General features: G+C 37.8%; 1 protein-coding gene across 1 annotated transcript; it reads right to left on the reverse strand.

Annotated features, from left to right (window-relative positions):
• Positions 1 to 20,651: 20,651 nt before the first annotated feature.
• Positions 20,652 to 50,205, reverse strand: LOC149185586 (putative aldo-keto reductase 4). The gene is made up of 5 exons (XM_089410733.1): positions 49,768 to 50,205; positions 49,461 to 49,658; positions 21,749 to 21,921; positions 21,553 to 21,655; positions 20,652 to 21,215 (listed from the first exon to the last, which is right to left on the reverse strand). The coding sequence occupies exons 1-5, from the start codon at positions 49,999 to 50,001 to the stop codon at positions 20,874 to 20,876; spliced, it is 1,050 nt and encodes a 349-aa protein (XP_089266859.1). The 5' UTR covers positions 50,002 to 50,205; the 3' UTR covers positions 20,652 to 20,873.
• Between the last annotated feature and the right edge of the window lie 21,884 nt (positions 50,206 to 72,089).

Raw genomic sequence — 72,089 nt, forward strand, 5'->3', positions numbered from 1 at the left:
TACAAGTCTGCTGGTTATACGCTGGTTTCCTTAACTGTAGTTGCGTACATACGTGGTTTTCACTAACTGAAGTAGCGTATACAAATCTGATTGTGAAATGAAAAATAATTGACCTAATAATATTGATTCACCCCCCCTCTCAATATTATTTCCAACATGGTATTGGTTGGTCATTGATATCTCTTAGGGAATCTTCTTCAATCTCATTGTCAAGCACTGCTTTAATCATGTGACATTTCAAATTAGACACTGCAACAGGGTGATTGATAAAAGTATTAATGACATCGTCTTTTGTTTGGCTTTTGAATTCAAGGGCATATGCCACAGTCAATGGTGAACGACTATTTTCTGTTAAATATGTTACAGGTTGTTTCCGAGTTTTTACAATGGTTAGGCTTGGCTGAGCGGGAGGGTATAAGACTAGATTCTTTACATTATTTCCTCGGGTTATGGTCATACTGCTTGTCCGGCAGCTTATATAAGCATCAACTGTTGCTAGCCAAGGCCTTCCTAATATTAAGGGATGTCCATCTAGCTAGTTCCTAGGATTAATAATAAAAAAATCTGTCGGATATTCCCAAGTGTCTACAGAAACCATCACATCCTGTAATGTTCCTTCTGGCTTAATGACTGAACGGTCGGCAAGTTCCAGCAAGGTAGTAGTTGGTTCCAAGGCTGTGATGCCAAGCATTTCGCAAGTTGTTGTTGTGAGAATGTTAATGGTTGCCCCTAAATCGACTAAAGCATTGGGAAAAGAGCGACCATTTATTTGGACTGTGACAATGGGGTTTCCCGGGTCTTCGTATTTTACAGGTGTCTCTTTGCCTAGTAATAAATCAGACAAAGTCCCGACAACATGGACAGTTGGGGTTATTTTTGTTTTCCTCACAGACTTCTTTATACACAATTCTTTAATAGTTTTAGCATATATCGGAATGTCTTGAATAGCCTAGAGGAGGGGTATTTTTATACAGATATTTTTGAGTTCACCCAGAAGATCAAAATCAGGATATTCAATTGGTCGAGGTATTATCAATCTTTCTGGGAATGGGGGAGAAGTAGTTATGATTTGTTCGGGATCCTTCTGCCTGACTGTATCTTCTCCCTGCATTGTTTGTTGGCTATCTACAGTCAAAGGCTTATCTGGATATGTCTCTTTGGTTTCAGGTTGTAGATTCTTATCCTCATCTAGGGTAATTATGTGTCCAGATCTTAACTTAAGTTCATTACATTCTCTCGACTCAACTTCAGGGTCCAGGCTATCAATAATTTGTACTGACTGGATGGGTTTGTTGTTAGAATTTGGATTTGGTTGAGATGGGAGTTGTGGCTGTATATTAGATTGAGGATTTTGCTGCAATGTGTAAGGTACTGGTAAGGTTGGTTGAGATGGAGGAACTGTTCTCGTAGACTAGTCTATAGGTCGTTGCCAATTTGGTTGCCAGTTCTGATTTTGTGAGTTAGAAGGGTACCATTGAGAGGGATAGGGGTTACTCTACCAGAATGGTGGAGGGTAAGAGAAATTTGACCAATTTGATTGATATGGCCATGATGGCATAGAAAAGGCTTGAGGTCGCCAATTAGAGAAAGGTGGTTGGTTCTACCATGCTGTCCCTGGATACTATTGAGAATTATATTGTGAGGAAATAAAGAACGAATAAGGGTCTGTAGGCATACCTGTCGGTCGTTCTTGCCATTGATGATGTTGGTTCATCAGATATACTGGTTCCACTTCCTCTTCGGCTTCCTTGAAGACTGCTTTTAACCTAGGAAGCGATGGACAACTTTTCGTAGCATGATCCTTAGTGCAAATGGTGCATGTTTGTATCATATCTAGCGAACATTCTCTATGGTGGTGTTTCTTTCTGCATCGTGGATAGAAAATAGGCAGGTTCTGTTCTGCTTGGCCCTGTTTCTGTTTGGCTTGCATGATATCCAGTTGTGTTGTCGGGGTCCCCAAGATATCAATCTTGAAATCTTTGAGCAAATTACCAATTTCAACTCGTGTAATGCTTCCTTTCGAGGTTCTATTATCTCTAGTATCGCATCATGCCCGGTTGGTTTCAGCCTTGTACTGCCTCTGGAACACCTAATACACAATTGTACAATATTGTCAAAATCCTCTTGATAAATATCCCATTTCCCCATTAAGTTTAATGTTTCTACCCATTGGTCTTTCATACCTTTAATCATCGTGGTTTTAAGAACTTTAGCGGGTAGATTTGCATAAGGATATATTTGCAGATTATATTGAAAACATTCTACGTATTCTTCAAGAATCTCGTTAGTCTCAGCTACCATTTGAAAGATTTCATCCTTCAGTTCTCTACTTCGGCAAAAATCTTGGTTTTTTTTTCAGAAAGGTTGTTTTCATTTGTTCCCAGGCATTAATGGTACCTCCACCAAGCCCCATAAACCAACGCAGAGTTGCTCCCTTCAGAGTAGAAGGAAACAAATTCAGTTTCCGGGGGTCGGTAGTGTAATCATAACCCCTACATAAAACGTCGAATTCAAAAAGGAATGCATCAGGATCCTCTGAAGTTAGCCCATGAAAGGTAGGAATATTCTGTAATGGGAAGGCTTTCATGGGAGCAATCACAACTGTGTCAACAATAGGATATTGTAATGTAGAGGTTTGAGGTTGTCGTTGATTATTGGCCATTTGGTCAAAAATATGCCAATACTCTTCAAGGATTTCCGGAGCTGGAGATTTGTTCCTGGGGGGGCTAGAAGAGACTTGTAAAATGATTTTAACAACACTTCCTTGGTCCAGAATACTGGGGATCCTCTGTTCAACCACTGTTTGAGGAGATTTGGGTTCTGATGATTTAGTCCTTTCAGTACTACCTGTTTCTCCTCCTCCTTCACGGAGATTGCAAGAATTCCCTTCTTGTAAAGGGCTAAACTGCAAATTTTCAGTGTTCTGAAAACTCTGTTTAGACCCTTTAGTCCTGCTGTGAATCTCAGCGTTAGCTGCAGATGGTGATCCTGCGGCCTGAAGGGTTACAGTAGGATTTCTTGTGGAAATGATTCGGGGTCCTACTGATGACTGAGACTCAGCTTTTCTTATGATCTCGTCAATGAAGGTTGATCGTCCAAGGGTCACCAGTCCCTTGGATTTTTTGGATTTGGATGGAGGAATTATATCTTTTCTCTGCTCTTTTCTTCTTAGTCATTCATACAAAAATAAAAACATTAATTTCTACTTGAATTCCTACACAATTTTTGTTGAAAAGCGGGCAAGGGAGAAAGCATTTTACTAACTCGTACGTATGTTCTTACCTTCTGTTTTTAATACCCAATTCTTTCACAGCAAATAAACATCAAATTTCTATTTCTACGTCAATTCCTACCCAATTGTGCTGAAAAGCGGGTGAGGGAGCAAGCACTTTACTTACTCGTACGCAGGTTCTTACCTTCCATTTTTAATACCCAATTCTTTCCCAGCAGCAACTATCAAACATACATCACTCTTTGTGAAATGGAAACACTCTCCTTGACAACGGCGCCAAAATGTTGGGTGCTATAAGGTGTCTTTAAAAACTCCTAATTGCCTCACATTAATCATCAACCTGGGTACGTCTTTCTATTCCAAGAGTGTACACAATATGTGCAAATGCTATATCTATGGAGAGTAATGATTTAAGATAATTTATTAAATTCAATACAAGAGTAAACAGATCAAATCATAAATCTCAAGCTTGTAATTTCAAGGAAAATAATCTATCTAAGCATCAAAACTCAACCTTAATCAAAACCAAGACTCAATCTTAATCAAGAGATTCTAATTGCAATCACATCAACCGAGTGCACTGTAGCAATAACAGAGCTCTTCCAGCTGAATCTAAACTACTGCATAAGAATAAATCATCCAATCCAATCAATAACACCCTATCTTTTAATGAACAGGAAATAACTCTCTTCTAATGATTAATTCAATCCACAACATAAATAAATGAAATTAATTGACACAATTAAGAAGTAATGAAATACATACACGAATTCCACACCAATGAAAGTAAATCATCTGTAAAACTGTAAAGAAAAATAATTAAACTTGCAGTAAAGGAAAAGTAAAAGTATAACATAGGGAACAAAAGTGGAATCCACCAGTAACGGGCCCAAACTGGCAGCGAATACTGCTTAATTACTTCAGAATATCACGAGTGAACAACAACTCAAATTATGTATTAATCATCAAATTCAAATGTCATTACAATGCGTCGTGTTCTTCAAAATCACGCTCTGTATATTAAAATTACAACCCCCTTTTTATAATCGAGAACTAAAAGAGATAAATGTGATTCCTCAGGATTAGGAGATCCTGAGGAATTTGCAATAGGAGATCCTGAGGAATTCACAACTAAATGCTATTATCAGACAACATTCCAACTTGCGTTGATCCTCTTGATTCATTCCTTGATTCGTCCGCATAAGACGCGCTCCTTTTCCCCTGTTTAGCATTTGTTGTTCAAACTTTTGAACAACAGCTGTTCCCTTTGCCAATTTCTACATAAAAACAACGAAAGTTAGCTTTGCTTAGTCAAACCGTATCAAAAGCAATTTTATTCATTTCTTATCGAAGTTTTATCAACATCTTACTACATCAGGGCACAAATGCATAAAAAGGAGGAAAAAGACAGTGTAATCAAGAGTAAACTTATACCCATTATACACCCCAATAGCCATGAGGGTAGTCGAACAACCATAAGGGTCAGTTTCACCCTTGGCTATAAATACCCCCTCATTTGCACATGCTAGGGACTTTTCACCTCAGCTCCTCCCACATAGCCAATGTTGGCATTAAGAGACAAGTGTTGTCCTTGATGGAAAATCACACAGATGACAGATCATAGTGCAGCAAGTCAGCAGCAAGGATTTGATGATCAGACTACAAGAATGAAGAGAGAATATATATACGCAGGTTCAGTGAAGCGAAGCCGCGTATACACGCAGGTTAGACGTTACAAAGGCGTGTATGCGTATACACGCACTTTAATGCAAGGAAAAGCGTGTATATATTGGAGAACTTACTTTTGGTCCATGGTAGTTAGTCCTTGGTATTTGAACCTATGGTATTGGACCATAGTATCTCGTCAGATGTGTTGACCCCAAGTATTGGGTCCATGGTATTGGTTTGTTATGGTTTTGGACCATGGTATTGAGTAAGGCCTTAGACTATAAAAGGAGAAGAAGATCATTAGGCAAGTGCAATTGAAAAGGCTTGAATATCTGATGAAGGATGAGATCCAGTATGCAGGTTATGGATTGATGATGCATTGCTTGATCTGAGCTAAGTAGGGATCTCACCGGTTGATGGAGAACAATGATATAAGGAGAGATCAGGATCAAATGGTTTGAAATGAACTATCTTTATATGGTTGATTATGCTTATTCTAGATCTGCATACTGATGCATGTAATGTTCTATAAATGTTATGAGTATGACTGATGTCTGGTACAGCTGCAAAGTTATAAGAAATATTTATAGATCTGTACGCGGGTTGGCTTTGGTGAAAGCGCGTATGTACGCGGGTTTGATTCATCGTATTAGCGTATGCATTTTGAAGTTTGATGTTTGAAGTTGCAGTTGGGTCTGATTGTTATTACAGAGTTCTGTTGTCTGCTCTATGTTCTGGTGACTGTGTTGTTGACAGGGTTTCAGTGTTTCAGTGATTCAGAGATTGATGATGCTAGTATTGATTGTTTTGTGCTTCAATGATATTATGGGTCCAGTATGAAAATTTGATGAAACGTGACCTTCAGATTATAGTGTTGTGCTTCAGGAGTATCCAGTCTGAAAATGTATGAAATGTGGTCCCTGGAGGGTGAAAGGAGATTGTAGGTCGGCGCCTACGTACTAGTACATCAGCGAGTACAAGAGCAAAGGGGGTAGTAGCTCCTTTCCGGTAGCAGCTGGAGAACGAGTGAAGATTGGAGCATTCAGTAGGCAGGCACCTACGTACTAGTAAATGGATCAGCTAGTACAAGAGCTAAGGGGGTTGTAGCTCCCATCCAGGAGAGTCTGGAAAACGAGAGAGGGTTGTAGCCCTATGCAGGTAGAAGCCTACGTACTGGTAAAGGACTGCACCAATACAAAATACTGTAAAATGAAGTATCTTATTGAAAGAAATGTTGTAAATAATACTGAGAGGGGGGGGGTGAATCAGTATTATCAGATCAATAAAACTTTTCAAATTTCATGCTCAGAAACATATACGCTACTTCAGTTAAGTGAACCAGCGTGTACACGCTACTGTGTCTAAAGCAACTAGCGTATATCCAAAAATCTTATGATTCAGTTAGCTTATCTTCAGTAAATGCATCAGAACATTATTAACCACATTGACAGTAAACAGGTGCAGTATAACAGAACAGATCATCACATAAAAGCCACACACATGAACACCATGATATAAGGTGGAAACCCAATGTGGGTGAAAACCACCTGCTGCAAGTCGTCTCTTTCTTTCTTTAATAAGAAACTTCAGTTTACAATCTTTTGTACTGGTGCAGCCTTATACCAGTACGCAGGCTACAACCTGCAGAGGGCTACAACCCTCTCTCATTTTCCAACTACTTTTGGAAGGGAGCTACAACCCCCTCAGCTCTTGTACTAGCCGATCCATTTACTAGTACATAGGTGCTGACCCTACAGAAGGCTACAACCTTCTTTCCTACAGGGACCACGTTTCATCAATTTTCAGACTGGATCCATGAGTATAAAACAAACACTGCTGCAATACAATCATCAACTTATACTTGCATCACAATTCTCTAGATCACCCAATACTGAATCACTGAAACCCTGTCATCAAGAACACAGAACACAAACCAGAGCCCAGAACTCTGCAACAACCACCAGAATCAACAGCAACCTGAAATATCAAATCTTATTATGCATACGCTACTTCGATATACCAAAAGCGCGTGTATACGCACTTTCTCCAAAGGCAACCCGCATGCAGATCTAGAAATAATTACTTATACCTTCGCTGTCAGATCCGACCCTTGCCAAGCGTCCCGAACAGATAACCAGCAATACCAGATCTTCTCACTTCATCAGACACACATTGCTTACACAACTTTGCCTAATGATCTTCTCCTTATATAGCCTTAGGCACTTCACAATACCACGGACCAAAACCATAGTAACACAATACCATCAACTTCAAAACTAGGGATCGACACGCCCATCGAGACACCATGGTCCAAAACCATAGGCACAACTTCCAAGTACTAACCGCCATGGACCAAAAGTAAGCTTTCCGACATGTACGCTCTTTTCCGTTCATGAAACTGCGTGTATACCCTACTTGGTATATAGCGAACCTGCGTACACGCGACTTGGTATATAGTGAACCTGTGTGTATACGGGACTTGGGCTTAATGAACCTGCGTGTATGAACTTTCTTGGCCTGCTGTACTAAGATCTGTCCTCTGATTAAGTTGCCATCACCTGTACCAACCTCTGAGTGAGTTGCCATCAAGGAAAACACTTAAATCATAATGCCAACAATCTCCCCCTTTGGACTTGATGGCAACCACCACACCAAGTCACTCTCCCCCTTTGACATCAAGGGCAAAGGGCGGACCAAGATATTCTCTTCTTTGGTATACCTTCTGCTGTCCATACTCCCCCTGAGTACCTGCTGAAATCTCCAAATGTGCTCCCCCTTTGTGTATGCCAAAGTGTACCAATCTATCCATGCTCCCCCTGAGCAGATGCAGGTTCTAAGACCAGTAATAACTAACATTTATCATATATGATCTGTACCATACGCATAAGCCTGCAATACCATTCCTTTGATCAAACAACAAGATGTATCATTTAGTTTCATCAGCAACTTCCAACCATAATGCCAACAATGAATAATTTGAAGTATATGCTCCCCCTGAGCGTGAGCCAACCATGACTGAACCATTTCCTGAGTCTGTTCTGTTGCCCCTGAGCCTGAGCCAACCATGACTGAACCATTCCCTGGGTCTGTTCTGCTGCCCTTTCTACATATACGCGACTTTGCAGCCTGTAACTCGCGTATATACGCGTCTTGTCTTCATTATATCAGCGTATGCAAGATGGAATACTGAAATTCATCACTTTTAGATTCCCCTGTGTCTGTTGTGTTAGCTGTCTGAATTATGCCACACCTTTATGTCTGTGTCTTCTTCAATTCCTGGAACTGTGATGATGTATGGTCCTCTTGTTTTGAATTTTGAAATCTGCTCCTGCATTCCCTTGCTTTATGCCCATAGTTGTTGCATGTATAACATCTTACATATTTCATGTTCCTTCTATCGCAATCAATTGCTTTGTGTCCATATGCATTGCAGGCAAAGCAATATCCTCTGAAATACCTGGGATATGATGATCTTTTGTAATGGTCTTGACCCATTCTACTTCTACATCTGGCTGCAACATGTCCAAGATTATGACATACATAACATTCAACATTATTCAGTGGAGGAAATAATCGTCTATCATTCCCATAGTTAGGAGTAAAGAATCTTCCTTGAGGAATTTCTTTCCTTGGTTGTTCCTTGTTCAGCATTTCAGATTTCTCATTAGAATTCCTTGCCTCACCTTGTGCACTAGATTCACCTTCAACATATTCATGAAAACCAAGACCAGTTTTGATAGTAGGAGACCTTTGACTATTAAGAATATCATCCAAGACTCTAGTACTATCTTGAAATCGTAAAAGCTTATCCTTTTCTTCTAGTTTACCTTTCAAGATATTTACCTCAACTTGATGTTGTTCTTCCTTTTCCAGATACTGATTCCTTAGGTCTTCTTCATCTTTTCTTCCTTCTTCCACTTGTCGCTTTAGTTTGATCACTTCATGTTCTTGGTCTTCAAGAGCTTCTCTGTTCTGTTCTCTTGATTTTTTAAGATCTTCGTTTAGAGAGAGGATCTTTGATTCAAGTCTCTGAATAGTTATGCTCTAATCCTTTACTATATCCTGCAATTGCTCCCTTACCCTGGTTTCTGTCTCCAATTGTTCATTTAATTTGGTAACTTCTTAAGTTTCTGCATTCTTCTATTCATGTGCCATGAGACTTCTAATATCTTCACTATTATTGGATGAAGCATTCTTCTTTTCATGTGCCATGAGACTTCTAATATCTTCACTATCATTGAATGAACTTTTAATATGGGTATAATAGCTTCTACCATCTTCTTCAGATATCTTTCCTTTGTTATGAGGGCATCTAGCAGCATAGTGACCAACTCTACCACATAGAAAACATTTGAAAGGTAGCTTACCTTTGAACCGTCCAGTTCCCCGTTCAAGATTCTTGACAAAATTTACCTCATCTTCTTCCTCTGACGCTTCGAATGCGGCTTCTGATGGTACCTCTTGTCGCATTTCAAAAGCAGTTAAGATCCCGTGAAGCTGTGACATGCTGATTTTCTGCACATTCTCCTTTTCTTCTATGGCAGATACTTTAGAATCAAATTTAGCAGACGGAGATCTCAAAACCTTTTCAACTAAGACAACTTCCTCAAATTCTTCACCCAGATCCCTCATACAATTTACAATCTCATCCATACGCAGGAAATAATTAGCTATGCTTTCATTACTATGCATCTTAAGAGTTTCATACCGAATTCTGAGAGTTTGAATCTTTGCTCTTTTTACCTGATCATCTCCTTCATAGCTTGTAACGATTTTGTCCCATATTTCCTTGGCTGATTTGAAATGCATGATCTTCATAAATTCTGATTGTGTCAAACTACTCAATAGGACAGTAACAGCTTTGGCATTGAGCTCATATTGCTTTTTCTCTACTGGATCTGTAGGAGTTGCTGATGGGAATTTGTATCCTCCTTCTACGATTCCCCAAACTTCTGCTCCAAGAGATTGTAGATATGCAGTGGTTCTTATCTTCCAGTGGGTAAAATTGTTCCCGTCAAAGACTGGTGGCCTGATGTGTGCCTCTCTTTCTGGATAGCCATTCTGATGGATCTTTTCCTTCAAGCAATCAAGCTTCCTCTGAAGGACCTGCTCTGATACCAATTGTTGTAAATAATACTGAGAGGGGGGGGTGAATCAGTATTATCAGATCAATAAAATTTTCAAATTTCATGCTCAGAAACATATACGCTACTTCAGTTAAGTGAACTAGTGTGTACACGCTACTGTGTCTAAAGCAACTAGCGTATATCCAGAAATCTTATGATTCAGTTAGCTTATCTTCAGTAAATGCATCAGAACATTATTAACCACATTGACAGTAAATAGGTACAGTATAACAGAACAGATCATCACATAAAAGCCACACACATGAACACCATGGTATAAGGTGGAAACCCAATGTGGGTGAAAACCACCTGCTGCAAGTCGTCTCTTTCTTTCTTTAATAAGAAACTTCAGTTTACAATCTTTTGTACTGGTGCAGCCTTATACCAGTACGCAGGCTACAACCTGCAGAGGGCTACAACCCTCTCTCGTTTTCCAACTACTTTTGGAAGGGAGCTACAACCCCCTCAGCTCTTGTACTAGCCGATCCATTTACTAGTACATAGGTGCTGACCCTACAGAAGGCTACAACCTTCTTTCCTACAAGGACCACGTTTCATCAATTTTCAGACTGGATCCATGAGTATAAAACAAACACTGCTGCAATACAATCATCAACTTATACTTGCATCACAATTCTCTAGATCACCCAATACTGAATCACTGAAACCCTGTCATCAAGAACACAGAACACAAACCAGAGCCCAGAACTCTGCAACAACCACCAGAATCAACAACAACCTGAAATATCAAATCTTATTATGCATACGCTACTTCGATATACCAAAACCGCGTGTATACGCACTTTCTCCAAAGGCAACCCACGTGCAGATCTAGAAATAATTACTTATACCTTCGCTGTCAGATCCGACCCTTGCCAAGCGTCCCGAATAGATAACCAGCAATACCAGATCTTCTCACTTCATCAGACACACATTGCTTACACAAACTTTGCCTAATGATCTTCTCCTTATATAGCCTTAGGCACTTCACAATACCACGGACCAAAACCATAGTAACACAATACCATCAACTTCAAAACTAGGGATCGACACGCCCGTCGAGACACCATGGTCCAAAACCATAGGCACAACTTCCAAGTACTAACCGCCACGGACCAAAAGTAAGCTTTCCGACATGTACGCTCTTTTCCGTTCATGAAACTGCATGTATACCCTACTTGGTATATAGCGAACCTGCGTACACGCGACTTGGTATATAGTGAACCTGCGTGTATACGCGACTTGGGCTTAATGAACCTGTGTGTATGAACTTTCTTGGCCTGTTGTACTAAGATTTGTCCTCTGATTAAGTTGCCATCACCTGTACCAACCTCTGAGTGAGTTGCCATCAAGGACAACACTTGAATCATAATGCCAACAAGAAGATAGAGACGACTTGCAGCAGGTGGTTTTCACCCACATAGGGTTTCCAACTTATATCATGGTGTTCATGTGTGCTTCTTGTGTGTGATGATCTATTTTGTTTTATTGCACCTACTTACTGCTCATATGATTAATGAAGTTCTGATGCACTAACTAAAGATCAACATTTAATGGATTAACTGAATCATAAGTATTTTGGATATACGCTAGTTGCATTAGACACAGTTGTGGATACACGCGGGTTCCCTTGAATGAAGTAGCATATATGTATCTAAGTATGGAAATGAAAAGTTTTATTGATCTGATAATACTGATTCACCCCCCCCCTCTCAGTATTATTTCCAACAATTGGTATCAAAGCAGGTCCTTTGGTAGAAGGTTGATCGCTTGAAGGAGATCTGTGGAACTATGGGAAAGAAGCTTAAGAAGAAAGCACATAAGCAGAAGAAGACATCTCAAAAGAACTATGACAGTGGGAGAATCGAATAGGGATTAGGTGTAAGAAGCTCTTCAGATTCAGAATCATTTCAGAATGAAGATGAACTATCAGGTATGAATTTGCTATCCTCTGATGTTCCAGCTATCTATCCATTTGGAAAAGATGAAAGCGATAGCGAAACCACTGAATTTGCTCTTATGGGTGAACAAGAAAGATATCAAATAGAGGCAGAATTTAAAAGGCTTTCAGACAAAATCAAAGATCAACAAGATCTATTGAACAAAAGGGAATGTGACTTCAAAGAAGAAGCTACCAAACTAAAAGCCCAACTAGAGGAAGGAAACAAGGTAAGGAAATTATTCAAGGACAAATATCAAAAGTTGCAGGATGAAGTAACATCACTAAGAGATGAAGCCAATGAAATAAGCACGACCATCAAGAAGCTCAGAGATCGATCTAGTTATTATGAAAGTCGTGAAGCTACGATCCGCTCGCTAAAAGAAGATCTTGAAGAATCAAAGAAGCAGAATAAAGGACTACTCCAAGCTCATGAAAATGAAGTTCTTGAACTAAGACATCAGTTGGAAGAAGAAAGAAATGCTGAAGAAAACGTGAAGAAGCGGTATCTTGAAAAGGAAGAACAACTTCAGATTGAGGTAAATATCTTAAAAGGTAAATTAGAAGAAAATGATAAACTGTTGCGATTTCAAGATAGTACTAAAGCCTTGGATGATATTCTTAGTAGTCAAAGGTCTCCTGCTATCAAGACTAGTCTTGGTTTCCATGAATCTGTTGAAGGTGAATCTAGTTCACAAGGTGAGGCAAGGAACTCTAAAGAGAAATCTAAAATGACCAAAGGTCAACCCCATCAACAATCAAGGAAAGAGATTCTTCAAAGAAAATCTTTTACTCCTAACTATGGAAGTAATAGTCGGCCATTTACTCAGATGAATAATATTGAATGTTATGAATGTCATAATCTTGGACATGTTGCAGCCAGATGTAGAAGAAGAATGGTTCAAGATCATCACACAGAAAGATCAACACATTCCAGGTACTTTAATGGATATTGTTTTTCTTGCAATATGTTTGGTCACAAAGCTGTTGATTGCTACAGGAGGAATATGAAACATGTAAGATGTTATGCATGTAACAAGCTTGGACATACAGCAAAGGAATGCAGGAACAAAGTATGGACATCACACCAAAAAGAGAAAACATCATCACACTTGAAGATATGGAAGAAAAAGGAAGTACAGTCAGGAAGATGCGGCACAGTACAACATACAGACATAACAGACTCAGAGGGAGCTGAAAGTATAAAACTTCAGTGTCCTGAATCTCATACGCAAGTTTCATAAAGGGAAGTCGCGTATATACGCGAGTTATACACTGCACAGTCGCGTATATGTCAATTTGAGAAAAGTAGTAGGGACAGGTTCAGAAAAAGGGTCTGATATGATTCAGTCTATTATTTGCTCTGGTTGATAATAGTTACAATCTGCTGATGAAATGTGGAAATGCCTTGACACTTGTAAGATGTTTAAAGTGTTTTGATCCTAGATTAATGATGATGATGCCTTGATACTTCTTGCTGATATATGCATGATCAGATCTGACAGTGAACAGATGGCACAGGTTCAGGGGGAGCATATACTTTTAATAATGCATTGTTGGCATTATGGTTAGTAGTCCTTGGTGATGATGCTTGTATGGCCAAATGATATATCTTGCTATGATATGGTTATGAGTTGTCCATCTCATATGATTCTTGGGGTTACATAGTTGATGTTTAATCCAGATTTGTGGTTGATTCTTTGATGATGCATATATGGTGCTTACATGGTGATCTTCATAAGGATAAGGAGAAGTATAAAGTACTTGGTAATGGGACACTCATATGCTACTGTTGTCATATGCATAAAGATCATATAATACAGTTATGATGCAGGCACTCGTAAGGATAAGGATTGTTGCTGTTGATGATATCAAGAAGTTTTGTCAAATGAGCTTGAGCTCAAGATACATAGTGTTGATACATGGATGATTACTCAAAGTTGCTTTGTTGGAGACATGATGATGTGTTCTTATCTATATGATGATAGGTTGATACTTACGTATGTTTGATGCAGATGTTCCCAAGTAATGATACTTGAATCATGTAGATCTTGATGTTGATGAAATGGCTATGGTGGTTTCACACATGATATAATGTGAATCACTCTGTATTACATATGCAGAATTATGTTCAAAGGGATGAATTGATGCAGACATACTTTGTTATAGGTTCATGAATTATACTCTACAGGACATTTACAGGTTGTTGATCTGGAAGTGGTTGTACGCGAGTTCTATGAGTAGTATCCGTGTATATATGCCTTTTTCTGTGGATACAGTCGCGTATATGATAATTTGGAGGATATCAGTAGGGACAGACCTTGGGGAAAGACAGTCTGACATGGGTCTGTCAGAGACCATCTGGTGGATCAGCTGGAGAAAGGAGAACAGATGGAGAACATGGTTGTTGATCTGTACAGTGATTGACTGATGCTGCTAATAGTAGTTATTGGTGACTTACATAGTCTTGATATTTCGTCTCTATGTCATGTATATCTTCTTTCTATCAAGGTCATGTAACGGCCTATTTTGGTTTCCCCACTATGCCTGGGATGAATGATGTTATTCTCTTATGTTATCATATATAAACTTTTGGTATATCTCCACTTGGTTGGGAGATGGGTGTATGTATGAGTCCTTGGTGCTAGGAAGGTCACTTATGTATAGAGTCATGTTCTTTCTTGTAGAACATATTTTTTGCAGACCTTGCTTACAGTCATGGGGAGCATGAACAACACACTTCAGCAGAGCAGATACTTTAGCATGTACTCAGAGGGAGCATGGTCAGATTGGTACACCTTGGCATATATAAAGGGGGAGCTCATTCAGAAATTTCAGCAGGTACTCAGGGGGAGAATGGTCAGCGGGATGTTTATCACAAAAAGTGAATATCTTGGTCCACCCTTTGCCCTTGATGTCAAAGGGGGAGATTGTTGGCATTATGATGCATGTGTTGTACTTGATGGCAACCAACTCATAGAAGAACATCTCACTTAGTTATAACTAGATGAATCTTCAGAAGAGATATCAAATGTGAGATTGTTGCCATCAAGTCCAAAGGGGGAGATTGTTGGCATTATGATGCATGTGTTGTACTTGATGGCAACCAACTCATAGAAGAACATCTCACTTAGTTATAACTAGATGAATCTTCAGAAGAGATATCAGATGTGATTGAATGCAAGAAATGCAGGACAAGCTCAAAGGAATCAGATGATAGTTCTAAGTGTGACAAGTTAGCTTTGCCATCAAGTCCAAAGGGGGAGATTGTTGGCATTATGAGACAAATGTTGTCCTTGATGGCAAATCACATAGATGACAAATCATAGTGCAGCAGGTCAGCAGCAAGGATTTGATGATCAGACTACAAGAATGAAGAGAGAATATATATACGCAGGTTCACTGAAGCGAAGCCGCGTATACACACGGGTTAGACGTTACAAAGGTGTGTATGCGTATACACTCACTTTAATGCAAGGAAGAGCACGTATATATTGGCGAACTTACTTTTGGTCCGTGGTAGTTAGTCCTTGGTATTTGAACATATGGTTTTGGACCATAGTATCTCATCAGATGTGTTGAACCCAAGTATTGGGTCCATGGTATTGGCTTGTTATGGTTTTGGACCATGGTATTGAGCAAGGCCTTAGACTATAAAAGGAGAAGAAGATCATTAGGCAAGTGCAATTGAAAAGGCTTGAATATCTGATGAAGGATGAGATCCAGTATGCAAGTTATGGGTTGATGATGCATTGCTTGATCTGAGCTAAGGAGGGATCTCACCGGTTGATGGAGAACAAAGATCTAAGGAGAAATCAGGATCAAATGGTTTGAAATGAACTATATTTATATGGTTGATTATGCTTATTCTAGATCTGCATACTGACGCATGTAATGTTCTATAAATGTTATGAGTATGACTGATGTCTAGTACATCTGCAAAGTTATAAGAAATATTTATATATCTGTATGCGGGTTGGCTTTGGTGAAAGCGCGTATGTACGTGGGTTTGATTCATCGTAGTAGCGTATACATTTTGAAGTTTGATGTTTGAAGTTGCAGGTGGGTCTGATTGTTATTACAGAGTTTTGTTGTCTGCTCTATGTTCTGGTGACTGTGTTGTTGACAGGGTTTCAGTGTTTCAGTGATTCAGAGATTGATGATGCTAGTATTGATTGTTTTGTGCTTCAATGATATTTATGGGTCCAGTATGAAAATTTGATGAAACGTGGCCTTCAGATTATAGTGTTGTGCTTCAGGAGTATCCAGTCTGAAAATGTATGAAATGTGGTCCCTGGAGGGTGAAAGGAGATTGTAGGTCGGCGCCTACGTACTAGTACATCAGCTAGTACAAGAGCAAAGGGGGTAGTAGCTCCCTTCTGGTAGCAGCTGGAGAACGAGTGAAGATTGGAGCATTCAGTAGGCAGGCACCTACGTACTAGTAAATGGATCAGCTAGTACAAGAGCTAAGGGGGTTGTAGCTCCCATCCAGGAGAGTCTGGAAAACGAGAGAGGGTTGTAGCCCTCTACAGGTAGAAGCCTGCGTACTGGTAAAGGACTACACCAGTACAAAACACTGTAAAACGAAGTATCTTATTGAAAGAAGATAGAGACGACTTGCAGCAGGTGGTTTTCACCCACATTGGGTTTCCACCTTATATCATGGTGTTCATGTGTGCTTCTTGTGTGTGATGATCTGTTCTGTTTTATTGCACCTGCTTACTGTTCATATGGTTAATGAAGTTTTGATGCACTAACTAAAGATCAACATTTAATGGATTAACTGAATCATAAGTATTTTGGATATACGCTAGTTGCATTAGACACAGTTGCATATACACGCGGGTTCCCTTGAATGAAGTAGCGTATATGTATCTAAGTATGGAAATGAAAAGTTTTATTGATCTGATAATATTGATTCACCCCCGCCCCCTCTTAGTATTATTTCCAACAGCCAAGAGAGTCTGTAATATTTTCTTTTAGGAGTAAGTAGTGGCTCCAACATCCCACACTCGGGGTTAGTGACGTATGGTGTAACGATGTGTCTTAGAACTTTCGCTTAATTCAGAAGCCTGCTAATAGGCGAGCACATTTTCACACATGTATTGTATCTGTTGTAAGACAAATCTTTAACACTTGTAATGCATGTTTCTTTTAACCTGTGTTCTACATCTGAACTATTTCACTTGTTGTAATACATAATCTATTAATGGAAATGTGTTATATATGTTGTTAACGTTGTCACGCCCGTGTAGACTACTCTCCCGGACATCAGACAAACCTTTCACATGAAGCTTGATGTAACAACAGTTGCACTCGTTTGAACTCATCCGTTGAGTGTTGTACATGTTATCTTACCTTGTATGTTATGATTGTCGCATCCATGTGGACTGCTCCTTTGGAAGCTGTGCATTTCTTGTTGTGTTGTGTGTTCCTAGCCGAGTTGGGATTACATCCCAACCAACTTGGGACTCACTTTCACCCTCTCCCTTTACAGTGAAAGAACCATTGACACAAGTGACACTTACACTCACTAGGCACATGAACCTCACTTCTCGAAGACAAAGCAGACCACTCTCCCGTGCTAACAAGCAAGAGTTGCGGCAAATCCTTAAGGCAATGGCAACCGGGATCATACTGGATGGGGCTCCCACACCAAAAGATGTGAGGTCTAGTTGGGACTTCATACCGGGGTGATCCCCTGAATGTTGGCGAGTCCAAAACCGTCAACACATCTACTCAAACCAATTAAAGGCATACGAAAAATAGCACTTAGCAACAAATCTTACCTCCATTGTAAAGTAGTGTGGGTTAGCTAGTGTGGAGTGGTTTGAGGGTACAAAAAGGGTAGAGTAGGGTAAATGACAGTAAAAATAGTGAAATAAATTGTGAAAAATATGTACAAAAGTAGGGCCCAACAAATCTCCTTCCAAGCCTCAACATAATACTAAGTCTCCACGTCCAGCTTCCAAGAAAGATGGATCCTCCTCCAAGGCAAAGAAGAAACATAAAAAGAAGAAGACAAATACAGATGAAACATGTACCTTTTATGGCAAATTTGTGAATATCGATGCAAAAAGTTGGGAAAAGTTGCAAGTCTTAGATGATACCATGAAGAAGCATAATATCCCAATAGGAAAAGGACATCCATATATCAACCCGAGATCTAGGTAGATCTACTGATCATTGGATACTTGATTTAGGGCGATCACATCACATGAATTCTTGTTAAGATTTACTTCCTTCTACGTCCCACAACAACATTTCACAAATTGTAGTCAATGAATCTACTTAACTTGAGGTTTTGGGGTCATGTATTATGTAGTTGACCAGTGGGTGCATTAACAATGTGTTCCTAGTTCTTGAGAACTCTACAAATTTATTATCTACCTATCAAATCTATCATTCTCGTGATGGGAAAACAGTGGATTTTTCTCCAAATCAGGTAAATATTTAATAAATACTTGATCAAATAGTTTTTGTTGTCATTGGATAGTTTGATCATGCCTCTATATTATAAAATTTTGTCAGCATTTAGCCTTCCTCAACTTCTATTTTTATAACTCATGCTGATTCTTTGAGTAGGCTTTGGCATGAATATCTGGCCATCTAAATTATAGATATTTGCAATGGATGTTTACTCAAATTTTGGTTTCATGTCTTCCAAAATTTTCTCGTACTGATGGGAAGTGTGTAGGGTACACTATTGAAAAACAACACCAAGATCCCTTTCCTAAGGGGAAAGCTTTAAGGGAAACATCACCTCTTGAGTGTTAAATTTGTAGCTACAATTAGTCTTTATAATTTATATTTTAACCATTGTAATGTCTAAATAACTTGTAAGACATGTTCTTCATGTAATTTTGATTATTTATCCCTTGAAATAATTATTGTAAGGCATGTCCATGTCGGATTTAAAAGAGAATTTCAAAATTTGAATTTTTGCTCGAAAATAGTCAAGTCGGCCATAGTGAAGAGACACGCCCATTCACAAATGTAGAACAATATATAAAGGCATTCAACCTCCTCCTCAGAGACACCATTTGACCTCACACAAGAAAGACATCTTATGGGCATCCAAGCAAAGGAAAAGAAGGACAAGTAGGAAGGAGATGTCTCTCTCTCTCCCCCTAGCTCGCATTTCTCTCTCTAGACCTCACACATGTGAATTCTGGAAATGTTTTATGGCAGGTCGAAGTTGCAAGGATGAATTGTAGGGTCAATGTTGCAGGGTCGAGCTACAAGGCCAAAATTGTAGGGTTGAGTTGCAGGGCCAAAATTCTGGGCAGCATATTCTGGGTATGTTGAAATTCTAGGTAGATCTGAGAAGGCTAAAGTTTTGACTTGACTTTACTTGAGGGTTGTGGACCAAGTTCAACCATAACTTGATCAATTTGATTTCATAGTTGACTAGCAACATTAGATGCATCTCTTGTTGAACTAAGAATTTCTTTAAGAAAAAGGTTGTTGGGTAAATCTTTTGTTCTCTTTGTGCATTGCGATCTCTACTATCTTTATGGTTTATGGTTGAATTTCTAACTTTATGATGTTGTTGCAATAACTGAGTGGGAAGCTACAATGATAGATGAGTATTCTTCTTTAATGAAGAATCATACTTGGAATCTTGTTCCTCTTCCAAAGGGGTGAAATTTGTTCTGTTGAAAGTGGTTCTATAGAACCAAATATGTTGCAGATGACTATATTGAGAAACATAAGGCACATCTTTTGGCTAAGGGATATTTACAGGTTGAAGGGGCGAGGAGTTTTTCCCTATGGGGTTTTCTCTTTTTCTCCTCTTATGAGAGGTTGTACATGCATATCTAAGCAAGCCTCATTGCGAGGACCCATTATTTTTTTCTTTATTTCCTCCCTATGTTTTTCTTATGGGGGGTGTTAGAACTCCAATAAATAAATCTTGGACATATTAAGCTTACATAACATCCTTATTTGCTACATTGTAAGGTTTTTCATCTAGCTATTGCTGGAAGCTTCCATTTCTACTACAAATTAGGTTGATGTACAATCTTTTTCCTCGAGAAATGAAGTATTTTCTTTATTCTTCAATTTTTTGATATCTTTTATATAAGGTTTTTTGATCTTGTAATTTGATCCACGAGTGTTTTTGCATTCTTATAGATCATAATGATTCCTTGCCCAAAAAACAATAATGTCAACATAAAAGAGAAGAGTTATGACCATAATAGAGAGCGTGGGGCCAACACAACCTACATCTTCCAAACAATCTTCTAACTTATCAATGTATAAGCAAAAAATGGTAGGTGATTAAGGACACCTTTGCTTGACTCTAATATTGCATTTAATTCCCGACCAACGCTCAATTGTCCTAAGCTTGGCATTAACATTTTCATACAACTTTGTCACAACAACCCTCAACTTGAGAGGAACCATCATCTCTTCTAGCCTCTTCTTTGTTCTAAAAATGGTTTCAAAATATTTTCTAAAGTCAACAAAACAATAAAAAAGAGTTTTATTATTACCACATTTCTTTGCAATTATCTCAAAAGTAACAAGATAATTTATAATTAAATAATATCTCCTGAACCTAACTTGAATATATATTTCTACATGTTACCATATTATATACGAATTTTATAATATAATTTCATTAATCAACTTAAAACCAAAATTGAAAAAATATATTTTGAAGAATAATAAAACTAGTAAATGTGGTATCCCAACCATCTAAGAATATTTCTTTAAAATATAAAGATCATCTCCAGAAGGAAATATAACTGGCCATGCAATAAGTTTTTCTTTAAAATACAAAGAGGTAGATATTATGTCAATACTTTTCTAAAAAGACATAAATAGCATCTCCATATCTATTTATTTTTAGTAGTAAAAACACCTACATTGGACAGATTTCATTTTCATATGTTAAAAAGCATTACACTGATGCTTCCCATGATGACAAAGGGGGCGTTTCTGAGTTGAGCCATGTAAAATCCATGTCAAAAAACCGATCTCCAAAGACACCAACTGACGACACCAAATCTTCTAATTCCTTCATCTCCACCGCTGTAAGCTCAACAAAAAGAGCACCTATGTTCTCTTCCAGGTTTTTCACTTTGGTTGTTCCAGGTATTGGCACCACATCATTTCCCTGATGTTGAACCCAAGCAAGTGCCAATTGGGAGGGGGAGCACCCTTTCCTGCTAGCTATTTCACATATCCTTTCAAACAGAACCTTGTTCTTTTCAAGATTTTCTGCTCTTAACCTGGGTAGGTCCTGCAACAAAACAGAAAATGTGTTAACAAAATCAAAGATATGTGGCCAATTTGATCCATGACCTAGTCATCCAGAAAGAAGAAAAAAGTATGAAGAAATAGAAAGGCTAAATGAAGGATAACGTATTTTCCAACTTTTCAAATAATATGTCAATGACAACATTTTAAAAAGTATTTCAAATAACAGAAGAAAGAGCAGAAACAAGTAGAATTCATAATGTTAATGATAAAAATGTAATTCATCTTCATAACATAGGAAACCCCTGTTAAGTATCTATCAAAGAATTACAACTATTTATAATAGAATGTACCAGCAAAAAAAAGGTTATCCACAATACCTTTCTGAAATCATTATCTGCTAAATTCTCAACTAACTTTGCTCCAGCACAAAAGAAACCCTGGCCTAGAGGGCAATATGGCACAATTCCAATGCCAAGCTCCCTGTAATAAAAATGAATATCAATTATCAGTTTGTAATTTGTAAGACAATGCCAATGGCCACATGGAATATCCTAACTCCGAAGCCTCTGATACCTGCAAGTGGGAATAATTTCGTCCTCTACATCCCTAGTCCACAAAGACCACTCTATCTGAACTGCTGTTATAGGATGAACAGCATGAGCCCTTCTAATTGTCGATGCGGACGCCTCCGAAAGTCCGATGTACTTTATTTTCCCTTCTTCAACTAATTTCTTCAGCTCTCCAATCTGTATTTGAAAGTTGATACCCAGACAGAGCATGGCAACAAAGATAGTTAGCCATATAAATTGGCATAAAAAAATTGGAAATTGAAAGAGTACAACCAAGAAAAAAATACATTAATGAAGAATTCATATACAAGTGATTATGAGTGACCAACTTGCTATAAACATATAGATCTGATCATGGTTCATGTTTTCAATTGTGTAGTTTTCGGAAGCGAAAGCGAAGTATCGTTGCCTAACACCTTTCCTAAAAGAATTTCAACTTCGTGTAATCATTTGTTGTTATGGCAAGAGGAGAGGGAGATTTTTACAAATGATTGATTGTAATGTTGCATCATAAGTATGTTAATATAATATTTATTAAAAATAATAATATTAACAAAAATGAATGTACGGTTCGGGTTTTAATATGTATTTTTAATAATATATAAGATAAATTTAATTTAATAACTATAGAGTTAATGAAAATCAGTTCAGATTTATTTTAATTTAGGATGTATCAAATGTTAAGACAAAACAAATGTTAAGAAAGAACAAACCTTTTTGCTGGCGTAAATGTGGATTTAAAGTTTTATTCATACATAATTAGGTTTATGTATGATTATTTTTTTCATCTATTAAATATATTTTCTCATTTGGGATTATTTTCTATTTCTAGTATTTTTTGTTTTTAACAACTTTATTTTTAGCGAGAATGATACTTAGATTGACATGTGGTGGTGACTGATCAGTGACATTGCGATTTCCTTATTATTATTGTGCATTAAATTATTCATAAGGTCCATAGGATTGAAGGATTTATAAAGATGACACAGGAAAAAGGACGATGAATTAGAGTCCATCTCTACTTAAAGACAACTTTCTGAAATCCTAACATAGATTGAAGTTTAGAAAATTTCACTTCTATAAGACACTTTGTGAAAATGTCTACAACTTGATCATCTATTGGGAAAAAGAGCACTTCAATAACTCAATCATGGATAAGCATTTTGATGAAGTACATTTGTAGCTCAATGTGTTTGCTATGCTTACATTGAATTGGATCTTGAGCGAGCTTAATGGCACTTTGATTGTCACACCAGAGGTTGGTTGGATGCTACTACTGGAATCCAAACTTTGCAAGGATTTGTGAAAGTCACAAGACTTTTGGATTTCATTAACTATTGCTTGGTACTTTGCTTTTGTTGAAGAAAGATTAATAGTTTGTTTCTTTTTACGAGTCCAAGTGACAAGTTCAAAACCTAGACTGACAACATAAATTGCAATAGAATTTTGTTCATCAAGACCATTATCCCAATCCGAATCAATGAAACCAACCAACAAAGGAGTCCCTCCTAAACTCTAATGTATCCCAAACAAAACTACACCCCAGATATACCAAAGCATCTTTTTTGCTACTTTCCAGTGACTTTCATGGGGTGTTTGCATATAATAGGAAACAAGACCAACAATAAAGGAAATATCAAGACCAATAGGATTCAAACATAAGAGAGTGGCATCAGCTTCGGGTGTAGTATAGATTGCAACAATTTTGACTAGAAACTAAAAGGGAGAAGGGGCTAGTTTACAATCTCCCAATTGAAAAAGATGAAGGTGGTCAAATGCCCATGCAGACTGGGAAAGAAAAGATCCTTCATTGGTTTGCAATACTTGGAGGCCAAGAAAATAATACAAATACCCTAAATCTTTCATTTCAAACTTTTCCTTAAGAGTTGATGTCACATGGGTTAAAAGCTTTGGGTCACTACTAGTACAAATAAGGTCATCAACATAAAGAATAATGATTATGACATGGCTTCCTACTTTCTTGGTATAGACATTGGGTTTCCTTGGACAAATATTTCTAATGAGGTATCATACATGTCAAATGGAGATCGTATGCCAAAGTTACGACCCTAGGAAGTTGATGTACCAACTAACCCCAATGGGACCCACAAACTTTTGACGCTTCATCTCCTAGAGTTAGGTTTTTGGATGTTTAGGGTTTTCCCTTGTTTCTCAATAATAAAAAGTCCTTTGAGCCTCATTGTAACATAGTTCAGAAGGCAAGTAGCCGCCACATTTCTTCTCAGAGATAAGCTACCATCGTTCCGAGCTAGTTTATTTTCATTCTGCATGTAAACACTTTTCAATATTTATTATTAATGAATTGAAGTTTATTTTTCGCTATAACTCTATGTTTCTGTTTGAATTTGTATTTCATTTTGTTCCTGCATAAATATCGATCAGTGGTATCAGAGCGATCAGTGGTATCAGAGAGATCTTCTCTTTTTCTATGTATGTCCCCAATGTGGTCGGGGTATAAGGAGTTAGGACTTGAACTAGTTGAACCTTTGCAAGACTGGCCTCCCTGACGACCTCCCATGGCCGAAGAAGCCCTCGAGCGACAAATGAACGAGATGATGGATAATTTTTTACAAATTCTTTTGCGGGTATTAGTGGGAGAAACATCTTCATCTGACAACCACCTAAGAGGCGCCACCCCCTTCAAGGTACAAGTTAACTTTGACATTCCTATATTTGAAGGCTAGATAAATGCACTTGCTGTAGATAAATGGTTGAATCTATTGGAAAAATATTTTTCGGTCCATAATTTTTCCAATAGGGAAAAACTTACTTTTGCACTCCTCAAGGTCGTCCCCCCATGTCAAGGACTAGTCAAAAACCTACTGTGAGTAGAGGGATGAGACAAAACCCTCACTATTTTTAGCCACACCTACTTGGAATTCTTTCCGAGACACTGTCAAGGAACAATATTACCCTGTCGGGAGCCATGAAGATAAGTACAAAAAATGAATCACACTGTAGCAGGGAAGGGACCACGACATGTCAAAGTTACAAATATTTTTCATACCCTTCACACGTAGTTGGGTATCAAGGATTTCAAGCGACATCTAGTACTCGAATACTACAGTTGTCTACACAAATACATCTAGGATGAGATGGAGTTCCTGGACATCTCCTCGCTTGGCGCTGCATACTGATATGCCATCAAGATCAAGCACAAATTTAAACAAAAGAAGCGAGACTTTGGATCTGCGTATCCAAAGCAAGGAAAAGACACCCCAAACTGCAGAACAAAGGACAGGGCCAAGGTGGGGCGACCTAAGACAACCCATTGAAGCTGCAAGCAAAGAACAACACCGCGAAGACAAAGAAGGACACAGGAAAGTGGTGTGAGTTCCATAAGAGCCCCACTAATAACACAAATGAGTGTTGCCAAGTAGTCACTGGTGGTCGAGCTAAAAGCTTCAGAGTCAGATGCATGTTCCAACTCTAAGTCGGAACCCGACAAGGAGAGGCAGATTATCGATGCAGAGCCTAACACCACCATTGCCACCACCAAGATCCAGAAGATTGAGCACGAAGATCTAGAGGAGGGGGAGCGTCTCTTCCACTCACATATGTTGGTGAAAGGTTCTCCACTGCAGTTCATTTTCGATAGTAGAAGCCAAAATAACCTCATCTCAGTTGAGGTCATGAAGCGGTTGAGCCTAAAGACAAAACCACATCTGCAATCGTAAACCATCAGATGGCTCCACCAAGGGAAAGATCTCTGCATCAGCAAGCAGTGTCACCTATCCTAAAACATCAAGCTCTTCATGGATGAGGTATTGTGTGATGTTGCTCCTCTTGAAGTTTGTGATGTATGATTAGGCCAACTATACTTGTGGGAGTGTCATGATGTATAAGAGTCCAAGCCTCGCACTATTATTATAACTTTGGGAAATAAGCTATACAAGGTACCAGAGGTAGCTCCGCCTACCACCATTTCTTTGATCTTTGCTAAGCAATACAACAAGATCATCTCTGAGACTGAGAAATTTGTTTTCTTTCTGATTCACTCTCAAAATAAGGGGAAGATTGTGTCCACATCCATGGCCCCTGAGAAGGGTTCCTCCACGCAGCAAAAGTAGATGGCCCAAGTCATGGAAGAATATAGGGACATCTTCTCTTCACCCACAAGGGTACCTTTGCACTGTCATGTCAAGCATTTGATTGATTTGACCCTCGGAGCACCTCTACCCAATGAGTCGATATATTGCCCCTCTATTCTGAAAAATGAAGATATCAAGTGGAAAATCCAAGAGTCGCTGCAAAATAGGCACATCCGTCCAAGTTCCTCACCTTGTGGGAGCTTGATTGTACTTGTATAGAAGAAGGATGAGACTTGGAGACTCTGCATTGACTATCAGGCACTAAATAAAATCACTGTCAGGAACAGGTATCCAATCCCATAGTTTGATGACCTTCTTGACAACTCCAGGGGGCCAAGTACTTCAAAAAGATCAATTTGAAGTTTGGTTATCACCAAGTTCCAATAGAACCCATAGATGTGTGGAAGATTGCCTTCAAATTCAAGGAGGGCCTTTTTGATTGGTTTGTCATGCCTTTTGGGTTGACAAATGGCCCTGCAACTTTTATGAGGCTGATGAATGACATCTTGTGTCCCTTCACCAACTCGTTCGTGGTTGTATATCTGGATGACATCCTCATCTTCAACAAGAGTTAGGAAGAGCACTTGCAACACATTTGGCAAGTCCTTCAAACCCTACGGAAGCACAAACTATGTGCCAACTTGGAGAAATGCATCTTTGGCATGTGACAGGTCCAATATTTGAATTACATAATTGATGAGAAAGGCGTGCATGTGGATCTGGCTAAGATCCAATTCATTCAGGATTGGCCAACCCTGACCACTCTAACAACGTTTCATAGCTTTTTGGGCCTTACCAATGTTTATCGGAGTTTCATGATGGGATTCTATCATATCACTTGGCCTTTGAGTCAAGTTACCAAGGGTGGAGTGAAAGTAAAGCTTTTTTGGTCCTAGTCCTATTAGAAGGCGTTCATTGAGTTGAAGCACCACCTTTGCTTTGCACTAGTACTCACATTGCCAGACCGACAACAACCATTTGAAATTGAGACATACATCTCCGACTATGCTATTGGTGTAGTTCTCACCCAACAAGGGCATCCTGTGGCCTATCACAGTGAGACACTTTCCGATACAATTCAAAATACCACACCTACAATAAAGAGATGTATTCCATCATGCAGGCTTGTCGATAAAGAAAACATTACATTCTAGGGAGGGAGATGGTCATTCACACATATCATTGACTGCTTCAGTTTATACAGACACAAGGGAAGTTACAAAACGATCACCATCAAAAGTGGTCCACATATCTGCAACAATTTCATTTCTTAGTTGTCCCCCGATTGCAGCACTAACCACTGTTCTCAACTCTTGTGGCCACGAGACCTCTGAATAACCACAACTAGACAAACATGATCCAAAGTTTGCCACCACATACCAAATGCTAGAGGATGGAGAACAACTTCCAGACTTCCACCTCCAGGATGCATTATTATCCTACCTAGGCCACTTTTGTGTTCCTTCAAGCGAGCGTGCCAAGCTTATTTGGGAGGTGCACTATAGTCGGGTCGCAGGACACTTTGGTATGGAGAGAACTATGGCCATACTACAAAAGTATTTTTATTGGCCAAATCTCTGACAAGATGTTGTAAAATACATCAAATCCTGCACTACATATGCCATCACCAAGCCAACCATTAAGAAGAAAGTTTTGTATACTCCTCTACCTACTCCTAGTCGGCCCTGGGAATCCATCTCCATGGACTATATATCTGACCTTCCTTCTACCAAGCATGGCAACGACTGTGTATTTATGGTCGTCGATAGATTTTCTAAGATGGCCATATTGGTTGCCTCCAAGAAGAGTATCATAGTGGAAGCCACTGGCAAACTCTTCATTGAATGAGTGTGGGTACATTTTGAGGTCCTGCAGACCATAGTATTAGATTGGGATAACAGTACCTAAGCACATTATGGTCAAGCCTTTGGTCATTGTTAGACACCAAGCTCACTAAGTCGACTACATTCCACCTCTAGACTAATGGTTAGATAGAGGTCGTCAACATGATAATCATGCACATACTACACATGTACAACTCCAAGCATCGACAAACATGGGATGAGAGTCTTCCTTCTGTGCAACACAACTATAACAGAGCTCTCCATAGCTCGACTAGCCATAGCCCATTTGAAGTGGGTCTCAGATTTCAACCATTATGTCGCCTTGATGTTGCACTGCCCTTTGCAACTACATAGGAAGAATCTTCCCATGTTCAGTATGAAGCTGCTAAAGCCACTAGGTTTATTAAGCACATTCAACACATCCGCTAGTAGGTTCATGACATCTTGGAGAAAGCTAATGCCAAGTACAAACAATGGCATGATTAGCATCAGGTGCCACATATATTTTAGGTGGGTAACAAAGTTTGGTTACATCTGCAAAAATGATGCCTTGTTGGAGCCCACTGGAAGCTTCAACCACTCTGATACAGGCCTTACACCATCACTAAGGCTGTGGGAGACAATGCTTTTGAGCTCAACATCCCCACATTCCTTGGCTTGCACCCGTATTCAATGTGGACCGCCTTTGACCATACTTTCCACCATTGTTGGACACATCAGACATTGCTGAGTAGTTTACACCAGCACAACTCAATCCATACTGCTTTGAACAGCCACAACTAATTAGATCATGGACACATAGATCAAGAAAATTTGCAAACAGAGGCTCCAACTATATCGAGTTTTCAAAGTTGGCCAATTCCTACACCAGGGCAAGTGGCTCACCAGGGAACAAGTTTAGCAGAAGTTTCCCCATCTCATGGAGGCCCTCAATGCAATGTGCTAGAAAATTTATATTAAAGAGAAATGGAACACATAAAATATAGCAGAAACATAAACACAGAAAAAGCATAAAAAAAGAGAGTCACAGATATGTGTGGTTCACCCAATTTGGGCTACATCCATGGAGAAATAGTCAGTCCTTCCTTTATATTATCCAACAAAATGAAGAGATACAACCTACAACAAATCCACTATAATTTCCTCTTCGCTCTCACACAATCTCCTCTCTCTTTCTCGCTCAGAATACACGTGTATAGCTGCAATACAATTCCCTCATATATAGTGAGGGGTTTCCTTCTAGGGAAAAAAACCCTAAATTAAACATAACTTCTATAGTCAGATCATCCGCCTAATGAATGACTCAAATTGACTATGAAATTACAATATTTTACAAGGCAATTTTACATCTATTTTTAGCTTTGGGGGCATTGCCTCAGAATCCCCGCTGGGGGGGCTCATAAAAATTGTCGTCACCCCCTGGCGGCGTTACCGCCCCATTACATATTGGGGTCCAATGCGGCGATACCTCTAAATAAAGAAGATAACCAAGCTCCACACCCAACACAATGGGGACCATTGCTTCCTAAGGGGGGAGGACTGATCCAGGTGGATATTTGTGGCCATCCGCCTATTCCTCTTAGACCCTGAACATTGTTTCTTTTGTTTTCCTTAATTATAGCATAATTTACTATTTTTGGCATTTTTTCAGGTCCTAAACTTCCAGAGCCATTTTGAGGCCCTAAACAACATTTTTTTGAAAAAGGGGCAAATCCATGACTTCTAAAATACGTTTGCAGTAAAAATTTGTAGTCCTCAGATAGATATTTTTAACGAGGTATCGTACACGTCAAACATAGATCGTATGCCAAAGTTACAACCCAGGAATTTGATGTACCAACTAACCCCAACGGGGCCCACAAACTTTAAGTGCTTCATCTCCTAGGGTTAGGTTTTTGGATGTTTAGGGTTTTCCGTTATTTCTCAATAATAAAAAGGCTTTCAAGCCTCATTGTAACACAATTTAGAAGGCATGTAATCAATCACCACTTCTCTTCTCAAAGATAAGTTACCATCACCCGAGCTAGTTTATTTCCATTCTACATGTAAACAATTTTCAGTATTTATTATTAATGAAACGAAGTTCAGTTTTCGCTGTAGCTCTGTGTTTCTTTTTGAATCTGTATTTCATTTCATTCCTGCATAAATCTGGATCACATCCATTTGATGGACTTCCCATCTATGTGAGACATCAAGTGTTTAAACTAGGTAGATGGAATTCACTATGGTAACTGGGGCAAAGGTTTCATTATAGTCAATTCCTTCAACTTGAGAGAATCCTTTAGCAACTAACCGAGCCTTATGTCTTTCAACACTTCCATTTGATGCATACTTAGTTTTATACACCCTTTTGTATCTGAAAAGTTTTCTTCCTTTTGCAAGAGGTATAAGCTCCCTATTATCATTCATCATCAAGGAATGATATTTTTCATGCATTATTATTTCCCAATTTGGATGGCCTTAAGCCTCTGCAAATATTTCTAGATCATGAGTCTCTAAAACTTGAGCCAAAAGAGAGGAGGTTTACTAGAACTATGAACAAGTATGATGTCAATCTATAGGATCACCAACAAGGTCACTAGCTACTTCTCATGTTGAATAAACCCTTTGGGGAAGTTGTGGTTCTAGTGCATGTTCATGTTTGATGGACTCATCTTGATGAAGGTGAGTAGGAAGAGGTAGATTTTCATCCTCATTATCATCATTTGAAGAAGAAATCAAAATAAGAATAGAAGGTGGCACAAACACTTAAGATAGTTTGCAACTTTATGAGGTCACAACTGTTGAATTAGGCTCACAAGTCAAGATATTTTCATCAAATCTAACATATATTCTAAAGATTATTTCATTAGATTGAGGTTGAAGAAGTCTATAACTTTTTATATCTTCAAAATATCCAACAAAAATTCACTTCTCACTTTTAGAATATAAAGCTTTTCTTTTCTCATTAGGAATGTGAGTCCATGCTACACTACCAGAGATATAGAAGTGACTAAAATTTTAATTAATGTTACTCCATACTTTATTTGTGATATTTTTTTAAGATCCTTTGCGGGAGTGGGATTTGCTATGTAATTTGCACAGTTGATTTCTTCCACCAAATAATGAGACTTACTCCCTTAGATTGAATCATACAGTTAGCCACTTCTTTTAACATATCATTCTTTTTTCAACAATGCCATTTTTTTCGTAACATCCCTAGATGGGTCAAACTCCTACCCAGTCAAATCTACCATAGGGAGCCTAACCTTGATGGAACCAAGGAGAATTGAGCTCACTCCTCATGACAGAGAACCAATGACTTGGAAGAGGGGGCTTCAACCAACTGGGTTACCCATTAGGGCTAGATTTAATATTATTTTATTTTATGATTCTCAGGGATTAAAATCTTATCATGGGTCCCTTCCTCCATAGTTTCCTCACATGCTTTCTTAGCAACACCATTTTGGTGTGATATATATGGAACAATATGTTACATTTGAATGTCTCGTGTAGTGTAGTAAGTTGTGAATTTGTTGTTGACATATTCAACTCTATTATCTATTCTTAATCTTTGTAGTTTATGTCCATATTGTTTTTCTATAACGAACATGTAGGAAAAACAAGTCAAAAACTTCAATATTAAGTATCAATAAGTAAACCCAATTTCATTTGGAGAAGTCATCAATGAAATCTAAGAAATGTTTGAATCTAGAGAAGGAAGGAGAAGAAAGTGGACCACACAAATCCCTCTGAACAAATTACAAAAGGGGTGAAGTGTGCGAAGAGACATGTTTGTCAAAACTGTCCCAATTATGTTTCACAAAAACACATCCAACACAAACATCTTCTCTGCGACAAATGAGAGGAAGACCAATCACCATATTTTGATTACAATCACTATAATGAACAACAGTATAAATGATCAAATCGCTTATGCCAAAATTTTCTCAAGTCATTGCTGTGAGCAATAGAAACTAAGAGAAAAAGGTAATGATCCAAAGTTGTCAAACTTGTACAACTTGGTAATATCATTAACTATTCCAGTAGCAAGGACATGCTTATGATCTTTCAAATCGTTAAGTTACAACTAGGTGAGATGAAAACTCTAATGTTTTACCATTACTTGAATGAGTGATTTGATAAATTGATAAAAGGTTGCAGGAAATACTTGAAATATATAATACATCATTGAAGTGGCCATTATCTACTTGAAATGTTTCGATCCTACAACACTAAGAAATATATCATTCCCAACAAATGTTTGTTTGGTGTTATAATCATTAAGTGTAGAAAAAATGGCTTTATCCTTAACCATATGATAAGATGCTCTAGAATCAATAAGCCATTCATGACAAGAAGAAGCAGAAGTTGCAATGAAGGAAAAAGTAGAAGCAAAAAGTGCATGTGATGCAGGGTTACCCCCGCACATACCCACAGTATGCGTAAAAATGCATAAACACATTTGTCCCAGGTATTTAACTCTCAAAGGAGTCAAATTTTCAACCTCTACCGGTTAAGGCCCTTTTTCCACTAGTTCCTTTTTATTGGAACTCAATCACCCCGCCTAAACCTCCTATCGGGAGTTTCTACCTCTTCACAACCTTTATTTAAACCTTCGTTAAAGCCCCCCATTAATTCTCACTTATCGGGAAACCTTTATATAACCCCTTAAGCCCGCATATATATAACCTTCTCTCTTAACCTTTGGTTAATATATATTTAACGCATAATCTTCTTTATCGGCGCTATTTTCCTTAAAACCCTTTTACAAAGGGAAATGCCCGCAAACATACCTTTCCGCCTTAGTACGGCCTCTGCACGTCTTTCGAGGTTCACCTTTATTGCTAATCACAATTAGGTGCTCCACGGTCATATTACATATATGCATTCATCGCCCCTTCTCCTCCGATATGTGACTATCGAAACATTAATATATAACTTTAACGCAATATAGAAATACACAAAAAACCCGCTCTGAACACCTCTATCCGATCTCAAATTTATTCACTTGCCACTATAGATCCATAGGGTCTGTGCCTTCTGACCATTCTACAGCGTTGCTCCGATCGCCCGACCTCCGATTACCGACACCTCCGATCGCCGATCGCCGATTGGCGCTTTATCGCTATCGGCGTCTCGCTTAATCCTTGCGCTTGACTCTTCCGCCTTAAACCTCCGATCCGATATGTATTTCGGATCCGATAAGATTATCAGTTGCGTTTGATAATGGTTTGGGTCCGCTAACAAATCGCTTATCGCACTTTCTTTGAGCCAAAGTCCATTTCTCCCTTTGGGTGATTGCGATGCGATTTTCTAGTTCCGATTCGATCCCAGCCGTTGATCTCCTAGATCTAATGGTTCCTGTGCATCACTCTTCGCTCCTCCGCTCGTTCCTTTTACTTAGAATTTACGTTGTTTTCTTCAGCGTTTCTCCATGGTTTGGGTTCTTCTTCAGGTTTCTTCAAAGGGTTCATTCTTCTGCTTCCACTGCTCAACTTCTCTGAGCTTAACTCCTAAGCGAATCCTCACTTCTCTAACTCTCCAGAGCTTCACTCTGCTTCCTCAATTGGATTCAATGACCCATTTATGATTCCTCTTAATCATTTTGCTCCTCTATGCGTTCTTCAGAATTATGTCCCTCTTATTCGAGAGTATTTACAAGATATCTCCCACATCTAATTAATTCACTTAAAAGCCTAATATTACATTAATTTATCACTTAGAAATCCAACTTCCTAAAAATACATAACCCCCTATGTCTACTTAATTACAATGATTTTCTCTTGGGTTGAATGCTCCTGCATCAGACTCCCAAAGTAGAAAATATTCATGATCTCCTAATCATGTGTCTTCTGATCTTTGTCTTCCTGGATCCCATACTTTGTTTTGTAACTGTCTAACTGTCTTGTTCCTTTGCTGCTGCTGCACTTTTGCTGTCTTTTGCTCCCTTTTCTTCTTTTTGTCAATCAGATTCAAACTCTGATTGATCATACTTCCTGCTGCTACCATTTTCATCCATTTGGACTGCTTCATCATCAGTTGCCACATTTCTTCAATCTCTGTCTCCAGTACATCTTTGGACTGGTCCATATTCTACTTCTTACTTCTACCTCTTTCTCTTTGCTTCAGGTTGTTGCTGTTGTCCACTAGTTCTTCAATCTGATGTTCTTCTTCTTGTTCTGTTATTCTTGTTATGCTGACTTCTATATTGACTCTTATGCTGATTTTGACTTTGTTTGCTACCTCCTATCATCCTTACCCTCTTTCATGACTGAATCATGACTATCCAGCACTCTCTCCAGCAATTTAACATCTTTGTTCCATGGATTGAATTCATTCACAGAATTTTCTTCTCTCATCTTTAATTGGCTGCTCATCTGTGCCAAATTTCCTCTAGCATTTGCAACTAAACCTGCGTTCACAACACAATTGTTAAAATAAAAAACATAAGGCTTCTGTGCCTTATTTTCCTTTGGCAACAACGCAGTTTGTTTCTCTGTTTCTTTCTCCTCTGTCAGCACATCAGCATGCTGATTTGAACTCTCAAAAGAATTCATGAGACTGTCCATTAGTCTCTCTTCCACATCATCTGTCCTAATGGTGTCTTCCTGCTCTTGTTCATTGTAGTGAACTCCTTCCTTTGTAGTGTCAATCTATTGAACTTTCTTATCCATCTCCTTTTTCTTATGATTGTCATTCATGACAATGTTTTTGTTTTCCTTTTTCAGCAATCTCTCTTGAGCATCTATTCTCTGTTTTTCCAACTCCCTTCTTTGAAAATCTAATTTTCTATATAACTCAATAATTTCAATTGGAGTAGATTTTGGAAATTTCACATAATTCTCCATACCTTCCTTTGTTACTAATAAATCATCAGATGTCCTTTTTCCCTTTGCTAAGTCTTTTGCATAGTCTTCTTCTTCCTTAACATCTTTCAGTAGATGTCCTTCTCTTCTTCTGACTGTCTCAACAGCTTCCATGGATATTTCCACTATGTCTATCATCATGGTGAATTGATGATCCTTTACTATGTTTTCATCTAACATAGTCTCCTTTTCTTCAGTGCATTTTGTCTTGTTGTCCCTCTGTAACTCTTCTCCCAGAGTTATCCTTGTCTCACCATCTGCATTAACATTCTATTGCATTTGGTTTTCATCAATAACATTAATCAAACTTATTTGATTACCTTTCTGAGACAGTATTCCTTCATTCTTCATCAGAATAAGATCCTGATTCTTCATCTCTATGACAGCTTCTTTAGACTCATCCATAGAATTTTTCTTCTGTATGCAGTCAAATTCCTCCTCTTCTGAAAAGTTTTCTTTGTCACCTTTTATTTCTAGATCTTCATCTCTTCTAAAAATATCTTCAAAAGGTTGTTTTTCTCCAGCAATATCTGCCATCATACACAAACTATCATTTTTTAAAATATAAGACTCTGTGGTCTCACGGATGCCTCAGCCATCATATCTCCTTGTTGTTCCAAGTTCTTCATATGACTTAAAATTTTTTCGATGGTCTCATCTTCAATCTCCTCAAGCCCTTCACTTGGTTGCTTGATATCTTTCCCCAACTGTATATGAGACCTATCTATCTCATCTTCTTCCAGAACAGAACTTAGATTCTGCTTGTCTTCCTTCTCCTTTATGACAATATCAGCAAATTGTCCTTCACATGTTTCACTTGAAAACATACACAAATTGCCAGATCTAAAATCATCAGACCTTTTGGTCTCACTTGAAGTTTCAATCTTCAAGTCTTCATCTTCACTTTCTCCCAGAATTTCTCCCTGTTCTGGTTCACAAATGTACTCTTCCATTTCCAACTCAACTTCTTTGAGTTTTCCCATCAGCCACTTTACTTGCTTTTGTTGTAGCCTTCTCTGTATCTCATGCCATTTTACTGGCTTCTTCCTCAAGACCCAACCTAGTCTCTGGCTTTCGTCAAGTATTCTCCTTAATGCATCGAGTTATTCTTTTAACTCTGCAATCCCTTGTCAATTTCCTCTTGACTCATCCTCTTGCCATCTGCTTTGGCATTCTTCTTCTCATACCCTTTGTTGTGGCTTCTCTCTGAACCTCTGCTATGACTATCAGTAGTCTTCTTCTTCTCCTCTTTCTTCATGAGCTCCTCACTTATCTGCAACAAGCCTCTGCAACAGCTAGTCCTCCTCACTACAATCTTACCTCACTAAGCTCTCCTCACTCAGTCTTTTGGTAAGCACGGGTCCTCTATCTGGAACCTCCTTCCAAGCAACACCTTTGCTCCTTCTAGGCTTCTGCAATCTCTCACTCTCTCTTGAGAACACTTCAGCTATCCTCTTTATCCAATCTCTTGTTGGATTCTTCAGGTTCACTGCCACTTCTCCTTCAGAGTGTTTTCCTTACTCTGTCTTCAAGAACACATATGGTTCTCCTCTCACAACTTCTCTTGTTGTCACCTATGTGCATTAGTATAGAAACACACATTCCCAATTTAAAACAAAACATAACATATTACCTCTCCTTCAAGATCCCAACATGATCTTGTTTCATCATTCCACTTGTGCTTTGGATGGATTGTCCTTTGTCTCTTGCATCTGCAAGTTTTGCTACACATCACCTCTGTGTGCCTTCTTCTGTCAGATTAGAATCTGATCCTTCCTCTTGCCTGCATAAACACCTTAACACATATTTTGTTCTCAATTCTTTCTCATAGAATTTCTTTGCTCTGTTTTAACCAATTGTTTCAACTTCAATTCTGCTCTGATACCACTATGATGCAGGGTTACCCCCGCACATACCCATAGTATGCATAAAAATGCATAAACACATCTGTCCCAAGTATTTAACTCTCAAAGAGTCAAATTTTCAACCTCTACCGATTAAGGCTCTTTTTCCACCGGTTCCTTTTTATTGGAACTCAATCACCCGCCTAAACCACCTATCGGGAGTTTCTACCTCTTCACAACCTTTATTTAAACCTTCGTTAAAGCCTCCCATTAATTCTCACTTATCGGGACTTTAAAAACCCTTCAGAACCTTTATATAACCCCTTAAGCCCGCATATATATAACCTTCCCTCTTAACCTTTGGTTAATATATATTTAATGCATAATCTTCTTTATCGGCGCTATTTTCCTTAAAACCCTTTTACAAAGGGAAATGCCCGCAAACATACCTTTCTGCCTTGGTATGACCTCTACACATCTTTCTAGGTTCGCCTTTTTCACTAATTGCAATTAGGTGCTCCACGGTCATATTACATATATGCCTTCATCGTCCCTTCTATTGAACCGAATCTTAGATGTACTCTATCCTCTATGTCCACTTCTAATTCATTAAATTCCTAAAAGCTCTCCCTCTAGTTCCTCGAATCATGCAACTGTTTAAGAGTTGTAATTGACTTTGAACTCTTTTGTCATTACTGCCCACTCATGTCCCTCTTATTCGAGAGTATTTACAAGATATCTCACACATCTAATTAATTCACTTAAAAGTCTAATATTATATTAATTTATCACTTAGGAATCCAACTTTCTAAAAATACATGACCCCCTATGTCTACTTAATTACAATGATTTTCTCTTGGGTTGAATGCTCCTGCATTAGCATGTCCATGAGAATAAGTGTCAGAGGAAGAATTGAGATTGATGTTATGGTTCTTTGTAGTTTCTTTTAAGTCCATATTTTTAAAACATTTAGACTCTAGATTATCATCTTTCCCACAATAATTGCAATGTGTGTTAGTCTTCTTACACCTTAAATTCCATCCTTTGTCACCATTGGGAGTAGAAGTTGTCTTAGAGGGTTTGCAGCCCTTTTTTTTTTGTTGTTGCGAGGATGTTGCTTCTTTGGATGCTTGGTTTTATCTTTTTGATGGGCCATTGGAGCCTTGCATATTTGGTTGACCAAATGTCCTTTTCAACTTTTTATAGACTTCATCCATAATTGATTCTTTGAATGTGAATTGTAAATCAAGACAAATGAACATTCTGATTAGTTTGTATGCTTCGTCATCCCTATTATCCCATTTGGATCTATTATCAATATCACTGGGGCCTTTTTCTTTTCTAAGGTAATCTGATAAAATCCTTTACTTCTTAGTACATTCTCCATGTGGTGTTTCCATTAGAAGTAGTTGGTATTGGTAAGAAAAAATTCACTTGGAGTATTAAAATATGTACATAATATGGTTTCAAAAACTGAAACTAATTATTTGGATGTAAAGTTCTTGAAAAAATAGTGTTACGAACAAAGTTCGTATACACAACAATAATCTTTAGAATGCTTCGAACACAAGAACATCCATTGTAGGACAAGTAATGCATATAAAATAATGCATATAGAATTGATGAGATAATTACAAATGAGGGCAATGCCAGTTTATATACCTAGGAAGATGCCTCTTCACCAACGGTCATGTCCTTAGCGACATACCTCTTCACTAACTAATTACTAGTTAATTAATCATTATTTATTATTATTATTATTATTATTTACATTAATTGTATATATATATATATATATATATATATATATTATTCATAGCATTGCCTTCCTCTTCAAAAAGTTGTCCTCAAAGCTTATTGTTGACAAGGTGTGTCATATGTTTCTTTCTCTTTTGTATTTTTCAACATTCTTCGAATTGTCATGTTTGTTGATACACGATAGGAATTTTTAAGTGATAAATAAAATTGTCGCACTAAGAATGGATCTAACCATCCTAAATCAATCTTTTGAGAAATCTTTCGATTACTAGAAACTTGAGATGAATTTTTACCACAAGACTGAATTATGGTGACATTGATATTCTTGGGAACATAAGTTACTTGTTTCTGGTTGATATATCTACTTTTATAATTTGGATGGCGATAAGGAGTTCTTGTGATTTGATCTCCCCTTAATCTGTTTGACGGTATTTTATTTCTTTTAGGTACAAAGGTCGCTTGATTAATTGAAAAATCTTCACTTGAAATTTCCATTGCTTGAACTACAAATTCTGAGTACATCTTCACGTCCACTGGTTTATCCTCTTCTAGAGTTGTGATATGGACTGGATCAGTATTCGTTCCTTTATCTTCAAGTTGGATTGTTACCACTCGAGACTTCGATACTTTTTCTTGAGTAATTTGTTCTATCTTGGTTTTTAGTGACTCCTTATCACTTTTAAAGCTTCGTTATTTGCGTAAGAAGGTTTTGATTATGATTCCTTAGACATGAAAGTTCTTCGTTTTCTGAATTGTTGACTTTATCCTTAGTATCCTTCTCCATATCTTTTAAACTTTTGATTTGTTCTAATAATTTTTTATTAATGTTCTTTAAATGTAAATTTTCCTCTTCTTGTTCTGATAAGTACTTCTTGAGTTCCTTCTTTGTGACCTTACTCTTCTTGACTTGTGTAAGTAATTTTTCAATGTGGCCTTTGAGGTGAGAAATTTCTTCGTCATTTTCCATTACTTCCTTGTAATGCATATCAACAAGATCTTTATATTCTTGTTGTAATGCTTTCTTGTTTTGTCAAAGTTTGACTATTTTATCTTTCTCTTGGTCTTCCAGCTACAATTTCTCAGTACACTAGATTACATCTTTTTGGAGGGGTGATGATGGGCTTTTAACTTGCAATTCGAATTCCACTTTCTTCATTTCCTTATTAAGATCTGCATGTCATCGCTCAAATGTTGCCATTAATTGTTCTATATCTCTTGCTAATGATTGTTTTTGTGCATCACTTAAACATTCGACTAAAGTAAAAGTTTTGTAACATTTTATGTAGATAAAGTTTTGATTTCTAAATGAATCTTGACAGTTATAATATCCCTCTAAACAAAAAAGACATTTTGAAAAGAAACCACAACTTTTTAACGACATACATCTTTTTTCTTTTGGTTGATTTCCTTTTTCAATCCTCAAATATTCACTTTTATAAATATATATTTTCCTTTTTAATAGTTTTGAAACTTTTAACTAACTTATCTGTAATAATCCTTTTTCCTTATTTCACATAGAACCCCTTTTTTTTTAAAACTTTATAATTTTCTTTGGTAATTTTAACCTCCACCTACTTTTTCCTAATTTTAATTTTTGTAATGATACTTTCACTTTCACTTTCTTTTAGTTGAACTATTTATAAATTTCACCAACTTTTCAATTGATTTTGAAAACTATTCCACAATTAATTATTAAATGGATTCTAATCTTTACTTGGTATTTGTTATGAAAAGGTTCACCACTAGGAATGACTTCAATGGTTGACTACTCTTTCGTTGCCCTTGAATTAATCTAATTGTATGAATTATAATATTTATTATTATTGTTATAAAGCACTGGCATATAATCTCTACGAAACGGAGCTACAAAATCGTTGATTTAGTAGTGTGTTGACTCTTTAATTAATAGAGAAGGTAAAATTTTAATAGTCAATATAATATGGAATTTTAATGAATCCCTACACCGTACAAATGCGGCTTCACATGGTATCCATGGACCCACTCCCGAATATACATAGGCGTTAGTGTAAATGGATGTTGGGTAAAAGACGACAGTGGCAATGCATGAGTGGTAGCAATTGTAGTAGTGGTAATTGCGAATGACAACGATGGAAATTAGATAGCGAGTGGGCTCTGGAAGAGGCGTGGAAGGAGTTGACTGACAACGAGTGCACCTATAGGTGAATGCGAGAGTTGAATGGAGCGGTTTTGTGGTGGTGAGAAAGATTGGCAGCAATGGCAAAGGTTACAAAATAGGGAACAACCTAGTAGTTTTACGTCTCTTGTGCTAGGGTTGCGACTCTTGGACTCTATGTGGCGGGGCTGTCGACTCTTCAAAATTATTTTATATATATTTTTGTTTTTTAAATAAATTTTTTTTATATATATATATATATATATATATATTTTTTTTTTTTTTTTTTTTTTCTATTTTTTTTATATATAATTTTTTTTTTCAGTTTTTTTTATTTTTTTTCCTTGACTTTTTTTTTTTTTTTTTTTTTTAACATCAATTTTTTTTATAATTATTATTGTTTTTTCTTTTTTTTTTTTCCTTTTTTTTATACCTTCTTTTTATACATATATATAATTAAATTTTCTTTTTTATAAAAAAATTGATGGCCAAAGGCCTGACAACCAAATGGAGAACCTCCTAATAATTTTATAGCAAAATGTTTCAATTGCATGACAACACCGTTGATGCAAGGTTGATGGCCAAAGGCCAGACTATCTCTCTCGGACTATCTATATGCAACGGTTGAGCGGTCAGAGGATCAAACAACTCTGATACTAATGTTACGAACAAAGTGTATATACACAACAATAATCTTCAAGATGCTTCGAAGACAAGAACATCCATTGTAGGACAAGTAAAGTATATAGAATTGATGAGATGATTACAAATGAGGGCGATGCCTGTGTATATACCTAGGCAGATACCTCTTTACCAACGGTCATGTTCTTAGGGACATAGCTCTTCATTAACTAATTACTAATTAATATATATATATATATATATATATATATATATAACAAATAGGTTGTTAAAAAAAACAAAATGGCATTGAAAACAGACGGTGGATGTTAAAGTTATGCTCTTTTAAAAAAATGCATAACGGTAACAAAAGACCATGTGGTAGATAGAAGTTCTTCCACGTGGTCATGGATGAAAGATATAAAAAATTATTTTCCCTCACTAGCTTTGCCTATAGGCTCAATTTTAAAAATTAGTTACTTTATGAGGTGACCCATTTAAAATAATTGAGAATCACTTTTACAATGAAGTTATTTTATAAATGAGAGTTGCGTGCAACAAATAAATGAAAAAAATATTAAAGTTATTTTATAATGATTAAATTTTATAATACAAGTGAAATACACTTTACAATAAAGTTATGAAATAACATAAACTTTGCATAAACTTTTTCAAAAAGTAATTAAATAAAAGATATTTGAACTCAAGGCCTCTTACTAAATAATGTAATTTTTAATGAAGTGAACTAGTGCAAAACATATAACAATAGTAGTGAATGTTGTTATTGGAGCTCCACCTTGAAGTGTGTGCTTACTACAAAAGAAGTGTTCATTAAAAAAATAACATTTTGAAGAAAAAACTCCAAAACTCAACAACAATTGGGTTAGATTTGAGTTAGCTGACTTGAAAAGTGCAAGTTTCTTTGTTTCCGATTTTTCGAGGTTACACAGAGCACATGGAAATGAGCGTAAGCAATCAAGAAAACATTTTCTACTCTATTTCTTGTTTTTTGAGATCACATAGAGTGCATGATGGAAAACATAAACAAAGTGAAAAGAATAACAAACTGGGAATATAAATAGAAAGCCAGAAAATGAACTATGTGAAAAATGAAAGCAATGATTCGAACACAATGGAATAGTCTATCCAAGCCATAAATGTACAAAAATAGTAGATCTTAGATATGTGGCAACACAAAATCAAAATCTTGCTCAACAATGGGAGCAACTCTTCAAACGAGTTTTGATACCATGTTTAGGAAAAAAAGGTATTTCATAAAGGATAGATACCTTCAGTAACCACTCACAAAACCATATCAAAGATCATAATGCCAATATTTTTACATGGTTAAAACCCTCTAAAAGGGAAACAATCCATGGCCCTAGTTAATGTGGTCACTTGAGGAAATTTTGTTAATGCATTTTTTTTTTTTTTTTGCGTAAGAGAGTTCTCACAATCAATCGTTAGGCATGACCCTCCATTCTCTTTAAGTAGAGATCATGGACCAATCGAGTGTTAAGCCACATATCAAAATTCATTAGTATTGAAGAGAATATGAGTTGTTGAATCACTCTATGTCGAGAACATATCATGATCATTGGATTACAATGCAGCTAATGCATACTAAAAACACATTAAGAAACACACTGCTACCTAATAGTCACATTAAACCAAGTTGAACTTAACTAACTCCTAAGTGTCCAAATATCCTAACATTCATGGATATTATTTATGGTTCTTTGAGGGCTACGTGGGGTATATCTTTAAGTTGCATATTCCTTAAACTAAAGGATAATCCAGATTAGTTACTTATGTTTGCTTATTTACCTTTGCACAATATTAATCAAACCTCTTAGACTGATGGGTAGATGATGAAATATTTCAAGCCTGTGACAAACACTCATTTGATCTCATTGCTTTTTAATCTACAAAACAATTTGAACTAGATTCACCCTTTCAAATGATACCATCTCGCTAATACAATGCTGCCATTTAAAATACCCCAGCCAAAAGCTAAAGGGAACATAGCAAAATAAAAATTAATACTGTCAACATTGAGCTTGTTCTTCTATCCCTCTAACCATAAGAAGATACAACACTAGGTGTAATCGAAAATTCAATATAACCATGCCAATATTTTGTTGTTTCAAACATCTTCTTGGGTTTAATACTGCCTATGATTAAGTCTTTCAGACCTCACAATGTTTTGACTTCAATTTTCCCAAGGATTAATAGGCACTAATATATTTGAATTCACCACAATAATTTCCATTGTACAATATAATTATTTTAATTATTAAATTTGGTTGGTCGAGGAAGATTATAAGGGAAATTTAGCAATCTCACTTAGAGAAACCCCCCTCATGCTAAAGGAAACACAACCTTAAGTGAAGGGAAATCCTATTAAAGTGACATTGAGTAGGGTTTCTAAACAATTTCCCTAGGTTTGCATTCTTGCTTAGACTTAAATATTTTATTGTTGCAGATTTAGAAAGTAACACTACTCACCATAATTTTGGATAATTAAAGTGAACCTGGTGGTCCACTTCATGAGAACGTCATAAGTACATAAAGTAATCTCAAATATCCATATTAAATAAGAACTATTTATTATATGAATATATATGGGACCAACGATTGATTGAGTATAACGAACATGTGCAAATACACGTAAAGTTTGATAAGTCATTTCCACTTGGAAATTGTATGACTATAATTATTTACAATATAATAAATATATAATAATGATTTATATGGCTATGTAGTACAAATAATTTATGCATTATTCGATATGGGTAATATACTTTAAGCATATTGCATGTTCCCCCCTTAAAAATGCCTACTCCTTAGACATTCAAAAACTTCTCCTTGTAGAGTGAACAATCTTTTCTAGCTATAATCAATTAGATAAAGTTGAGGATATGAGACAATATGATGTTCGAAGCCTGAACAATATTGGCACACCGAAAAAAGGATCAATCCTACCCCCATTGTTGGTGCTAAAAATATGGAGACCATTAGAATCTTGTTCAATTCTTGAAATTCTTAATTTATTTTCTCGTGAAGATATATGATAACAAATAGCCCTAAAGTAAATTGGAATATCTTCATCTTATTTATATGCCCTCTGCAATGCCTCCATTTGCCATTTTTTTGTTTCAAGCAATGTAATGAGTTCCTCAATTTGGTTATGATGGCCATGGACCCAAGCTTTATGAGCTAAGTCCATTCATTCTATAGATAGCTTGAGATCTTTGTATGAAAAGTCCATTTCCTCAATATAGTATCTTTTATATTCACATTAGGTTTCTTTTTTTTTCTTGATTGAAAATAAAGGATTAATTTAATAACCTTTTAATTGAAGCTTGGAAAAAGAACAATATGTTTAATAACCCTTGAATTGAACCTTGAAAAATATATTTACTAATAATATTTTACCTTCTTAAAGCCATATCTTAATAAAGTAAATACTCTCACCCTTATTTATTTAAAACTTTAACTTTTTCTTTTTAAATATTCACTTTAACTTGAATATTTATAAAACTTATCCCCATTTTTTATTTCTCCATGTAAAAGATAAAAGTTATTCTCGAATAAAGAGAGATTTATATTTTTGTTTTCTTTTGGCCTTTATTTCTCCATGCAAAAATAAATGCTTATGAGTTTTTCTCATAAATGGACACTCTTAACATGCATTTTAAAAGCAGTTGGAAACTTTCCCTTTTTAATTATCTTTTATAACTATGCATGTGGAAACTCATTTTACTTCTTTTTTTTTCTTTCTTTCTTCCGTAAGAATAAGTGATTTCATTCCTTAGATTCTATAAAAAAATATACATGTTGGTTTTCCCATATCTACCACTAGGGAAACTAGATCAATGACAAAACCAAAGTTCTTTTAACATCCAAAAATTGCCTTTGTTTGAAAGTTCAAAATTATAGAGCTTATTTTATGAGGCTTGTGCTGCTAGAACTACTATGAATTGATAACTAGAAAACTAATAAGTAAAATAAATAGAGAAAGTGTAAGCTTAAATGATTAGCCAATTTTGGGAGAGTCTAATTCCTAAACAACAGTGGGTTCTTTGTTGCTCCATGGTTAGCAACCTAGATTTGGAGAGAAGCCCAAATGTGTCTAAATTCTTTGCAGTCTTCGATCCAATCCATGTGTTCTGAGTTGTACTCCATTCCTTGTTTCAATCTGATAAGACTTGTCCTAGCATCATTTTCATGTGCCAATATATGTCTATTGTATACATATATTGTTTGAAACGACCCCTTGTGAGACCAATATCCAAAACCCAGTTTACTATTTCACTGGCGATTTCCACATTCGATAGTCAACCTCGTTCCCTGGAAATCTCTCAATATGCATTAGTAGTTTCTTCTTAAATCAGTTGCACTGTATGTGCAAAAAATAGCTTGGCTAAGGACTTCACCCTCTGTTGGGCTTGAGTATTGCTCATTTATTTATAATATGTTGCTCGTCATGGCTTCTCACATGCTATTGAGGCATCAAGTGTCTCAAGAAGGTGTCAGGATTGAAAAAGGTAATGGCTGAGGTGTGGTTGAAATTAGGATAGTGGGGAGGGGGGTGAGTAAATCATTAGGATAGACCCAAGATAGAAAGTCTTGAATAGAGACACATGGGTCATAGAAAGAGGGTGTAGTAGGAGAGAGGTTTAGTGAGATAGGAAGTGGTACGAGTTGAGGCAAAGTCGAAGTAGAGTGCAACTCCTTGAAAACAAGTGAGGGACCATAGGGGAGGAGGGATTGATGAAGCCCAAGCACCAAATAAATACAAATGAAAAGTAAGGAGAGCCTAGACTAGGGAGGGAAGGGGTGAGCATGAAGGAGTGATTGCCAAAAAACTGAAGAGGAGCCTTGCTCTAGAAGGAAACAACAATAAATTTCCATCACAAAGGACATGGAGAGGAATTTAGATAAGTTTGTACCACCTTCCTGCAATGATTGCTGAATGGGGGAGCTAGAGGCCATGCAAGGCATTGATTCCTGTTTATATCAAAGCTTGGACCAAATATTACTTTGCAACTTACATGGAATTAGCCTAGTACACGGACCATACCTCTTCCATTGTGTATGATGATCAATTCACGTGATAAACCAATATGGGAATAACTCCAAGTGCGAGGCTAGTGGATTATCACTAGTGGAGTCTCCTCTTGAATTAATGTCCTTTCATATTAACATTAATCCTCTCTGCTAGTTCGATGACACAATGCCATGGAGGAGCGTGTTATTGGGAGTGGCCCGTACTGATATGACTAGTTATACATTAAAGGGGATGGGATGTGTCATGTCCACCTTTCTTAATACTTGGTAGGGCAACCAATGACCATGCTCCTCTCCACCCATCCCTTCTAGCGCACCCGATACTACAATGGAAACTCACTTTACTTATGCCAACTATGGAATCTTCATTTCCCTTGATACTTCTTTATGTGCACTTTTAAAGATACTTGGACCCTTCCCTTTTTAATTATATTTTCTTAAGTTGTTTAACATATACATTTTTCACATACACTTTTTAAAATACTTGAAAACCACCCACACATTCACACACACATATAAGATTTTGGTCATCAACTGGAAATTATTTGCAAAAGATTTTTTTTTCTTCTTCTTCATTTTCTCTTCCTTTATCTCTCTTTTTCTTTTTAAATGTGATTTGGATCATTTATTTTTAAGAATGATTATTTTACCAATAATTCCTTGAAGGTCATTCTCGTATTGCTACTAAAAAAATAAAATTTGACCATGGGTTAGAGGAAAACCGCTCTAACACCAATGGTCCACTTCATGAGATCATCATGAATGCATAAAGTAATCCCATATATCTATAATAAATAATAATATTTATTATATGAACATATATGATAGTGATGATTGATTGAGTATAGTGGACTTGTATAAATACATGTAAAGTTTGATAATAATGTCTTTTGAGAAAATATATACTATCATTTATATATATATATAATGAATGATTTATATGACTATTTAGTATAAAATAATTATTTATTATTATATATCTTGAAAAAATTTGAAATTTCAATTCTTTGTGATAATCTAAATTATTAATAAAATTCTGGTACATATTTTTATTATACAATCGCTCTAATTTGATTTAGAGTAAAACAAATATCTCTACATTATTTAACATAATTACTATAAAACACTACAAATCAACACTTAGCATTCCCTTTTAACATTTGTTATTGTTTTCAACCATTGCATCATATAAACTTCCAATCGCGCTCTCCACTCCTTTCACATTAGATAAATTAATAAAAAGAGGTGGACAAAGCCATTGCTTTCCTATATAGCAGGAAGAGACTCCGGATCCAATATCACTTGTAAAAGGAGATTGAGTCTTGCATCCTAAGATAGACAAAAGTTTAAGAACCAATATCAATTAGATATGATTCGTATAATATCTTGCGCACATTAGATTGAATGCCTTTTGTGTTAAACTTTTGGTTCACTGTAACTGTAACATCCATTATGTGATTAATATGGATAAGTTCAATTTATACGAGCTAATGCATTGAGAAAAGAAAAAACAAATTATGCATCCCCAACCTATTGTTTCAAATGTCTAACATACTCTCTAACAAGATGCATTGCTAAATAAGACGATTTGGCTTTAAAAAGTACCTAATTGACCGATTTAAGGAATCTATATTTGGGTTAAAAACATACCTAATTGACAGATTCAAGGAATCTATCTTTGCAAGCTAAGAGGATCTTCCATCTTACCAAGCTCGTCAGGTATTACATTGCAAATCTTAAGTACCATCGTTTGTGTTTAGTTGAATTTGACCCGTGTATTTTGAATTACTTAATTACTACATCTAGGTGAGACTTTATAGCTTAGAATAGTGAGAACAAGTGAGATTTTTTAAAAAGTTTTTTGGTTTATTTTTCTATCTAATTTGTTTAGAATTTGTTAGGGATTTATTGAAATTACAAATTTGACAGGTGAATTCTTCATAATCAAAGTGCTTCAAGGGTTTTTGAGAGAGTTGAATCCATATATGCAATCAAAAAAATCAGTTTAAACAACACAAATCAAAATTTCACCACAAATTTTTTGTCAGATTCCAACCATAAATCTACCAAAAACTCCAAAAAAACAAAAAAAAAAAACCAAAAAAACAAAAAGACTCATATATACACCACTATAGCCTACTGCTGTGAGGTCCTCCATCTGAAAGTGGACATTTCTTTTCCGGTGTCTATACAGGCCGAAGGTTGAGAAAATTATTTCTTTAAGTTTCCATGAGTAACTTCTTCACCTCCGCTGGTTTGGCTCTTTAGGATCTCTGTTTCAGGTTTCCTCATTATACTTCGTATCTGGCCTATACATACAATTGATTTCCAATTAAAAGACCAGTTGCCCAACATTTTCCCCTCTCATACTTTCCGAGAATCCTTCAGAAGACTTTGAATCCCACTACAAAAACAGTGTAGGATTTGTCATTGCAGGAAACAAAAACACGGAGTGAAAGAGGGTGTGGTGAAAAATGTTTTTCTTGCATTATGGACCTGCAAAAGTTCTGTAGGCTTTGTCATTGCAGAAAAACAAAAACAGAGTGAAAGTGGGAATGGTGAAAAATGCTTTTGTTTGCATTATGGACCTGCAAAAGCTCTGTAGGCTTTGTCATTGCAGAGAAATAAAAACACAAAGTGAAAGAGGCTTTGTCATTGCAGAGAAACAAAAACACAAAGTGAAAGAGGGGTGAAGAATGCTTATTTTTGCATCATGTGCCTGCTAAACTTCTGAATCAGATTTTCCTCTAGCACCACTTTCATAGGCTTTCCCACACGCCCAATTAAAAAAAAGTCCACTTGCCCGATAATAATAAATTAATAAATGTGTGTTATGGTGTTTTTCTACAGTCTCACCAAAACTTATATTTAGATTGCAGTTTAACTTTTTTTTCTATTCAGGGATTTAAATTTTAAGTTTGTAATTTTTTTGTGGTTTAAAAATACATTTTATAATTTTTTTGATATTTAAACGGTATTTTTAAATATAAAAATGATAAAAGAAAACCTTTACACATTTAGCTGGTGTAAACTACAAAACCTTACCTTGACACATTTAGCTGGTGTAAACTACAAAACTCAAACCAGCAAACAAATTTCTAGGCAGTTTCAAAATTAACCAAAAAATAGAAGAATTAGAGTCCTCGATTTATTACCCTCCTATACTTCCTAGTTTGGCTAAGTTTTCTCTGGCAAGTAAGTTCAATTTATTTCAGCGGCAAGCCAAGTTGAGTCAGAACTCCTAGTCCTATTATAGTGGCATTTACTGTTGAAGAATCAATCAGAAAAACAATCAGTTTTTTTTTTTGTGTTTGAGCAATCGGTGTCAGTTATTATACAGTGGGTTCTCAAGGTATTAATGAAACTAATGAATGCTGAATATAATGAGATGAAATGAGATAAGGAAATTCTTAAAGGAAACTATTCTTATTTTTTTCCTTTTGTATTTTGCTAGAGAGTTACTGCAGGGGATCCATACATACCGTGACTTCAATAGGGACTCTGGTGTCAATACGATGTTGGTAATAAAGATCAATGCACTCCACATCCAGTCTCTTCAAGCTTGCCTCGCAGCAGGCACGAACATATGCAGGATCTCCTCGGACCTCCCGTTTTCCATCTGGATAGCTGATTCCAAACTTTGTAGCTAATTGGACTTTGTCTCTTATCCCTTTAATGGCCTGCAATTGCAACAATAAGTTAAGATCCAGAAGAACAGGGCTAAGCTCTATTGCATTTTCAATGGTAATTGTAAGGAAAACAGAAAAGACAGGAGGGGGGCCATCCAACCTTTCCAATGAGGATTTCGTTGGTAAAAGGGCCATAAATGTCTGAAGTGTCCAGAAAAGTGATGCCCCTGGAGACAGCATGGTGGATGAGAGATATCATTTCGTCGTCGGGCTTTGGAGGGCCATAGAAAGCAGACATGCCCATGCAACCCAACCCCTGCGCCGATACTTCAAGTCCTTGAGACCCCAAACGCAATCTACGCACAGTGGATGCTGCTGCTGCTAATTGCGCCATTTCTCTGTTATGCTATCACTCTAATCCCGGTCTCCCAGTCACAGCAAATGTTGTTATTCCAAGGCTGTGGACTGTGTCTAGAGATTACTCTGCTCCATCTGCCTCTACAGGGCATGCGTACACACCAGACACTCTGATTTCTTACTTTATCTTCAAGCTTAGCTCATGGGTCGTATCGGATAAACCTTCGTCTCGAAGGAATGCTCCGATTTGACTCCATTAGTTGAGAGGCCACGTCATTACCAACAACTTTCTTACGTAACGTTCATTACCAACAACTTTATTTCGTATTGAACTTGATTTTACCGTAATGGCATTGGCATCTCCTCAACCTGTATTACCGGTAATTTCACCGAGAAGTGGAAGTAACGCTGACAAGAGGAATGGGAATGTGGAAGGCAACAATGACATATAGTTTAAATACTAGGTATCTATCATATGTATAAATCTATTGGAAAGAGGGCAATCAACTTTCTCCACATTACAAACACAATAATAAATATGAATACATTCAAGAACTTGACACTGTTCCATATAATTATAATTGCAAAGACCGATGGAGTTATGAAAGGTGATAATATATGTATTTTGGAAATTTTTACAAATGATAGTAATAAATATTGCTAATATTGGCTTGACAGAATCAACTCTTTTTACAAATCAATATAAGTTCAATGCCAAGACCTTACACCGCAATGTCCCTCACTTAGGGGTTGGCAAATATAGGTGGTGGATTGGGTCATTTTGCCCCAACAAAATTGCATACCATGTAAACTCTTGAAAATACAAACATAAATGGTAGTGAAGTAAGTTGTTCACAATTATTTTTTTTGTGAAGGACTACACTTGGTAGTCTACGGACTGCAACTGATCGTTTTATAGAAGCAGTCACAATGAGATTTTTGTAATTTTCTTTTTGATCCGTAAATTGCCGTGGGTATTCCACTGGACAGTTTGTCACAACAGATATGATAATAAAATATTAAGATGCACAATTTCTACATTATTACAATTTTGTTAAACTTCTAGATCTGTAAATTTAACTGTAATTAGTGCATGCATGAGAATGGAAATTATGCAAAAAAGTAGAGAATGACAAAATAAGCTCACACACACACATATAAGACGCAAGATATGCTTTGGGAAACCCTTTCGGGAGAAAACCCAGCTGGAAGGTGAAACTACTTCATTCTCTTTCTCTGTCTGGAAAATAAGGCTGCAGGTACAAATAAGTAATGTATGTGGTCTGTGGGCTGCTACAGTAGACATATCATTTCTGTGTGCTCTACTTCCTATCTCTCCTAGCTATCTTTGCTCAACTATGGAACAAAATGCTCTCAAAAGAATGGAATGCCTCTTCCTCCTAGTGCCCTGGTTATAACACAACTTGGTAGGCAACTAGTGGATAAGTTTGATTGCATCAACTCTTAACTAGAGCTAAAATATAGACTCTTCTAGAGTCTTTTACATCAAAAACACATGGCTAGCCCATTTTCCATGAATGTTGGGGTATGACGCAGCATCCTCCCGAACTATAGGTGTGAAAACAAGAAAGTCAACTTCTGAGTGACATAACTTTTGCATACGGACTCTGATTGGCGCACTTCTTACGTCGTTGGAAATACCTTTGTGTCTAGAACAAAATGAAAAGGTGTTTCGCTAGAGCGACAAATTTTTACCCCCAAAAAACATCATTTGATGTCTCAAAACGCTCCTAGAAGGTTTCAGACCCTGTTTTGCCAAACTAGGTCCCGCTGGTAAAAACGATCCCATGAATTGATTCCTTCACTTTTTCCACTCCGAATGCATCGAGATGGATGAAAAAAAATATAATGATCTAATTCGGATCACACCTCCCCATTTTGGGAGGATTTTTGTCCCTAAAAGCTTTTATTGAATGAGGTGAGGAAATATTTCCTCCACCTTCTCTCTGGTGTACCATTTAGCTTTGTCCAGAAGTTGTCCCTTCAACCCAATCTGCCAAAGGTCAAGCTGCCCTTGTCTTGTAGTTCTGGACCTCTTCTAGAAAATTGTATCTTCTGTCAACTCTGCTTGAGCATCTGGTTCCAATCCTCTACCCAAGGTAGGACATGTTTCTCTTCTTGATCTAGCATGGAAGGCTCGTAGAGTTTCAAATTCTCCACATTCACAATTGAGTAAATGTGCATATATGGTGAGAAACAGAGTCGATAGGCATTATCACCCACCTTTTCTAATATCACAAAGGGACCATATCTGAGAGCCTTGATTTTCTTACCAAGCCCCTGCAACCTCTCCTTGTTCAACTGTAGCCATACTCTGTCTCCCACCTTGAACAATTTCTTTGTTCTCTACTGATCATGCCTAGCCTTATACTTCTCCTGTGACTTCTGCAGTGTTTCCTGTACTTATTTATGGATCTTCCGGATCTTCTCTATAATTTTTTCAATCCTCAAAGCATCTCTTGTAAGATCTTCTCTCACTCCTCCTTGTTGCCCATATGCAATATCCAAAGGTGAAGGTGGCAAATATCCAAAACAAGTTTCAAATGGGGACTTTCCTGTAGAAGTGTGGACTGCTCTGTTGTAAGAATATTGTATATATACTATATCTTCATCCCAGGTCTTCGAATGCTTCTTATTGTATCCTCTTAGAAGCTGCACCAAAGTATTTTTGACTACTTTTGTCTGCCCATTTGTCCATTGATAGAATGTTGTAGATCTCTTCAACTTTGTATATATATTCCCCCAAACTGTAGTCTAGAATACACTGAGAAATCTTGTATCCCTGTCTGAAATGATGCTCCTTGGTATCCCAAAGTGCACCCAGACCTATCCAAAGAGCAAGTTTGCTGCTTCTTTCCCGCTGATGGTTTTTTTACAAGGCATCAAAACACACATCTTGTTGAACTTGCCAATTACCACGAACAGGTAGTCATGCCCCTTCCTAGTTTTCGGTAAACCTCCTACAAAGTCAATGGAAATGCTTTCTCGATGACAAGTAGGTACAAGTAATGGATGACATAGACCTCGTTTCATGTTGCTATGCTTGCTGGTATAATAAAGCATGTATCCTCTTATGAACCTAGCTATCTGCTCTTGCATCTTGGGCCAATATACATACCTCTCCAAGTTAGCCATGATCTTCCCTACACCAAAGTACATTGCAACCTTAGAGGTGTGAGCCTCTCTAATCAGTTGTAGTCACTCACCTTTAGGAACAAATAGCTTTTCTATCTTGTAGAGTAACCCATCATGGAGATGGTACTACACGATGTTGTCACCATCGTGCACATGAATCTGGCTCTGCAACTTTTGATACATCTCTTTGAAGTCCTCATCCTCTAAATATGTCTCTCTGTATGCATCATGAGTGTATGGCTCCATGTGCATATGAGTCCCCAAAGTTGTCTTGATGTGGGTGGCCTTGAAACCATGTCGACCAACTTGTTTGTGTTTCTCTTCTTATAATTGATCAAATGAAACTACTGTAAAAACCCCATCCACTTGTAATGCGTGGTATGTTGTAGCTTACTTTAGGCTTGCAAGTGTTATGTAGAATTCTTATTGAATGTGTACGAAAAGAAACCACTTTAGGTTGTGGATGACAAACAACCCTGACATTAAAAATGGTTGTTAAATAGTGTGGATCTGCAACAAATGATAGAAACAAAACCTGCCAAAGCCCTGATCTATGTAACAGAACTAGCTAAACATAAAAATGGAATAGCAAAATAAGTGTAAGAAACTCCAATAATCCAATGGAAACCAGATATATAAAGAATATATTTTATTAAATAACACCTGTGAAGGGAACAAATAATGTTACCAGTCCCCCTCTATGGGATGGGTTCTTGGCTATCTTCAAATGTTTTTAGCTTTTGTAGAGTTCCTCTCCTCTATAATGTGTAAAACCCAACAAACAAAATGTTTGAGCTCAATGAGAACTCAAATGAAGAAGAAGATGGTGTGCGACAATGATAAAAATCAGAGCTACAACAGTGAATGCAACAATGAAAATAATCAAACGAGAATGAATGGAAAACCCCTCTATTTATAACAAAATATTAGGTTATCCTCGAATAATGAGAAATATTAAAATATTGTTAACCCCATTCTAGAATTAAGCATTTGGAATACTTTATTATATTTGGTTAGAGGGAAAAAAATTTAAACTTTTATTTAGAAATAATAAATAAATAAATGATTTATTTATCATCTCAAGAAATATGGTTAAGGAATAATAAAAAAATAATGATTTATTTAATTATTCTTATGGGATTTAGTCAAACTTGACAAGGAATAATAACTAAGTAGTGATTAATTAATTATTCCTAGAGAAAAATAAGATAATTAATGATTTATCTATTTATTTCTCATAATTGGGGCAAATGTGACAAGGAATATTAATTAAACAATGGTTTAATTAATTATTCCTAGAATATAATTAAATAAATAGTGATTTATTTAATTATTCTTCATGGGTTTTGATTATAAATGACTTAACCAATGTGGTTTATTAAGTAATTTCTCACAATGAAAGCAATTTTACTATGGTAAAATTGGCCCTACATGGTGTACTTCGATCCATCTAGTACATTATGACTAGATGATCATTTTTTTTTATAATAGTTTGTCCCCCAACGTACGAGTGTTAGGAGAAAAACTTATGACTGAAGTACGTTGTAAGGACACAATCACTAGACAACGAAGTGGAGAGAGAGAGAGAGAGAGAGAGAGAGAGAGAGAGAGAGACGAATGGAGCTAAAGCAAAAGAGGATAGTGACAAAGGGGGCGAGACCAATGCAAGTCTTCTTTTATGTTGTGGTACCAGATCTCAGTGACGCGGGGGAGGCATACCTATACCCGCTGAGATAACTTAGTACAAAAATAATGATTCGCCGAGAAACATGAAATTGAGCAATAAAATACATGCTGAATGGTACATGGCATGCTGGCATAAATGAGCCAGAAAATAATACAATGTGTCCCACATACATAATGCACCTGGAAAAAACATGAGCTAGGACTAAATACAATAACATCTGAGTACATGAGATATAATGGCCCTTCCCTCAAAAAATGGGTGGGAGGGAGGGTAGAACAACCAAAGAAGCCCTGCTGAATAGGAAAGGGATCTGCAAAACTGAATGGATCATCTGAAGGAGACATGCATGCTATGAACGTTGCAAGTGGCAAGAACCAAACCCATCAAATCTGTGGAAATGCATCTAAGGTTGTAGCATAATAGGAAGGCATCCGGGCATGTGGGGGGCTACCTGAAGGGCCACCCCCTCATGAGGTCTGAAACATCTCACACACACCTGGGAATCACTGGTACAATCTACTGCATCATTAGACCATCAAGTGTATGAATCACAAACATGAAACAATTAAGTCAAAGGCAAATAATGATTCCCTTTGCTTGATCTGAGGCACCGAACAAGAGTGGAAGTTGGAACCAATATACATTGCCCTCTAGGTCGTTCCTCTGGAATAGATGTGGTGATGTCGACAAAATAGGGCCCGCCATAGGTGAGGTAATGAGGATCCTCAACTAAGGCACAAGGGAAAATAGTAATGTGACTGATGGACTAAGACCAGGGACAATGGGAAAAATGGGACTGAGGGACAAACAGATGACTTCCCTTGTCAGAGCATAAAGTGCATGGTTGACCTGGCAATGGCTGACTCGACTCCGGAGGGGATAGTGGAGAATATGTTTGAAGGCCAAAATGGGTAACACAGGATGAATTGTATGCAAAGATAGATGGAATACTGTGGCATGATATAATGGGACACGGAAAAGACTCCATGGGTGCAAAGGTGACTCATCGCGGATGCTCTGAACAAGGGTGAATCGATGACGCTACGACACAGAATAGGCCTGGTGGGGGCCATGAAAACATGAGAAAATGATGGTTTCTCTGATGAAAATCGACATGTGAGACGACAAGTGCCAAGAGAAGGTGGAATCCAAAGTACAAGTGTCGCTTATGAAGAAATTCGATTTTGAGAGGCGACGAAGTGACCAGCCTTGGAAAAATGGCTTCCTAGTGAAGTGTCAAATCATCAAAAAATAAGAAAGACCCATTATAGTACTCAATGAGAGATTTCCAATGGTGTTGTCGGTTCGTCAAACTGAGATACGGTGTGGTCGCAATGGACGACAAAAAAACTGTAGGTTTTTCTCTAAAAGGATGATTTCCCTCCAATTTGAATTCATTTTCTAAGTGAGCTATGGTGAATTTGGAGAGGAGGAAAAGGCCCTAAATCTTGTGGAGATCGTAACATACAAACCAACCGTCGGAATTAGGATCAACGACTTTCAGGTAGGTGGCTTACTTATCTCTTCAGTTTCAGTGGTTTATTTCTTGATTTATGTACCCTGCAGCTCCTTGGGAGACCCTTGCTCTTCTTCTCAGTCGGATCACACTTTTTGGGTCCAAAACTATGATCTGGCTCACAAGAAATAGGTGAAAACCTGTGAGCTCACACTTTATGGGCAAAAAACTGTGATTTGGAGCTGAGAGGGAGAGTGGTCTATTAGCCTGGTGGGGGTTGTAGGTTGATCAGTCCATGCCAATGTTTTCTTCTATGAATTGAAAAGACATGTGGTGTTTTGCAGGTATGGCAGAGTTGAAAATAAACTGGTGCAAGTGAGATTTTGACACCCTTCGATCCGAGATTCAGAGGGATCAAGGGGTTCAAGGGGAATTAGCTCGCTACGAGGTTCTCAAGTTAGTAGAGAACCCATTGATGAGGGCAGGTGAGCCCTTGTTATCGAGGATCGTGAGTTATTTGGATCTAGACCATGAGGTCTTTGTGGTGCAGGCACAGGATTGGGTTCACGTTACAAGATGTGTACTTTTTGACCAGAATCCCTCCCCTAGGGATGGTGGGGGATATTCATCCAGTGTTTCCTCATGGGAGGAACATTACAGAGTTTGTGGAGTGCCATTGTCCACATGGTGTTCATGTGAAGGGCAATACCATCCCAATCGGTGATCTAGATAGGCTAGAGAAAGGGTTGTTGCCGCAACAATGCTACAGGTCCTAGGCAGCCAGGTGTTCCACCACATCACTGGTGGGCAGATCATGCTAGTGGAGAGTGTCTTGGCAGGGACCTACTATGGGTGGGCCCAAATGATGTTGTCGCTGGTGAAATGATAACTGATTCTATGTAAGAGACATGTGAAACGCGACTGTGCATTTGGTACAATGTTATGTGCTTTCTTCTTTAAGAAGATACCAACCATCCGCCCTTGTGTACAGATCTGGGATGGGGGCCCACGAGAGCCCGGGATGCGCTGCTGGGGGAAGTTATTGCGGAGAGGGGGAGGAGGGGGGTCGGGCGGGTGTTCCGACCCAAATTTTTTGCACACTGGGATCAGAGGTCTCTTTACATTGACGATTATCCTTATAGCAGGATGAACTATCAGGGCGATCCTAACCTACCACTTCCACTCGGACGAGCATGGGGACCAGATGGTAAGTGTTGAGTTTCTATTTTTATGGTGCATTTCATATTTTTATCACATGAATAGGGTACTGAGTGTAAAATATGTGGTATGCAGATATAGCACCAGTAAAACCAACAGTATATGCAGGCCGAGTCGTGGCACCAGGGGATGCAGATCAGGGAACATCATCATCATGCCAGGGTCCAGACGACAGTGCTCTACTTGCTAACCTACATCATAGGTGTGATGTGCTCTTGACCATAGTTTCTGAGCGCGGGTGGCATGAATTAGACGATCAGTACATGGATGAGTGTATAAACCTTCCCTCAGAGTTGTGAGGGATCATGCGGCGCATGACGATGGCTGGTCAGGCAGTATGTGATCTACAGGTAGGTGGAGCAGAGCCTTTGGCGCGGGATCCACCAGATAGTGACTAGGGACGGGGACATGTGGTTCCCCTTTGTTTTGATTTTTGTAACATGTTATGGGCATGTCGGATGTATTTAAAGCTATGAGCTCCAAAAACTTATATGTTTTATGTGGTACATAATATTATTATGTATTTTTATATGAAAATGATGGTTCACCATGTGTTTTGTTTATGGTGTCTTCTATGGTATATATGTGATAAATGACAATCTAAAACGTTATTTGCAATGGTATCTACATAGTTATTTTGGGCTCTAGGAACATGATTGAAAGTAATGGTTTCAAATTCACGTACCAACAACTTATCACGTAGATATTTTCTAAATAGGACTTGGTTATGCACATGATACACACCATCCAATTGCATGACAAGCAGCAAGGAATCTAAACGAACATGAAGATGAAGGATGCGATGAGCAAGGGCATTGACTAAAAAACCTATCACTGCATCATATTCGGCCTAGATATTGGTGGCAGATCAATGCACATGTCGTTCGAATGGACTAACGTATGCAAGGGGGTGAAAATGGCCCAGGCTACTGAGGCTAGATTACTAGAGAAGCGACTTGCACCGTTGGCATAACCAATATACGATGTGGATGATGGATCCATCTGAAAGGTGCAAAAGACAATAGATGAGATGATGCAACCTAGCTAACTTCATGACAAAAATAAAGACATCAAAATCAATAGGATATGCTATGAGTGACATTTCTTGAGGTAGAGTGCATTGGGAGGATTAGGAAGGCAATGGCCTTCAAAATCCTCCAGAAGAGATGCCCCCTTGCCTAAGTGCAAGGGTAATCAGGGGTAGACATAGATTCCATGATGTCCTTATCATAATGGAAGATGGGCAGGCGGGAGGACGAATGACTGCATGATGTGGCAACAATACCTGGTGCATCATCATGAGAAAGAATGTTCACATACGCATCATCTAGAATGGTAGACGATGAGCTAGTAGATGGAAAATCTACCGATGTTGAGACCTGGGTTTCCGACGAAGGAAGTTCGATAGAGGCGCACGCAAAAACCTCATAAAGGTTTTCCTGCGAGGAACTCAAGGATGATGACAGGTAAATGATATGGACAGTGGAGTCTGTCATCTCGACATCGGGGGGAGGGATCATGATAGTGGGACCAGAGTCCCCCTGTTCTGGTACACTATTGGTACCAGAATCCACATGTAAAGGAGTAGATGATCCACTATGAGTGGCCTCGTATTCGCAAAGTGCTTGAAGGATGATATGTTATTAAATGTTAGTTTTGTTGTGCTAATTTCAATTACATATTTATAAACAAATGCTTGTCCATTGCTTTCTTTGCATAGGTTTCCTTAGTTTGTTTGTGAATGTAAACAGGTAAATTTGATCAAGTTTAATGTGACATTCATGAGAAAAATAACATAAAAAATAAGTGATGCACAACAACAATAAAAAGTACATCAAACCATCAATTGAACACTTAACACAATGTTTTGATGAAGGAGTTCACCCCTCCTGGGCTACATCTCCTTGATCCAACTTCTATGGTTTCAGCCTCTGTATTAGCTCAATATGGAAATAATATTGTTTACAATGCTCTATTGCTCCTAAATCATGTTTCAATGTGTTTAGAATGTCGAAATTAGCTAGGAACACCTTTTCCTGAGCTCAATTTGGTCAAAATTTGCTCCAGTTATGACCCAAACTATTTTTCCCTATAAAACCTCCTCCAAAACTGGAGGAACTCCAGTTAAGCCTGCTATTTTTGGAGTTAAGGCTGAATTTGGTGTTACTGCCGATTTTGTCGCCGAATTAAACTGGGATTAATTAAAGGTTTAATTGCGAATTAATTAATTGTTAATCCAGGATTAACGAAAATTCCGCGCAGTTATAATAAACCGTAGTATTGGCAGTTTTTACGAAGCGGTCACATGGTAAGGCTTGGAGCTTGCAGTTATCATTAACTGTTTGTTGGCAGTTTGGATAGCCATAATCGTAGCACATTATGACGTTTTCACATGGGAGGGCTGGCCCTCCTAACCCCTAACTCTAGAACTGTTAAACAATAAATGTATGAATAGAACATTATGGGTAAGAACTAATGGTGTGGTGTAGTGGTATGGCATATGGTTTGCATGTCTCAGGTCTCGGGTTCGACCTCCCGGCTTGCCATATAATTTTGTTGCATTGCGCGCCAAGACCGGTCCTTTTGGGAGGGACACATGGCGACCTCCGAGCTTGCCACTTGCCCCCTCCTCATTGGACCACCTTCAACCACTAAAAACTTGCCACATCACCACCTAATAACCAATAAAAATCTGACACTTGGCAAGCTCTGGCTAGATGTTGACCATTGCTGACCTTTCACATTCACCTGCCACGTCAGCAGTACAGACTGCTAACTGTGCAGTGACTGTGCAATTTTTTTTAATTTCTCATGTTTGGCAAAGCGGACATAACTCAATAACTTCCTCATACGAACTCGGTTTTCAATGAAATGAGTTGTGTTAGGATCATTTTTCTGAGACGGACGCGGTCGTTCAGGTTTCAAGCCATTCTGAGAACTTTGATTTTTGAGCTAAATACTAAGTGCCTGATCATTCCTCCCCACTAGAATCCTTTTGGACCCCAAAAGATACTATCATTTTTTCAGTAGGTGAGGGTACATCTCCCTCACTTTCTCAATCTGCAAGCATTTGGCTTTAGAAGGCTTTTATCCCTTGAGTCCCACTCTAAGGTATTCGACATTCCCTCTCTTCGAAGTTTTGGTTCTTCTATCAAGTATGAGATCCTACTAAAGTTCATCAAGATATTCTGGTGTGAAATCATCTATTGATGGCAGCTAAACATGCTCTCCTTGATCATCAATCAAAGGAGGTGTTATCTCAAAATCAGGCGCTGGAAGGCTGCAGACCAGGAAGATCTCAAGTAACTATTTCAAACCTACTTTAGGCTGAGGCTTAGCCTCCCCAACTTGAGAGGGCTCTCTCAAAGGATTAATGATTTTTGATTATGATAAAGAGGGCTAACTCTATGAAAAATTCGAACAACAGTATATGAATGGTTGAAATATCAATTAACAAAATTCCATTGGGCCATGGAGTCAAGGTGTGTTTCAGTACAACAATGAGATTAAATCCACATAGAAGTCAGGGCATAGAGGGCTTTCACATAGAAGTAGAACATAGATATAGTGTAGGAACACAGTCCACAAATACATGAAGGAGATTAGAGCATCTTCAAATGAGTTCTAAGTAACATGTATCTGTACTACTGCAAGTAAGTATAGGAAAGAAACCATGAAGAAAACTAAACATTAAAAACCCTTGCTGAATCTTGAGTAGTGAAATCAACTCCTTATATTATCCTGAAAACAGACAGTCACATACAATAACACAAAGTCCTCTGTTCCTTTTAGAATTTCCAACCCTTTGCTAATTCGACCTCTTGCTCTATATATATCATTTACAATTAGGATTCCATCATCCCTCATCAAGAGAATTCGAATTTTCCATCAGTGACACCTATTCTAACCATAAAACAAACCTTTAAATGCATTTGACAACTAACTAGCAGTCCTAGAGACCTAATACAACTAGGAGTGTAACTCCTTATTATGATTACAACAACCTTATATAAACATTTAAATGCATTCTTTGACAGCTGCAACCTCATGAAGTCGAATTTGATGAAGCCTCCCACGTGGTCACCCAACTGCTGATGAAAAACCCTAGAAATTAGGGAACATGTTTCCCTGTTTTTAGGTTTAGATCCTTGAAAATTGGCACGTGGGACAGAGCCTTTATCTCCTCACCCATGACACATTTTACAAAACTGAAGGAGGTTTTTGTAGCCCATGTTGTCTAGAACAAAAACCTCTCCTGGGTTTTTAAAACATTCCTCTAGCTGTCCAAAAGCTGTCCTTGAAAAACACGTGTCAAACAGGAAAAATCCATTTTCTGAAATTAGGGTCTCAATGAAAGCTTAGTATCTCCCAACTGAAAACACTTATGAATAAAGTGAGATAGGTTATTGTATCTGGAGAGTTTATGAAGAGAAAACTCCTTCATAATTCCAAAATACCTTTTCATGTGACCAGAAACTGATCTTGAAAAATAATGCTAAAACCAGAAGACCAAGCTTGACTTTCAGCAGTTTCGTAGCGCAAGTTTAACCATAAATTCCTCCCACCTCAGAACGAATTTGAAGAAATTGAAAGAGGGTTTTGTAGCTTGGCATGTTAGAAAGAAAAGCCTCTTTCAGTTTTCAAAATTGAGTTCTCATCTCCTCAAGACCCCTTTTGGAAGTTGACTAGTAAAAGCAAAAAACAGAGACTTTTGTGCTAAAACAAGCTTTTTCAGGCGTTTCATAGCGCGCTACGAAAACACTGATTTCGTAGCGCACAATAGGATTTTTACATTGTCTGTGCTACGAAAATGTGGATTCGTAGCTAGTTTCAAAATTTCTCCAAAATGATGTGAGATATGACTTCTAAACACATGGTGAGGCTTCTAGGACATGGAATGAGGCTGTCAAACTTTATTTGAAGATGGACATGAGACTCTAACTCTATGAATTAGACTCTAAAACATAAAAATGACTTGACCATGACTTGACCATGACTGATACAAGAATTGAGAAACCATGTAAGTTGTCCAAATTTTTTAAGGAAGTTTTACAGTGATAACAGTGGCTCCACTAGGGATAGTGTGCCCTTGTGGTACATTAAGAACCTGTAGCTCCAGTGCCGCTATCCATCCTCTAGAAGAAAACTTTGAACTTCTGCCCAATTTTCTCCTCAAGCCTTTAATGATTTCTGAACGAAGAATTCCAACTACACCTACTGAAACAGATGCTCAGTCAACCTTGAGCTTATTTGCATTTTCCTACCTACCTACTAGCTGCAATTTCCACTTTAGGTCAAGCAACATGATATTTCCAATAAAGCCAATCAGTTGTCCTTTCTGATATTGGAGGCTCTTGACTGCATTCAACCTCAAAATAACCATGATAGTGAGATGACCAAATCAACTTATAATGTATATGATCTTCATAATGCAAATGAAAATGAAATACTGATGTGCAAAACTTTGCCATGTATTCATTTCTAGGGTCAAAGAAAACATGGTTATTTTGATAATCATCATAACATTCTATCTCTTCAGACAACTGATCCTCAGCCACACAAAATTCCTTTGATGTGCTATCCAACTGCCTTTCTGCATGATTCCCATAGACAATGTAATTTTCTTCATTATAAAGATCATTCTTTGATGCAAGCTGCTGCAAGGAATTACAAAGATGAACAACCTTTTCCTCTGCCTGAGGGTTATAAAGCTATCTTCCATTACTTTTCCTTGGTGTTTGCAATCAATTTCATACTCATTGTGATAAAAATATTGTCAAGTTTGCTGCATCTTCACATCAATCTCAGAGGATGAAATATGATTTTCATAAGTAAACCCCTACTGATCTTCATGCTGCATTTCATGAGATGTTATACTTTCTTCTTGGTGTTGAAATGCATTGTTATGAAGAGCCTCTAAAATTTCTTCATCCATAAATTCATCATCATCATAACAATCCTCTAAATACTGAATAAGACTTAAAGAATGTCTACAACAATCTTTGAGCAACAATAATGAAGGATGAGATTCTTTATACATCTCATAGAATTCATCGTGAAAATCAGCAAGAGAATATAATGAACCATTTTCCAAACTTTTATACCAAGACCATGCTTTTCCTTCTAAAGTGGTCATAAACATCCTAATGAGACAATCTTCAGGGAACTAAACCTTAAGATTGCGTACATGCATATGGAACCTAACCAAATGAAGAGCAGCATTGTCCTTCTTTTCATCTTTGAATATTGGAAGATCATCTAACCAATCAACCTTTGGCATAGGATTTGGAAAACCAGGGATATGAGACCGATTCATAGGGGCATACCTGGCATTCATTCTTGCAATGGAACTCATTTTGAAAATTCATCAAGCTATTGATCTTCTAGCAGTGGAGTCACCTTCCAATTTGTTATTTGATGTGTGGAGTTGCCAAGGTAGTTTTGCAGCCTCAAAAAGATGTCTGAGCTCCTGCTACCTTCAGAAGTTCAGCTTCTTGATTTCGGGAATGAATAGACTTCAGGCTCCTGGCAGACGCACCAAAATGTTATCTCAAAATTAGGCCCTGGAAGGCTGCAGACCAGGAAGATCTCAAGTAACTGTTTCAAACCTACTTTAGGCTGAGGCTTAGCCTCCCCAACCTGAGAGGGCTCTCTCAAAGGATTAATGATTTTTGATTATGATAAAGAGGGCTAACTCTATGAAAAATTCGAACAACAGTATATGAATGGTTGAAATATCAATTAAAAAAATTCCATTGGGCCATGGAGTCAAGGTGTGTTTCAGTACAACATTGAGATTAAATCCACATGGAAGCCAGGGCATAGAGGGCTTTCACATAGAAGTAGAACAGAGATATAGTGTAGGAACAGAGTCCACAAATACATGAAGGAGATTAGAGCATCTTCAAATGAGTTCTAAGTAACATGTATCTGTACTACTACAAGTAAGTATAGGAAAGAAACCATGAAGAAAACTAAACATTAAAAACCCTTGCTGAATCCTGAGTAGTGAAATCAACTCCTTATATTATCCTGAAAACAGACAGTCACATACAATAACACAAAGTCCTCTGTTCCTTTTAGAATTTCCAACCCTTTGCTAATTCGACCTCTTGCTCTATATGTAGCATTTACAATTAGGATTCCATAATCCCTCATCAAGAGAATTTGAATTTTCCATTAGTGACACCTATTCTAACCATAAAACAAACCTTTAAATGCATTTGACAACTAACTAGCAGTCCTAGAGACCTAATACAACTAGGAGTGTAACTCCTTATTATGATTACAACAACCTTATCTAAACACTTAAATGCATTCTTTGACAGCTGCAACCTCATGAAGTCGAATTTGATGAATCCTCCCACGTGGTCGCCCAACTGCTGATGACAAACCCTAGAAATTAGGGAACATGGTTCCCTATTTTTAGGTTTAGATCCTTGAAAATTGGCACATGGGACAGAGCCTTTATATCCTCACCCATGACACATTTTACAAAATTGAAGGAGGTTTTTGTAGCCCATGTTGTCTAGAACAAAAACCTCTCCTGTTTTTTTAAAACATTCCTCCAGCTGTCCAGAATCTGTCCTTGAAAAACACGTGTCAAACAGGAAAAATCCATTTTCTGAAATTAGGGTCTCAATGAAAGCTTAGTATCTCCCAACTGAAAAAACTTATGAATAAAGTGAGATAGTTTATTGTAGCTGGAGAGTTGATGAAGAGAAACCTCCTTCAGAATTCCAAAATACCTTTTCATGTGACTAGAAACTGATCTTGAAAAAGATTGCTAAAACCAGAAGACCAAGCTTGACTTTCAGCAGTTTCGTAGCGCAAGTTTAACCATAAATTCCTCCCACCTCAGAACGAATTTGAAGAAACGGAAAGAGGTTTTTGTAGCTTGGAATGTTAGAAAGAAACGCCTCTTTCAGTTTTCAAAATTGAGTTCTTAGCTCCTCAAGAACCCTTCTGGAAGTTGACTAGTAAAAGCCAAAAACAGAGACTTTTGTGCTAAAACAAGCTTTTTCAGGGGTTTCGTAGCACGCTACGAAAACACTGATTTCGTAGCGCACAATAGGATTTTTACATTGTCTGCACTATGAAAATGTGGATTCGTAGCTAGTTTCAAAATTTCTCGAAAATTATGTGAGATATGACTTCTAAACACATGGTGAGGCTTCTAGGACATGGAATGAGGCTGTCAAACTTTATTTGAAGATGGACATGAGACTCTAACCCTATGACTTAGACTCTAAAACATAAAAATGACTTGACCATGACTGATACAAGAATTGAGAAACCATGTAAGTTGTCCAAATTTTTTAAGGAAGTTTTACAGTGATAACAGGAGGCTCAAACAATCTCAAATTCTCAACATTAACAATAGAGTATATTTTCATATAAGGAGGCAAATCAAGCTTAAATGCATTGTTACCAATCTTTTCCAAAATTTTAAAAGGACCATAATAGATTGGCTTAAGCTTTTACCTTCCCCTTGAAGTCTCTCTTTGCTAATATATAACCAAAATTCACCTCCAACTTGAAAATTGTGATCAATACGGTGTTTGTCATGCCTTGCCATGTAGCTGCTTTGACTTCTTTCAAGTTGTTCCTACACTGTGTGATGTATCAACTGAATTTTCTCTATGAACTTCCTTGCCTTATTGATGTCGCTGTGACCATCGATGGCAACATATTTCTCAAAGATGAAGTCCAATGGCAATCTTGGCAAGTACCCAAAACATGCCTCAAATGACGATGTGTAAAAGAATTCTTTGCCCTATTGTATGCATGTTGTATGTAATGCAATGTTCATCCCACAACGTGGGATGTCTGCTGCAATATCCTCTAAGAAGATGAATGACTGTTCTACTTACCACCTCGATTTGTCCATCTTTTTGCGGATGAATGATTGTAGTCTTCTTCAACTTTGTGTTCATCATGTCCCACAAATTTGACCAAAAATTCCCAACAAATCGAGAATCTTGATCACCTACAATGGAAGTAGGAAGACCAAAATGAACCCAAATGTTTTGGAAGAAAAGATGAGATGTTTGTTCAATTGTAATTTTCTTTTTACATGGTGTTAGTATGCACATTTTGCTGAATCTGTCTACAACTACATACAAGTCTACCAGTCAAGGTCTCCCCCTGGATGGGAATCCTGGTCCTTTTCCTTCTTTTGGAAATGCTGGTGTTCCTTATATGGCAACGTTGTCCCTGCCTGGGTTAACCATTAGCCTACTTGTTTGGTTGTTTTCAACCTCGGTGGTCCCGAGCATCTCGACTCTTGTTCCGTCGTCTCCTTCATTTGAATCATGTCATGATGATTCGAGGGTTGACCCTTTTCCTTCTTCCCCTATTTCTTCACCCTCCTCTTCTACTTCGCTTGGTGAAAGTTCCAAATCTAGTAACAAAGGAGGCTAAGAAGAAGAAGAAGAAAATGAAGAAGAAGAAGTTAGATAGGCGAGAGGCCAACCATGCGACTATTGCTCTAAGTGCACCTCCAGTAGAAAAACCTTCTGATCCTCCACGGAAGGTCAAATTTCCTTGTAAGTTGTGCAAGGGTGACCATTTCCTTCAAGATTGTCCTAGTATTCCTAGGATCTTAGAAGTATGGTCTTGAGATATGATTCGACCATCCTTATCGACCTCTGAATATCATATCGATGTTACACCTTTAGCTGGTAGTGGTAAGAAGAAAGGGAAGATTAGATTTCCCTGTAGGTTATGTGAGGGTAAACATCTTTTTCACCTTTGTCCTCTTATGGATAAAGCTTCCAACATTTTGGAAAACCTGGCAGTTCCTCAACCCCAACTTCTGGTTGGTTATTAGAGACTTTATTATGATCCTATTCCAATTGGTCAAGCGATTGACTTGGATTCATCTCTTGCCCATCTTGCTCTTCCTGAGCCTGACTGTGTTATGTCTGTTCCTGACCAACCATTGGTCGAAGAGAGTGTTGGCTTGGTTTCGCCACCAGTTGTTCATTCTATTTCAGAAGAGCATAATGATCATACTGCTCATGTTCTTATGGTTTCTTCAGATTCTCATGAATCCAAAAGTGACCCTCCTGTCCCTGCTGCTCCGGAGAGTCCTTCTTCGATTCCTGCAGAGCATGGGGGCAATCATATGATACCCCCACCAAGTAGTTTTGTCGTTTCCTTCGATTGGAGTCATTTGACTGCTTTCCACCTCCCATCTTATGTGCCTTTCCAGATCACAGTACACACCTATAATATGGAAATACCTGGCACTCTCTTGGATGAAGGTGCATCTATTAGCCTCATGTCTTCCACTACTTGGCAAGCTTTGGGCTCCCCACAGCTTGTGCCTGTCACCCAAAATCTGTTGGCTTTTAATAGAGGAACCAATCAACCCTTAGGGATCCTTCTGAAGTTCCCTATTACTTTGGGAGGTAAAACCGTCTATATAGACATGATGGTCATCCAAGGTGCGTTGGATTTCAATATTCTCCTTGGCTGCGACTATATTTATGTCATGGGAGCTCTTGTTTCTTCACTTTTCCATGTGGTTTGTTTTCCACATGACAGAATAATTGTGACTATAGATCAATTGTCGTTCTTTGGTCACCAGGTACCTCCTTTGCAACCATCATCCCCTATCGGCTCTTGTTTGCCAGCAGTACCTTCCCCGCCACAGGTCAATTATGTGGCTACCCATTCTGCCTCCATTGATGATCATGCAGATGATCTAGTACATCATGTACTGGGGGCATTGGGACCCGATTTGTCATTGGTACCCAATGACCTGTATTCCTCCTGGAGCGTGGTCCTTCCATCTAGTGAAGACCTCTTGGGAGCCTTGTTCTCATATGGTCCATGAACAATTTCACCGAGGATAGTTCTTTTCTTGTGTCGACCTCGTTAAAAAATGAAACAAGGAATCGTGAGGATAGTTCGCGATCTTGTGTCAACCTTGTTAAACAATGAAACAAGGAGTCTCGAGGATAGTTCGTGATCTTGTGTCGACCTCATTAAAAAATGAAACAAAGAGTCCCAAGGATAGTTTTTTCTTGTGTCGACCTCGTTAAAAAATGAAGCAAGGAGTCTTGAGGATAGTTCTTTTACTGTGTCAACGTCATTAAAAAATGAAAGAACTCCCTTTTCCCAATCAAGTCTTTGATTGAGATCTTGTAAAATCCTAGTCGAGTCTTTCCTGGATCTCGAAAGAAAACCTTCATTACTTCCACCTAGTTGAATGCAATGAAGCTTGGGGGCATGTCCCTTGATTGAATCATTATGCTAGGGACATGGGAAACTTATTCAAGAATAGTTTTTCGTTTCAAGCTTGTGTAAACATGAAACCGAATCCAAGCAAAGTTCTCCATGGTTCGAGCTTGTGTAAAAATGAACCCATGCGCCGATGTACCTTGTTGGCTTGGTGTGTAAGCGATTTCTCGCTTATTGTGTCCTTTTGCCTCTTATGCAAATGTCTGAAACCCTCATATCCTAAGGTTGTCTTTACGGGTTCGTTGATTAGAATGGAATTTTGATTTCATCATGTATCAACACATTCCTAGAAGACTAAATACATAACTCTTTTGATTGGATGGCTGCGACCATACTTGAGTCTTTATGGATGGCTGCGACCATACCTGTGTTTTCATATGGTATTTTCGACTAGATGGATGCGTCCATACCATAGACCAATTATATTTGTCTTTTGGATGGCTGCGCCCATACCTCGACTACGTGTACTTCTTTCATTATCAGAGATATCAGTTGTACTTGCGTCTGCAGGTTCTCCGCGATGGTGTTCTGGTTTAGTTATGGTTTCGTAAAGCATTTCACCCCTCCCACTCTCTCGACCTTCATGCTTTAGGGGGCATCTGTTACACAATATTTTGTCATCGACCCCGCATCCCTTGATCCTGGATAGAGTCAGTCTCTGAATGACATCTGCTCTTTTGTCATATACCAAAATATGTGTCCAAATCTTCCATAATACTCAAGAAGATTGCCTAAGCTCTTTAATCCTAAAGTTGAACCCTTTTTTCCATGTTTCAAAATCATCGCAGGTCATCAGTATCCTGCCTGCGACGATAGCCCAGAATGAACTAACACCTCGCGATGTCGTCTCCGAGTCTCAGTGTTTGACCTGCGACGACCCAGATATGGCGAATTAGTTTAAACAGAATGCTTCTGGGTGGTTCTAGAGCTGGTTGTTGGGTCAAAGAAGTTCACCTCTCCTCATTTGAGATGGTGGTTCCACCTTTTGAGTAACCTCCCATGAATATAATCTTCCTCTCCCGTCATTTATGGAAGCTCCTCCTCTTATAAAAGCATCCTCCATGGCTATGATCAACTAGTTAGCAAGTTAGCTAGTTCTTCGTTTGTTGGATTGATAGCTTACAGTTTGGATTGCTGATAGCCCAGTAATAGCTTGCGAGGTATGAGAATAGCCTTTTATGTGTAGAAATTTCACCTGTAGAACAAACCGATATATGTAATGTCTTAAAGCATAATACTTGTTCTACTTCTACAAAATATTAAGCGGAAGCATAATCGAATTCATGAGCAACATCAAGTAGAAACATGCATAACTGATCAAGAGAAATAATCACACATAACACAAGATATATCCAGGGGAAAGCACTAGCATAAAACCCCAACCATGTATTATCAATCAAGTGGAAATCCTCTTCACAATACAAAAAGAATCAGCTCTCAAGCTATCCAGTTCTCAATGAACCATGAAGATATATCTCATGAACCAACCAAGCCCTGTATATAAAGGCTCTACCTATGGTCCAATCCCTATTTCCTTGCTCAGTTTGCTTAGGAAATAATAGCAAAAGCATATGCAATTAATTCCAAACATACCAAGTCAACCTATGGTCCAACTACGCAATCTTTGAGGACACTAGTTCCTTAATCATGCAAAAACTACTTACTAGAAATAGTCAAGCATCTGATAGTACACTGTCCCACATCTGATCTCAACTGGGTCTCTGACAGAACTGACATGTGCTGGTTATCCATGAGAGAATACTCAGTTAAATGAAAATAATAGTTGTCACATGCATGCAAGCATTAACAAACTATTTCTTCTTAATCCAACAACTTGTTAAATTAATCTAACTGGACTTGACTAGTTTAAACTAAGTCAACTGATTCTCTCATTATAGAACTCATACTTATTCCCGGAATCAGTGGAGGAAATTATGGATAATTTCCTCAATCAGTGGGACAACTCATGTGCATGCTCACAAAGACTTCAAATTCGAATTTCCTTAACTAATTAACTCAATTGAATTAATTAATTAATATTTCCAGCTGTTGTTAAGACCAAAATTAATTTTACTTCCTATAGATAGACTAGGGACTGCTATAAATAGGAAGGGACCCAGAAATGGTATTTTTAGAACTTTCTATTTTTAGCAGTTTCACCTCTCACCGAATGTGGCCAATGACCTCACTGGCCAAACTGCTATTTTTAGACATGCTATTTTTAGTAGGTCTATTTTTAGCACATTCTAAATTTAGCATTTCTTGTTGCACACTTTTCAACACTCCCTCTCAACAAGAAAGGGATTATCAGCAACCCCGATCCTGTCTCTATGGAACTCAAACTTGCCCTTTGACAATTCCTTTGTCAAAATATCTGCATCCAGTTCCTTAGTTGAAATATACTGCAACATCATGATCCTCTTGACCACACAATCCCGTAGATGATGATAGTGGATATCTATATGCTTGGACCTGTCATGAAACACTGGATTCTCAGAGAGTTTAATGCAACTCTGATTATCACAATATATCACCGTCGGATCCATCATCTGACCAAACAATCCCACTAGGATCTTTCGCATCCAAATGGCCTCACATGCAGCCTGACTCGCTGCCATGTACTCTGCCTCCGCTGGGCTAAGTGCAATGGATCTCTATTTCCGGATATACCAAGAAACCGTAGCTAACCCAAGGTTGAAGATCCCTCCAGAAGTGCTCTTCCTGTCTGATGGACTACCTGCCCAATCTGCATCTGTGAAGCCTTGGAGCTTCACTCCCTCTGTCCGCCTGTACCATAATCCATATTGTGTAGTGCCTCTGAGATATCTCAGCACATGCTTTGCCGCCTTCCAAAATAACTTGGTTGGCTGAACCATAGCTTGACTCAACTGGTTCACCGCAAAGCACAAATATGATTATGTGTTCACTAGATAGTTGAGTGAACCCACAAGCTGTCGATAAACTGTAGCAGCTACTACCTCACCTGAAGTAGAATCCTCCTTCCTCCACTTACCTGCTAGAGGAGTCTCCATGGGCTTGCACATATCCATGTGGAAGTGCCTCAGTATCTCATTGGCATACTTGCCTTGAGAAACAAATACTTCCCCATCTCTCTACCACACCTCCATGCCTAGAAAGTAGTGCATGAGGCCCATGTCCTTCATCTCAAATTCTCTTGCAAGATCCTCCTTGCAAGACTTGATCAACTGATCATCACCTATCAAAATCAGATCATCGACATAAAGTACAATAATCAATAGCTTACCATCTACAATGATGTGGTAGAGGTTCGCATCCGCTTCACTCTTGGTGAAGCCCAATCCGGTGAAATAGCTGTCGATCCTGGTATACCAAGCAT

This window comes from Pinus tabuliformis, chromosome 3_1, assembly GCF_031772625.1.
Source record: "Pinus tabuliformis cultivar Carrire ecotype Pingquan chromosome 3_1, CPIR1, whole genome shotgun sequence".
Lineage (NCBI taxonomy): Eukaryota > Viridiplantae > Streptophyta > Pinopsida > Pinales > Pinaceae > Pinus > Pinus tabuliformis.

Bases quoted from the DNA above. Each gene is read 5' to 3' on its own strand.
- LOC149185586 (XM_089410733.1), bottom strand. From the start codon at position 50,001: ATGGCGCAATTAGCAGCAGCAGCATCCACTGTGCGTAGATTGCGTTTG. The intron at 49,659-49,767 runs GTTGGATGGCCC...TTGCAATTGCAG, and splicing joins ACGAAATCCTCATTGGAAAG to GCCATTAAAGGGATAAGAGA. The intron at 21,656-21,748 runs GTATCAGAGGCT...TTTTTATTACAG, and splicing joins GAAATTATTCCCACTTGCAG to GGAGCTTGGCATTGGAATTG.